Source organism: Ailuropoda melanoleuca, chromosome 15 (assembly GCF_002007445.2).
Source record: "Ailuropoda melanoleuca isolate Jingjing chromosome 15, ASM200744v2, whole genome shotgun sequence".
NCBI classification, from domain to species: Eukaryota; Metazoa; Chordata; class Mammalia; order Carnivora; family Ursidae; genus Ailuropoda; species Ailuropoda melanoleuca.
This window is the reverse complement of record NC_048232.1, coordinates 44,544,853-44,616,941: the sequence shown is the minus strand read 5'-3', so window position 1 is coordinate 44,616,941 and position 72,089 is coordinate 44,544,853. Positions and strand designations below refer to the sequence as shown.

The window sequence follows — 72,089 nt, the reverse complement described above, 5'->3', positions numbered from 1 at the left end:
AGTAGGACTGGCTCAATATATGCAAATGAGTAAATGACATACATGCAGAAGTACTGTCTTGGTATATAAATGTTTAGAGGTTGGGCACCTGGGTGGTCAGTTGGTTAAGCTTCTGCCTTTAGCTCAGGTCATGATCCCAGAGTCCTGGGATCGAGTCCAGCATCTGGCTCCCTGCTCTGTAGGGAGCCTGCTTCTCCCTCTCCCTCTGCTTGCCACTCTCCCTGCTTGTGCTCTTTCTCTCTCTCTCTCTGTCAAATAAATAAATAAATAAATAAATAAATAAATAAATATTTAGAGGACAGGCCCTATGATATGTTTTATGTAGAAGTTAAGACATGGAACATCTACAGGAAATAGTTAGTGGTAACCTTATGCCTGAGTCCCAGGCTGGTCCATTTGCAAATCACCTAGCATCCAAGAGTCTCTTTGGAATGTACTCAGAGGTGTTTCCTCTCACATACTTAACCTGTGAGCACAGTTTGAGAATGAGAAGAGCAATATGAGTGGTTACCTATAATAACATTATATTGTCTTTGCAGCACAGAGACCAAAATATGTTACGAAGTGTGGGACACTCACAAAACACAAAAGACAAAAACAAAAGAAGGGAAAAAAAGCTGGTTACAGGGAAAATAACAATAATAACATTTCATTGTCTTTGCAGCACAGAGACCAAAATATGTTACGAAGTGTGGGACACTCGCAAAACACAAAAGACAAAAACAAAAGAAGGAAAAAAAAGCTGGTTACAGGGAAAAATAAACCAAAAATAATCTATCGTTTCCTTATCTAACAAAATAATTATTTCTGAGCCAGTGTTTGCATTCCCATAAAAATTTGCTTTTGCAATCCTGTACAAAAACAGAACTGTCTCTGAAGTGTCTTTTATTAGATCAGTTATGGACAACTCTGCATTTCAGGCCCTTTTTCTGATGTTGGAATAAACAACTGCACAAATTTGGAAGGCTGAGAGAAAAGGTTAACAGAACAGCTTAGACTCTAAAAAGTATGGTTCTCTTCAAAAGAGTCACTTTAACAAGCTACATACATAAAGGAAAAGTTTTGGTAACTGGCTTCAGGTCCATATTATCTCACAGACACCCAAATTGCCATCTATTAAACATGTATTTATAGCTTTGCTCTGCCAGGTACATAAATTATCTGCAGTAAGAGAGAAGAGAAGGAGGGGTGAGACACAATGAGAAGACTTTGTGGCTTCCCCAGAGTCCCAGATTACAGTCTATTCCTGAGGCTTTCTTCATTCCTACCCATAGGTTCTGTGACAAATCCTTGTATTCTTAAAAGAATTCCCCNTTCAGGTCCATATTATCTCACAGACACCCAAATTGCCATCTATTAAACATGTATTTATAGCTTTGCTCTGCCAGGTACATAAATTATCTGCAGTAAGAGAGAAGAGAAGGAGGGGTGAGACACAATGAGAAGACTTTGTGGCTTCCCCAGAGTCCCAGATTACAGTCTATTCCTGAGGCTTCCTTCATTCCTACCCATAGGTTCTGTGACAAATCCTTGTATTCTTAAAAGAATTCCCCCATTCTGCTTAGATTTTGAATGGATTGCTACCGTTAGCCACCAGAAAATTATCCTAAACAATGTATAATGGAGGGGTTGGTTTCTATAGAAGTTAAAAACTCAAAATAGCAGTAGCTTACACAAAATAAAATGATTTCTCTTATGTAAGTACAGACAGTTGAGTGCTGATATGGTAGCTCTCTGATCAACGCAGACACAGGCTCTCTTTACCATGTGGCTTTACCGTCCTGAACGTGCTGCTTCTACCTTATGATCCATAATGGCTGCTCAAGCTTCTGCCATCACATCCTTATTTCCAGCCAGCAGAAAAGAGATAGGGGCAGAAAAGGACACATCCCTCTTAAATATTTAAGAACACTTACGGGGCCCCTGGGTGGCTCAGTCAGTTAAGCGTCTGACTCTTGGTTTCAGCTCAGGTCATGATCTTATCAGTCTTGGGATTAAGCCCTGCATCAGACTCCACACTCATGAAGGAGTCTGCTTGAAAATTCTGTCTCCCTCTGCCCCTCCCCCCACTCACTCTTTGTCTCTCTATAATGAGTGAGTCTTTAAAAAAAAAACACTTGCAGAACTTGTATATATCACTACACTTACCCCTTATTGGTCAGAACTTAACAATAAGTAATGTTGAAACATGTCATTTCTATTGAGTAGCGATGTGCCCAGCAAAAAATCAATAGTTCAAATAACCAGAGAAAAAGAGGAGAACAGATATTAGAGATAACTAGCAGTCTCTGGCTCATCATCTGAGATCAGACTTAGGAGGAGAGAAATGGTGATGGGGAAGAACATAAAAATATAACAAAGGCATTATAACAAAAACTTGCAATGTGTTCAGTGATAGGGAGCCCTGCAGATTAGGGGCACATGGAACAAGTACAGGTAGATAGTACCTGGATAGATATGTGGCAGCCAGACCCTGGGAGATTATAAATGCCAAACTGAGGAATGTGGCATTTGGGAGTCAGAAGAGAGTTCCTAAAAGATTTTGGGTTGAAGGGAGAAATGATGAAAACAGTGCTTTAAGAAGAGTAATGTGGTGGCAATGCCTAGAATGTACTCGAGGGGGAATGGGAGGCAAGAAGATTAGATAGGAAGCTACTATGAGATAATGAGTGCCAATACCATAATAAATAAGGAAAGGAGAAATATTTCAAAGGATGAATTTGTTTAATGCAACAAGTGATTAAATATCCTCTCTCTTTCTCTCTCTCTCTCTCTCTTTCATGTTCAGCATCCATTATACCTTTTTGAAATCAGCACAGTGATTTTATTTGGAGAAGTACCCTTTCACCATGTTCAGTCCACATGATTCAAGTGGAACCGAATTCTTCCTCTTCAAGGGTGAGCATGTGACCCAGGCTTAACCAATCAGATAAAATGTCCGTGACTATAGATGTCAGAAAATATCAACAAAGCACACTTTTACACAAGTAAGTGACTTACCTTAAGGGCAAAACCAACAATCCTGCATTTGAAATAAGGGGACCAAGTCTATGGGTTGGCAGCAGTGCCTCCAGTCAACCTGATTTATTATAAAAGAGAAGGAGGGAAGGCACAGTTGAAAGAGGGATGTTCACGCATACCATATATGCGGGAAGCATTCTGTTGGTGAGACAAGATGGGGAATAAAAGTGCAATTGAGCAGTCCTGCAACTACCAGTCTCTTAGAAGGAGAAATTAAAGGTAGTCATGCACAACCTTTGTATCACAAGGATTTCTGTTAGGCTGGAACATGATCCAAACCCCTCCTCAGCACAAACTTTCTGCACATAGCATATCTTAGAAAACTTGGAAAACCTCTTCTTCAAAGATGAGTAATCAATCAAAAACAAACCAGCATGCAAAGATACCAAAAGAAAAAAGAAGGGAATGGGGGAAAAAATGCCAAATTAAAATTTTCATTTCAAAAACTTGCCATTGGGTACCTGGGTGGCTCCATCAGTTAAGTGACTTTCTTTGGCTCAGGTCAAGATCCCAGAGTCACAGGATTGAGTCCTGCATCAGGGTCCCCACTCAGTAGGGGGTCTACTTTTCCCTCTGACCTTCCTCTCTCTCACGCACTCTCTTATTCTCTCTCTCAATTAAATAATATTTAAAAAAATTAAAAATAAATAAAAAATTTAAAAACCTGCCATTAAACAAAAGAAAATTTTAACCAAACATAGAGCCAAAATCAAGAGTTGGATGCTTAACCGACTGAGCAACCTGGGTGCCCCCAGAGAAGCTTATTTAAATACAAAAAAACTAAGAGACAGCCCACGGAATGGGAGAATATATTTGCAAAGGACACTACAGATAAAGGACTGGTATCCAAGATCTACAAAGAACTTCTCAAACTCAATACACGAGAAACAAATAAACAAATCATAAAATGGGCAGAAGATATGAACAGACACTTTTCCAATGAAGACATACAAATGGCTAACAGACACATGAAAAAATGTTCAAAATCATTAGCCATCAGGGAAATTCAAATCAAAACCACACTGAGATACCACCTTACGCCAGTTAGAATGGCAAAGATAGACAAGGCAAGAAACAACAATTGTTGGAGAGGATGTGGAGAAAGGGGATCCCTCCTACATTGTTGGTGGGAATGCAAGTTGGTACAGCCACTCTGGAAAACAGTGTGGAGGTCCCTTAAAAAGTTAAAAATTGAACTACCCTATGACCCAGCCATTGCACTACTGGGTGTTTACCCCAAAGATACAGACGTAGTAAAGAGAAGGGCCATATGCACCCCAATGTTCATAGCTGCATTGTCCACAATAGCCAAATCATGGAAGGAGCCGAGATGCCCTTCAACAGATGACTGGATTAAGAAGCTGTGGTCCATATATACAATGGAATATTACTCAGCTATCAGAAAGAACGAATTCTCAACATTTGCTGCAACATGGACGGCACTGGAGGAGATAATGCTAAGTGAAATAAGTCAAGCAGAGAAAGACAATTATCATATGGTTTCTCTCATCTATGGAACATAAGAACTAGGATGATCGGTAGGGGAAGAAAGGGATAAAGAAAGGGGGGTAATCAGAAGGGGGAATGTAACATGAGAGACTATGGACTATGAGAAGCAAACTGAAGACTTCAGAGGGGAGGGGGTGGGGGAATGGGATAGACTGGTGATGGGTAGTAAGGAGGGCACGTATTGCATTGTGCACTGGGTGTTATACGCAATTAATGAAGCATCGAACTTTGCATCGGAATCCGGGGATGTACTGTGTGGTGACTAACATAATATAATAATAAAATAAAATAAAAAATAAAAAATAAAATAAATACAAATGTAATATATAATATTTTTGAACAAGTAAGCAATATGGTTTTTATGAGGCCTTTTGTAGGACAGGAGTAGAGAATTAACTTCAGCCAAGCAAGAGATGAATTTAGGACCAAAGCAAACCAAACCAAACAAAAAACCCACTAAAAAACAACTGGCAGTGATCATTGAATTCATTTAACTGTAGAATTAAATCTAAAACAAGTGTTACAATTATGGTCAGAGAACAGAGAGTAAGTTATAGATCCTGACAATGTAGCAAGGAAACAACCAAAAGAAGTTGAGAGAGAAAAGAAATAAGGTGAACACTACAAAAAAAATAATATAATTAGGGAATAGGAGAGGAGGTAGAGGAAATATATTGCTTATTGCTTTGAATAGTATCTAAAAATACAGTTATAAAGTTATTAAGATACCCACTGGAACAGAAATACATGCTTTCCAAACTCAAAAACACGTATACAAAAGAGTATAGAGGCCGTATAGTGACAAAAAGTTAAACAAGTAATATAAACTAAAAGTATAACCAAAAAAATGATAGGTGGACTAAAGTAGAACATAACTTTCATTTTGATAAATATAAAAAGATTAATTTTACCAATTAGTTGAAAATTTTTCTCAGATAGAATATCGAATCAAATCCCAACTATATGCTATATACATAAGATAACGAAAGCATAGTGCTTTAGAATGAAAATTGGANGAAAGCATAGTGCTTTAGAATGAAAATTGGAGAGATGAAATTACACTAAGCAAATGAAGCCAATATCAAAACTACCTCAAACAAAGCTTAATTCAGGGGAAAAGCATTNAAAGCTTAATTCAGGGGAAATGAGACATAGACAGACAGTTTTAACAATAAAGCATGAGATACAAAATTAAGATCTCACACTTATAAATATCTATATACCAAACTGCATAGCATTTAAATTTATAAAGAAAAAAACTACAGAAGTTTCAAGGAGGAATCAACAGGAAACATGATGAATTTACCTCTCATGCAGATCAGATCAATTGGTAAAAAATAATAAGTAAGGATAGAAAAGCCCTAAGTAACATAATTAATAAGGTAGATTATATATATGTTTATAAATTTATATAAATAGATGTGAGAGAGAATAAGAATATATCTCCTTTTCATATACTTATGCACTATTCACACACATTGACTATGCATTGAAAGGGGCTTCATACAGGTCTTAAGGCAGGGGAATGCATTTTTATTCTCTGCCCCCCTTTAGTACAGCTAGCTGTTCTTTATTTCCTTTACATAGTGAATTTCCAGATAACAAAAAAAAAGTTTGAAAACCACTGTGATATACACACACTTAACAAAGTAAACGTATTTATTTTTATTTTAAATTTAAGATGCACAACCCACCTCCCAAATGTATGGAATGGAATGTTAAAAAGCAGCAGTATGCAGCAGGTGACCTAATTGACCCTGGTTGGCTAGAACACAGAAAGCTTTCAGGGGCTCTCTCTACCAGCAAAGAATTTGGGAAGTTTGGCATAAGCATGGGTGTTTTGTCTAGGTGGGCTATCTGCAGTGAAGTGCGGTGGGAGGGAATGCTTCAATACTAACTCAAGACAAAAGAGGGGTCTGATGTTCCTCACATCCTTCATCAGGCGAGTCTGTGACCTGAGCTGCGTGAGATTCTTTTCCTGGTGTAAGAATGGAGGTTGCCATGGTTGTCAGCATGTTTTATGCCTGTGCCCTTAACCATCAGCAGGTTGGACGAAGACAGAGCAGTGTGTATAGTTGGGCTTGTTTTAATGCAGTCAGGCTAGTTAAAGAGGTGTTTTGAGGTCAAGGACTTTGGGGAATTGAAAGGGCTCTCAGAGGCCCAACTTAACTCAACGTGCCGGGGGAGAGATTGTGCTTTCTTGCTGATCTGATGAAACACCTGAATACACTGAGCTTGAAACCATAGGGGAAGGGAAGGGCTTCTGTTTCAGGAAATGAGAGCTCAGGCTCAAACCAGGCATGTGAATTGAGCTCGTGGCAACTGGGCTTAATGGAATTATAGATTTTGAGGAGCTGCTGTACTATTTTGGTAGGCATAAAGTCCAGATTTCCAAAAACACATGCTTTGATGAATATGAACCATGCTGCAGCTGCTTTTGGCACGCCAGCCTCAAGATGTGTTTGAATTACCAAGTAACTCTTCTATCTGTGCAGCTTGGTGACAAGAAGAATTTAATTTCACAGACCTGAAAAGAAATTATACTATCAAAAAAGACACAATTTAATTAGAATTTGAGAAGTGGCCTATGAATTACAAAATTGTCTTGAATTCCTATCTACATGCTCTCTTTCCTGAAACTACTGCACTCCAGGCTGATGGCAGCTCTCAGTAACAAAAATTTGGAATAGAAATAACTGTACGCTGCTTGAATACAGTCCAGACATCTCAAGAATTGTTCGGTCACATACCTAACCATATTGTCATTGTCATAAAAAGATGAATCAGTGAGTTTCTGTTTCAGGTAAATATTTTTCAGGACCAGAAATACTCTGACATCATCCCCATGTGAAATAAATCTTGCCAGACAAGCAGACACTTTTGGCTGCAAGGAGTGGACTTCTGTCCCCAATTCAGTGCCAGCAATGCCAGCTCAGTATCCAAACAATTCAGATCATTGTAGAATCTGACCTTGAGGCAAACTGTAAGTAGTATGGAAATATCTGAATACTGCCTAGCATGGTATTTTATACAGGGTAAATGAATAATATAAACCCTTAATTGGTCTGTCTCTTGGGGTCTTGAAATTTCCAGCATATCATAATTCTGAGACTTTAGCAAGGCCTAGCCAAGAGACATGAGTCATCCCTGGTTTTGGTAGGCTTTTGCACATTTTATTAACAGTTGACTAATTTTGAAGGACTCTTTCCATGCTATCCTAAAAATCCCTAACTTTGAATATCATTAGAGAGATGTTTCTGATTATCCATAAAATGTGGATATCATGATTCTAAGGAATTAGAACTTTTGGTATGAACATGACTAGCTATATTAGCATTTTCTCTTTCTACTTTTGGAAATCATGTAAGAGCTACAAGGATTATAAACACTACCTACACCCCTCTCCCCCAAATCCACAAACTGTTTTTTTTTTCTTTTGCAAACTAGGATACTAGTATACAACCCAGACTCTAAAACATATATAGGAGTTGCCAAAAACAACTAAAGCTGAGTAGAAATTATGTGGGAGAAAGTAGACAGAAAAAAACATAGGGTTGGATCTCAACAGCAAGAAGACCCAGCTGACACTGCTAGCAAAAGAGTAACACATAAAGGTAAGGAACAGACCCTGAGTTGAAGAAATTTTATCCTTTGTTTTACAAAAAGGGGTGTGGAACCTGGGGCACGCCACGCTGGGATTGAGCCCTATATCAGGTTCCGCGCACTTAGTGAGGAGTCTGATTGAGGATTCTCTCTCTCCCTCTGCCCTCTCCTCCTAAAATAAATTTTAAAAATCACACAGGTAAGCCATATTTGCAGAGGCAATCTGTTCATGTGGCAGGAGAAGAGAGCCCATACCTAGTGAAAATGAGCTTCCTCCCACCTATACTGGAAACTCTTACAAATCGTTAGTCCAGGAAAACACATTTCATTTGCTGATGAGAAATAAGAAAGGAAGTACACAGCACCAACATAAAGAAACTATACACAAAAATCTGGGGGAAAAGGAGCAAAACTTAACATGGGAAGCATACTTTACCAGTAAAATGTCACTATGACATAATTTTTTTTGAAAACTCTCTTCCCCTGGGGTGCCTGGGTGGCTCAGTGGGTTAAGTGACTGACTCTTGATTTCGGCTCAGGTCATGGGATCTCGCTCAGCGGGAAGTCAGTTTGAGATTCTTTCCCTTTCTGCCCCTCCCCCCACCTTGTGCACTCTCTTTCTCTCTAAAATAAATACATACATACATACATACATAAAACCTTTTAAATAAAAGACAAATAAGTCAATCACCTCTATGAAAAAAAAAACAAACAAAAACATAAAGCAGAAATGCAGGAATTCAAGGAAGATTATGGTGAACCTCAAGATAGAATAATTCAGAAGAGAGGCAGTAGAAAAAAGCAAAACCTTCAAAGAAATAAAGACAAAATTTAAAAAAAGGTAAGAGAAAAGTAACTTAAGATAACAATATAGAGAAAAGAATTGAGAACAACAAGCAAAATAAAATGACAGAGTCAAAAAGATTAGAAACAAAATAATAGATATAGAAAACAGGCAAAGGGAATTTTACAAAACATAATTTGTGTCCCCCAACCCCCAAGAAAAAGACTCAACATAATGGAAGAAAATAAACATTTAAAGATATGATTGAAGAAAATTTTGCTCAATTAAAAGACAACTCTTCTATTGAAAAACTGTATTATCATCCAAGGACATTTTACCAAGTTCGTTCACCATGCTGACTACAAAGAAAAAAAATAATCCTTCAGGGAAGTTTGCAGATAATCAAGTAACTTATAAAGGGAAATTGTCAGGCTGGTCTTTCATTTCTATATAGTAATGTTCATTATAAGAAGATGTCGGAGCAACATATATAAGATACTTAAATATAGAAAGTGGACACAAAGACTTTAAGTCTAACCAAACTGTCTTTCAAGTATAAAGACGAGCAACGAAGAGTTTCTAATATGCAAAAACCCAGGTACCATTGTTCCTATTGGCCTTTCTTAAGAAAACAACTAAAAGATGAACTTCAGGCAAAAAGAAGATAACTGGCAAAATTACAGCAGAAGTTCTGCTTGTGAACGTTGTATAGTTAAATGAAATCCTTCCATTGTACCCTCTGGAATTCAGCCATCATTAACCAAATTCCCTGTATCCTCAGCTTCTTCTCTGAGCATTTCATTCACCTCCTTGCTCTAGAAACCTAGTTCTTCCCTGAGGATATTGCTTCCCCTGCAACCATCTCATACATAGTGACTGGTTTTCTCCCACAGTCATATACCTGGGCCTCGGGTGGGGTAGGCCACCTCTTTGCTCTCATTGTCACTTTTAGACTTTTCTCATTCCACTCACTAAAATTCCCCAGCTTTAAAGCCCTTGCTATCAGATTAGTTCACCTAATAATGTTCATTTTTGCTATCCTCCATTGATACTTAGGTCATTTGCTCTTGTTTCTCAATATTAGCTGCAGTCTGGTAATCTCTCTCTTTAGTCTTAATTCTTGGTGATTTTAATAAATATTGTAGGTGATCCTTCCAACACCATAGTCTTTCAGTTTTTTGAACGCCTCCACTCAACCTGTTTGTTGAACCTATTGTTCTCACCATACCTCAGTCATTCACCCCATAGTCCTGCTGTAGACCTTGTCATTATCAATAACTTCATGATCTTGATTCTATCCTTCTCTTTGCTCTCATCTCACTTCCTATCTTTCCAACTTACTCCCTTTAGTGCGCCAACTCCCAATAATCCTTTGATCCCTAATCAAGGAAAAAAATGACATATATGAAGTTATTCACTGCAGCATTGTTCTTAATACAATACTAGAAACAAACCAAACGTACATCCTTAAAGGCCTCATTAAACTCTTTGTTTAAGGAACGAGGAAGTTACTTGAACCAGGAACAGGAAGAAGGCTGAATGGAGAGTGCTGCCTGATAGGAGCTGTCACCTGACAGGAGATGCAACCAGCCTATGGTGACTCACCACACAAGGAACTATGGAAGTAAGTACCTACCCTCTCTCTCTCATCATTCTCTGTTGTTTTCTGTCACTGACTCAGAATCAAATAACAATTATTAAATTGCCTTTTAAAGGCCACTATAAGAAGAGTATTAGGCAGGGTACAAGTTTCACAACATTAGTACCATCTAGGAAATGATAAGAAAATAGCTGCCTAAGAAAATGGCTACCAACCTGGGGTCTCTGGAAACTTGAAGATGCACAAAGGTAATTTTGGGGGTCAATAAATGATTTTCAACATTTCAGAACACGTACTACGTAGAAATTGTAGAAGAAATGTCTTCTGTACAAGCAAATGGAAATGTCATGCTTTCTAGCTTGAGCTGGTATAGTGTGAACTCATGCTGATCAGAAATGTGATAGGTGGTAGGTATTTCCTGATCTTAGAATCACTGAATCTAGAAGGCATATTCCATAATTTAGGAAATTATTTTATCACTAAGAATCACGAAATATATTCCATAATTAAATTATTATAACTAAAAAATGGTGGTTGTAATTTGTTCACCCGAAATTATCAACTAATTCTCCAGGCTTAATATGATAAATAATCAATAAAGTGGTATAAGATGTGTGCATTAAATATTAAATGGCATCATAGAAAATAAAAACATACTGTTTTGGTTCTAAATTCAGGGGTCGGGTTTGTTTTTTTAAGATTGTAGAAGCATTCTTTGGTTCACTCAACATTACTAGTCAACCACTTTTAAGGGCTAAGTTACACTAATAATTTTGTCTTTTCTATTTGGTCTGATCAATTTTTAAATAGCTTCATGTAAAATTTGATTTTTTTTATAATAGGTCCATGTTATTAAGATTCTCTGAGAAAGAAATCAAAAGGGTACTAGAATAAGAATATTTTGTATCCTATCATATAATTAAATCTATTGTCTGAGGAAGTTATTTGACTTTTAAAGTACAGTGATGGGTTTATTACAGTCAGAAAAATTGCAGATTTGAGAAATGCCATAGTTAACCACTGCAGGATAAGTAAGGACGGATACCGGAGTGATCGTCAGAGGTTGTCGCGGTGGGCTGGAGACTGATGGGATGAGCTGCCTGAAAAAGAGAAAAAGCAGATGGAGTCCCTGTTGTTCCCCATAAGGGGTCATTACCTTCAAAACTGTCAAGATGTCAAAGCATTAACAAGATAAAAACATAAGGCAAAAGAATTTTCCTCCAACATATGCCTGAAACCTGAGATAGAAGATATGTAAAATTTGCCATGTGGTGTTTTTCTTATCAATGAACACTTCAAACCCCTGGTCAGGGAATGCACAGTCTGGTCCAAGTTCTCACCCATACGCCATTGCCTGACTAATTACATCTCCCTAGATGATGGGGCTTGCGAAACCCAGACTGGGCAAATCAGAATGCATAGAATTTCATTTCTTTATTTCTTCAAGACACTTATTCACTGACAAAATGCTCAAATGGAAAGGCTTTGAACACATGCAAAAATGGAAAGTAATCTCTCTGAGTTAGGAGCCTCCCAGGAGGGTAGCATGCTGTATCGATGTTGCAGACCTCCATTTGAAAAGCCGGCAGATTGCAGTCAGGGGCATAAACTCAGAACTGCCTGACCCTGGGCAAAATGCAATAGGGCATAATTAATGCGGTCAGAAGGATCAGATCAGTAAAGCTCCAGGCGAGTGTGGTGGCTGATTTTAAACAAGATCTTTCTTTTCAAATTATTTTTAGCACTTTAAATATGTCCTCCAGAGAGATTCATACATGGTGCTTAAGGATAATTACTATAATGTGGAAAATTGGGAACAACGTGAATGTCCATCAATAAGGGAAATGGCAAAGTAAATTACGGCATATGCATTGTCTTGAATCGTAGGCATTCGTTAAAAAGAATGATCACAACATACTGATGGCAAAAAATGACTTTGTAATTGACAAAAGCTGATAATTTCAGATGAACAAATTACAATGACTTTTTATTTATTTATTTTTATTTTTTGGCTATGACTTTTTAAAATAAAACAAGTATTAGAACAACACGTACAGGGGCGCCTGGGTGGCACAGTGGTTGGGCGTCTGCCTTCAGCTCAGGGCGTGATCCCGGCGTTATGGGATCGAGCCCCACATCAGGCTCCTCCGCTATGAGCCTGCTTCTTCCTCTCCCACTCCCCCTGCTTGTGTTCCCTCTCTCGCTGGCTGTCTCTATCTCTGTCGAATAAATAAATAAAATCTTTAAAAAAAAAAAAAAGATCAACACGTACAGTTCCGTTTTTACAAAATTTCCATTTTGCAAATCAAGTGTATTGGATGCAATCTTTGTGCACCTTCTCAGATCTCCTCCACTGCTTCTTCTTGCTGAAAGCAACCCTGACACCCCTATTGTATCCTTAACACAATCATTGCCTTTGCTGAACTCCCTGAAATGCCTGGAATTCAAGTTGGAACCCTGGTCCTGCCTAGCCCTTACTCCCCACACACTAAGCCTTATCACATCAAGTTGTCTCTAGATTTGGATGAAATGCCACACCTTGGAGCATGGGAACTCACTTCCTGAGTGGCTGCCAAGAGCTGAAAATATAAGGAGTTACCTCCCAATGGGGTGAACATTGGCCAATGGGAAATGAGAGACAGAAGCGATCTCAGCAGAAAAATCGCCCCCACTACCTTCTTACAGAGGACTACTCTGAAGGATGGCTTTTTCTTGCAGCGTTTTCAGAGGAGTCATGCATACCAAGCAACAGACCTGCCAAGCACCTGCCATATCTTTGCCAGGCCTGTTAGGAAACTCTGGCCAGTGTGGTGACACATCACATGCCATTGTTTGCATCATTTTTTACCTCATTTCTATTGTTTCTTCACCCTCACCATCTCTGGCTAGCATTTTCCAAATAAAATGGCCACACTTTCATCCTTGCCTCTGATTCTCTTGTCTTAGAGGACCCAGACTAAGATCACAGCAAACTAAATATTGAAGCTATACAGTATCCCCCTTTATCCATGAGAGATACGTTCAGGATCCCCAGAGGATACCTAAAACCACAGATAACACCAAATGCTATATATACTATGTTTTTTTCCCTATAAATACATACCTATTATAAAGTTTATTTATAAGGGACAACTCCCCTTATCTGTGGTTTCAATTTCCAGGGCTTCAGTTACCCATGGTCAACGATGGTCTGGACTGACGATCTTCCTTCTGACATGTTGTCAGAAGGTCATTGGTAGAGTAACGCTACGTCACAGTGCCGACATCCTTCACCTCACTTCATGCCATCATGTTGGCATTGTATCATCTCACATCATCACAAGAAGGGTGAGTACACCACAATCAGATATTCTGAGAGAGAGAGACCACATTCACAGAACATTTATTACAGCATATTATACTTGTTCTATTTAATTACTAGATTATTTTAAATCTCTTCTGTACCTAATTTATAAATTAAACTTTATCATAAGTACGTACATATAGGAAAAAAGAGTGTGTATAAGGTCGAGTACCACCTGCGATTCCGGGCATCCCTGCGGGTTTTGGAATGTCTCCCCTGCAGATAAGGGGGGACTACTGTAACCAACTAAACTCAACTTTAAAAAATTCTGTTCTTGGTAGGGTAGCCCTAGTGTTTGAGAAGAAGAACATAAATAAGATGTCGTAACAGCAGAACTTGACAAGTCAACAACAAAGAATTTAGGTTGGTGGTGGAAGTAGCAATTACCACGAGTGAGAGCTACCATTTCATGGCCTGGAGCAAGGCCCTCACCCATAACTTGGTCTGACAGCCCTCCTTTCAGTAGCTTCAGAACTGCAACAACAAAATTAGCCAACTTTAAATTACAGCTACGGGTGGGGAAAACAGCTGACACAGACAAATACCCCCTGTGCAATTTCTATTATCCTGGTACCATGTGCCAGGAAGTGTTCTAAGTGCTTGCAATTCAGTGGTGAAGCAAAGGGACAAAAATCTCCACCCACATGGAGTTTATATTCTAGAACTGGGAGGGGGGAGTGGGATGGGAGGTAATATAACCAAAATTTACAAAAATTAATTTTAGCCCTTAGTTTCCTAGCAAGGCTAGCTCTGAAAAAAACTTGTCAAAGCAACAGAGTTCTATTATTTTCTTCCCCCCTCACTCTCTTTATAGCCCTGTCTGCTCCCTTCTGCATCTTGCTTAGCAGCTTCCCCACTGCCATCCTGCTTCCTCTGGGCTGTGTGTCTAGTCAACTGAATCTCAGGCTCTTGGGATGAAGCCCACCAATCTTCCCCGCCCCCCGCCCAAAACCCTCTCCAGATGGTTCAGATGATCAGCCAGGCTGCTCCTCCCTGCTGCCACCCATCAAAATTTGCCCAATTTGTGGTTTTCCCCCAGGACTTGCTCACTGCATTCCAAAGTGATGCTGTTAGCTCAAGCTAATGTGTTACTTTATTTTAAAAACCTCATGGTTCTAATAGTCTTCTATTTGCAGAGTGCTTTTGTATTAGAGCATTTTCATATACAGTATCATTTTGGTCACATTCCTACCCCGAGGAATTGGCAGGGCCTGTTTATTCCCCCTCTTTTTACTGCTGCAGAGACTGAACCTCAGGGTAGTAGAGTCCTTTGCTCAGGGTTATTCTGCTGGGAAGAGCAGAGTCGGTGTAAAGATCCTTCCAATTCCTTAATTGTCCTATTTCCCCTGTGCTTTTGCACTATTCTCTCCGGATGATCATTTGAATGATTTTGCTGACATTTCATTACAACTCTAAAGGTGGAAATGCCAGGCACCAGAGTAGGCTGAAGAATCCTGGGACAGGTGTGCCTTTGGTGTCTTAAATCAACCAGACAGATTTTCTGGTCCACTTTCAAGAAAAGCCAATGCTGTCAGAATCAAAATCACTATCAAGTCATAGATATACAGCTAATTAGACTAAGTGATACAGCCCGTGGGCCAGTGTTTATTGGCAAGTGGGCTACTTTCTGTCCCCTCGAGTGCTGCTGCTGCTCCTTCTCCCGCGGGCTGGCTGGTAGGAGCCAACTGTCCCTCCCACACACCCCCACCACTCAAGAGTCAGCATCCAGATGGTGCCACTCTTTCCTCCCCTCTCCCCATATCTGAAATCGCTAGGGTGACCATGTAACTTATTCTCTGAAGCAGAGCAATTTTGAGAGAAAACGAGGGCAGAATTAATAACTATGCCAGGACCACAGGTGTAGACCAGGATTGTCCTGGATAAGCCAGGACCCTACTTCTCACCACTAGATAAGTGGTGAGACTTTTTAAAAAGCAACTGAGTGAATTAAAATTCATTCTTTTCTTTCTTGGTGTGCTTCTGATAAAGGTGCCAGTACGTACAAACATATCCTCACATCACACGGAAAGAAATATGCCTGAGAGGTTGCAGGCTATAGAACGCCTGAGAAATCCAGCTAGTTAAGGACGCTTGTGACTTCTTTGAAATGTAAAAAAATCCTTTCACAATGCCTTTCCCATGTCCTGTGTAAGGTCGTGAAATTTAAATTTTCTATAGCAGTGTCTCACCAGGTAGCAATCTATCCTGGCCACAGTTACCCATAGTAGAATATTTAATTCCCACAAAAGCCCTGGAGAGCAGCGTTAACAGTGAGCGCACGGAAGGACTCTGCTTTGTTGAAGAATCCTACTGGAACGGATACTGCTGCCCAGTCTAGCAACGAAATCCTCGCTCACGCAGCATTTGCTCTGGGTTTTAATATTGTAAAATAGCGTGCACTCATTGTGAACAAAAATTGAAAAATACAGAAAAGTGAAAAGTAGGAAAACAAATCATTCATAATCATTACCTCCATAGTAACTATTATTAGCATTCTGTATATTTAGTTCCAGATATTTGTATTTTTTATAACTTATTTTTCACTTAGTTGGGATCATTCTATATCATTCTTGCTTTTCACTGAAATTATATTACATGTATTTCTCCATGTCATTATAAATTATTTATAAGCGTAATTTTAAATAACTGCACAGTAATCCATTATGTAAAGAACGTCCTGTTCACTTAGCTATTCGCAGCTTATAGGGCATTTAGGTTGTTCCCCACTTCTTATAAATAATGCCACAATGAATACCTTATACTAAAAGCTTTTTCTGTGCTTCATGTTATTTCTCGAAGCTAGATTCCAGAAACAAATTATCTTAAAATACATGAACATATTTAAGATTCTTGTTATATGTTATAAAAAGCCTTCCAACAGGCTTTTATCCAGTTTATATACCCATCAATAATAAATATGACCCTCGCCAGCACAGAATTTATTCATATGCGAAACATGATATATGTCTTTTGTTTTGCATTTCTTTGATCTCTAGAGAGGCTTAGCTATTTTCCATATATGGCTAACTAATTGTATTTTGTATTACACAAATTGTTTATATCATTTGCACACCAGAATTTTTACTAATGTCACAAATTAGAAACGTGTAGTTGTATGTTAAAAAGCTCTGTATGTTCAGTATTGATAAAAATAGCAAAAAGATCCACTAAGAATTATGTGGATTATAGAATTAGAATCATATACAATTTTCTATAGAGAGCATTCGAGACGTAAATATATAAGCAACAAAACAGTGATACTCAGTGAGATCCTGATACTAATATCCGTCTTCCTCAAGAAACTGGCAAAACTCGGAGCCAGGGAGACAGCAAAGACGACGCTGTCAGTCCTGAGCACTGTGTGTCACATTCGGGACTCATTGTCTCACTTCCCTGAGCGTCTTCCTTTGTGCTCGAATATTTAATCATTTCATGCCTCCTGTCGTAGGAGCTGAAGCAGATGTTATTGTCATCTTCACAGATAAGAAGAACAGAGTTCAGCAAGGCATGCAGCTTGCTCGAGACCACGCAGCTAGAAGAGTCAAATGCTTTCTGATTCTTAACCTCAGATCTTTCCACTAACGTGCGCCTACCTGAAGTCAGATGTCTAAAGGCATTCAGAAAAACAAGCAAGCAAGGGACCTGAAAATGTACTACAGCAGCAGCTGTCAAGTATTGGAGATGCCCTCGCCAGACTACACTGAGCATTAGTAACATAAAAACATTCATTTCATGCTCTGGATTATACTTCTCAATGTTTATAAAAATTCCTACCTAGCCACAGGCTGGTTCTTCGGGGTACTAGCTTACCTGAAAGGCAGGCTAGCGTAGTGGGTAAGGGGGCAGGCTCTGAAGCCCACCTGCCTGAATGTGAACCCCAGCTTTGCCATTTGCCACATTGTAACCTGGGAACATTACTCCAATGCCCGTGCCTTCAGGTTCCTCGTGTGTAAAAAACAGGGAGGAGGTGGTAATAAGAGGACTTACTGCACAGAGTTCTAGGGAAGAGCAAGTGTAATAATACATGCGAAGCCCTCAAAGTGATACCCGGTACAGAGAAAATCCTCAAGTAATGTCAGTGGTTGCTGTCATTAAATGTATCAAATCATTTAAACTGATCACAACCCCGTGACTCTATGCCTACCCTGCCGTGATCTCCCCTTTACTGATGAGAAAACAGAAAAATTATACCAATTATAAAAACATAACATAAATACTGTTCAAACCTAAAAAAGGATCCCTGCCTGGCTATAGGTGTGAACCAGACTTGAAAAACACAATATATTTTCACACCAGCGAAGTATAAAATGTGAAGGGAAAAAAGTTACATTTTACATCAAAAACAAAATTAAGTAACATTAGGCACTAACATAGAGGGTTTTTTTTTGTCAACATTGAATGTGCAAAAACAAAGAAGACCATTGAATGTGTGGGAAATATTGCAGAGATTTGTAAATGGTTTTCTTAGAAGTCACTGACCTAGAACAGTGACAGGGATTCGGACAGATCAAGCCGTCATCCTCCTTTGTCCTATTTAAATGCCGTTTATCCCTATTCTCAATAGGCTTGAATAGGCTTGCTTTCAGATGCCTGTGACTCATATTTGTAAATAATAAATGTATTAAAAACATATTCTGTGCATCAACATTTACTTTCACTTCGAATGAAAAGTGCACACACACCCAAACATTTTTAATTTTAAATCTTTATCCTGAACACAATCATACATCAAAATCCTAGGGGAAGTCAATATTTAACTAAAATATTTTTACGAATGCTGTTCTTAACAAATATGACCCTGGGGGAAATGGTTACACTCCTCTCCTTCCTCCTCTTTCAAATATGGGGATAACATCAGCTGGTGGATGGCCTCCTGCTGTGTGCTGGGCACCCCAGGCCTGACTCAAGAAGGCAGGTAAAGGAGGGGAGCAGAGGATGAATTGCAAATGTGAAGACCTAGAAGAAGTTACCAATGAATGGCAATCTAAATGTAAGAACCCTAAAGAAAGAGGAGATGGTGGTCAGTGAAGAAAGAGGAAAGACACAGCAGACAAATCAAGAGAGATGAGGACTAAAATGGCACGCAGGCCACAGCAGATAGGTGAGATTCACCTTTGCAAAAGGAAATCAAGCTACTGAAGAGACCTCTGGGCCGTGGTGGAGAAAAATGAAGTGGTTTCTTTCTAAGGCCACTGAAACTATTACATCCAAGCCAAGAAGTATAAAGCATGGCAAAGAAGGAAAACAAAAACAAACAAACAAACAAACAAAAAACCACCACAAAAATAAAGCTTCTCAGCCTATTGCTGTGTGTTTACAAGATTTACACACTCCACAGGACAGCAAGCAAACTTCTTATCCACTTGAGTTTACCTATATGTAAACCTGACCTGTGGGGTCTCCTGGTTTTCATCTACTGGAGTGATTGAATAGCTAGGACATCTATATCGGCAAATCTGTATAAGTGACAACCTAGCTGCATTGTGGGTTGCAACCTAAGTAATTCCTTGAACCATTTGGCTTCCTAGATTCACTTTAGCCATCCTGGAGATGAATTTCAAGTCAGTATTGAGTCTCCCTGAGAAGTGATGTAAATATTGTGTTCAGAGAAGAGGGAAGAGCATTCAGATGGGTGGGGCAACGGGCCATGGGGAGGTTTGCTAATAACATCTGAGAGGATGGCTCTCTCCTCCTGACCACTAACCCCCGAAGTTCCCTGAGTGTGTGCTATTTCACACCTTTGTGTTAATGCTGCCCTGCGAGAGCAGATTGTAATCTCTCCCCACCTGACAATGATGTGTTGATATACCTGACTTCCTTCTGGACAGCGAATCCCTTGCAGGAAGGGTTTGGAGCCTTACTCATCTTTGTATGTCTAGCTCCCAGCACCAAGATGGACACATAGCTGTTACTCAATATTTATTTGTTGAATGAAGGAATCAAATGCTCGAATACATTTTTTTAACCTATGAAAATTTTTTGTTTATGAAACTTTCTTAAAGCCTAAAAAATAAGATGGAACGCATTGTTTTGTGTTCAAAATCACATCGGCCCCTGTGGCAATCAATGGAAATTCATGTAATCTGATTATTTATGATGTCACCAAAACTTCCAGAGTTAGACACAGAGTGGAGGGTTGGACCCAATTAAAAGAGACAGACATATGAGTACTTTGCACAAGTGACAAATTGATATAAATAAATTTAAAGGCTATTAAAATTTACATCTTGGAGTTAACCCTAAAGTAGGTATTATTAATTTAGGGGCCAAGGATCCTTAGCAAGGATGAACTTATCCAGGAACCACACAAAAAAGTCAAAGTCAAAATGAGGTATATGAATATGTGTATTTTGCAAGGGAGGTGGTGCATAGCTCTCATTAGATTCTCAAAGGTGTCTACAATCTAAAAATAATACAATCCATTAATGCAGAGACACTTACAGAAACATGAAAAGAAATATGCACAAGGATGTTTGTCACAGCATTTTTTGAAAGTGGAAAATCGGAAACAATCTGAACGGACTTAAGTAAGGGAGTGTTGAACACATCCACCAAACACATGTGATGTGCAGCATACATATCACAGCATGTTGTTCAGTGAAAGAGCAGATCACCACACAGCATGTATAAGATGGCCTCGATTATGGAAAGTAATGTGCATGTGTATCTAGGCATAGAACGTGTCTGGAAAGACTGTCCTCAAATGTTAACACTTATTGTTGATTGGTGGAATTTGGGGTGGTTTTGTCCTTCCTTTTTACTGTTCTGAATTGTTTGAATTTTTACAGTGAGCATCTTGTCATTTTAACAAATAATAATACTGTTTTCAAGAATTGGAGGGGTTGTTTAGAGAAATGTACGGAAGGCGGAATCATAATTGACAACTACTGGAAACTTGGAAATTATTAGCCTTAAAGTTGGCATCACAGAGATCACCGCTGCTCCTTGAGTGGACAACAGGGGAAGATAAATCGTAGGTGGACCCAGCATGGCACTTCCTATGTCCGAGTTTAAGAGCGTTCAAAGGAAGTGACAACTGGTCTTGTCAAGCTCACCATGAACTGGTTTTTCTGTGAAGACGCAAGAGCTCCATACAATAATAAAACCATGTGTGTAAGAAGTAGAAACAATTGCATATTATCACTTATGGTTGTGCCAGTCAGCCCGGTATGTGGCGTGACCAGTTCCTGGAAGAGTTCAAGTTGCTCATCATCTGAATCAGGGTCAGATTAGAGTCTTTTTTTTTTTAATGTTTTTAACACCTTTATCGAGGTATATTGGACACAATTTTATTTCTTTTATTTAAAAAAATGTTTAATTCCAGTATAATTAACATACAGTGTTGTATTAGTTTCAGGCATACAATATAGTGATTCAACAATTCTATACATTACTCAGCGCTCGTCACACTAAGTGTACTCTCAATCCCCGTCACCTATTTCACCCATTGCCCCCACCTCTCCTCTGGTAACCACCAGTTTGTTCTCTATAGTTAAGAGTCTGTTTTTTTTGTCTCTAGAAACTTCTTTCCTCCTAAACGGTCAAAGACCTGCTTTCAACCTTAGCTTTGAAATGTGAAATGTTTATTTGTGAGATGAAAACCCTTCGCAGAAAGACTATGTATGAATGCACATTTGCCCTGAGTAACTGTTGCCCCTTTTAATAGTTCTTCATGGAAGCTCTCTGGTTTGTTGTCACAGGTATATGCCTCAAAAACTATGCATTTTCAAAATGTCCCTTTGTTTGGTGCCCCCCCCCCCAAATTTCACAACTTGAAATAATGCATTATAGTAATATTTGAGATGGCCAAAAGAATGATTTTCTTTTGTCAAGTACAACAACTATGAAAGGAAAGCACATTAATTTTAGGAGAGAATATATATATAAGGAAGTTGTGGGTCTAAAAAAATGATTCTTAAAACTGTTCATGCCCCTTTACCTCCTCAAAACCCTCAGGTATATACCAGGAGTATGTGTACCCCAATTTGAAAACCATTGCTTTAGTCTACCTCATTTATTCATAGATATGGAAACGGAAGCCCAGTGTGGTGGCCAAACCAAGACTGAACCTAGGTGTTTCAACTTGCAGACCAATGGGTTTTCAGCCCTACCATACTGCCCTTTATTGTGACATGGAATGTATTTTTCCCCCTCTTTAAGTCTTGTTTTGCTCATCTGTAAAATGAGAGGGATAAACTATCTCAATACTTGATGCCCTCCCTTTTTTCCTCCACATCCAATTTCCAAACTTCTGTACTCTGCTCTGAGTCCCTAGAGGTGCATATGTTTAAACTGACCTCCAGCTTCTGTTTGGGTACAGCCAGCTGAGGCCCTGGCAGGAGCTTGGAAGGCAGAAAAGGAGTAAAACTGGGCCATTTTATTCACCTGGCTCGCCTGCTTGGTTACTGTTGGTTGGTTGTGTCCTACCCCTGAAGGCACCCACAAATCCCACCCAGTGTCCTTTTCATTCAGCTATACCCTCTTTGGGTTCCACCAACTTCTCCTTCCCCTCTCTCATTCAGGCAGAGGGGTGGTAACATTTCCCAGATCATTCCATCCCACTGGATTCCCTCACCCACATCCTGCCCCACCATTTTCCTATTTCAATTAAATCTTTTCTCTAGGAAGGGAGAGGGATCAGAGGCAACTGAATTTAATAATCCCAATTTCCTTCCTTAATTCCTTAGTTTTTTTGAAAGGGAAAGTAATGATGTCACTCTACCCATATTTTCAAAATCTTGGCTCAGCCAAATGTGAAAACAAGCAAAATAAACAAAAAGGTTTTAAGTGAGAAAGACTTTTTAAAAAATTTATTATTTTGAAGAATTTTAGACTTAGAGGCAAGTTGCACCAATTGTACAAAGTTTCCATATACTCTTCATCTGGCTTCCCCTAATGTTGACATCTTACCTAACCACAGCACAATGGTCAAAACTAGGAAGTTAGCATTGATACAATACTACTAACTAGTCTTCAGACCTTATCCAATTTGACCAGTAGTCCTACTCATGTCCTTTTTCTCGTCCAAGATCCAGTTATCATGTTTCCTTAGTCTCCTCCAGTTTGTCACCTTTTCTCGATCTTTCTTTGTATCTCACAACCTTGACACTTTCAAATAGTACTGGCCAATTATTTTGTAGAATATCCCTCAATTTGTCTGATGTTTTCTTGTTATTAAGTTGAGGTTATGCATTTGAAATAAGAATACAATGGAGTGGGCGCCTGGGTAGCGCAGTCGTTAAGTGTCTGCCTTCGGCTCAGGGCGTGATCCCGGCGTTGGGGGATCGAGTCCCACATCGGGCTCCCCGGCTGGGCCTGCTTCTTCCTCTCCCTCTCTCACTGGCTGTCTCTATCTCTGTCAAATAAATAAAAATAAAATCTTAAAAAAAAAAATTAAAAAAAAAAAAGAATACAATGGAGTGGGATGTGCCTTTCTCAATGCTTCATCTTAAGGGTTCTGATGTCAATGACTTATTAACGGTGAAGTTGACTTTGATCGCTTGGCTATACAGTAATGGCCAGGTTTCATCTCTATAAAGTTACTACTTATCCCTTTTGTAAGTAAAACTATCTTGTTAGGAAATACTTCTGAGACTATGCAAATACTCTATTTCTCAACATTTTTAATCTTCATTACTTTTAGTGTCTATTAATTCTTCTTGTCTTAGCTTTTGGTGATTTTCTATTCCCATCATTCCTTCTATATTTATTAAAGAAGAGCTGTTCCTTCTCTCCATTTATTTATTTATTCAATTATTTACTTGTATCAGCATGGACTCAGGGATATTTATTTCACTTTCTGGGTTATAATCCATTTCTATCATTATTTCTTTTTTTAGCTCAACTTGTCCCAGCTTTCATTAGAAACTCTTTCAAGTTGGTTCCTGTATCATTTTTACACATGCCATCATTTTTTAGTACTTCCATACTTTCTGGCAACATAAGATATTCCAGACTCCTCTTATATTTTCCCTGGAATCAATCATTTCTCAAAGAAGCTCATTACTTATTTGTTCAATCCTAGTATACATATAAAGTGTTTCAGAATTGCTAACCCATACCCCTGAGGAAAACAATTTACTAACTAGAGTATATAATATTTGCAGGCAGTTCTGTCTTTAGCCTTACATTATACAGTCTAAATACTATTTTCCATAGTTAGTTGGTTCTTCCCCAACTTCTTTAGTATGGTTATGATATTCATCAGTAATACATTTGCACCCATTTGTTACTCTTCATATGCCAAATTGGGGTCCCCCCACATCCTGGTTAATTTTAATTCTTTATTTTTGGGGTATGTGAAACAGTACTATGGTTCTAAGAGTCAGAGCCATCTCAAACTACAAAACAGAGTATCAGGTAAATGTCATTCTCCCAACCCTGCTACCCATTCCTACTTCCTCATTCTTCCCACCCTGCTCCCACCCAATCCTGAGTAACCGATTTCATTAGATTTAATCCTTTTATATCTTTTGCACAAATGAACAAATACCTGTATATTTTCTCTCCCCCTTTTTCTTTCATGAAAGGAGGCACTACTATAGGAACTCTTTCTTTTATTTTTAAGGTACAATTCATAGACTATAAAACTGTCCATTTTAAAGTGTGCAGTTCACTGGTATTTAGTACATTCGCATGTCATACAACCACCATCTCTGTTTGGTTCCACTGCCCCAAAAGGAATCCCCATAACTGTTAAGAGGCTACTTCTCATTTCTCCTTTCCCGTAGCCCCTGCCAATGACTGATCTGTTTACTCTCTCCATGGACTTACCTAGTCTGGAAATTTAATATAAACGGCACTATACAATATGTGTGACCTTTGGATCTGGCTTCTTTCACTTAGCATAATGTTTTTGAAGTTCATCCAATCCATGTATCACTACATCATTTCTTTTTATGATTAAATAATATTCCATTGTATGGATTTACCACATTTTGTTTATCTGTCCATCAGTAGATGAACAGTTGGGTTGTTTCCACCTTTTGGCTAATGTGAATAGTGCTGCCATGAACATTCATGTACAAATATTTGTTTGAATATCTATTTTCAGTATTTTGGGATAAAAACCTAGGAGTGGAATTGCTGGGTCATAGGGTAATTTCATATTTAACTTTTGGAAGAACCACCAAACCGTTTTCCATAGCAGCTGCACCATTTTACATTCCTACCAGCATTCCTACCAACACCATTTTACATTCCTACCAGCGATGTGCAAGGGTCCCAATTTCTCCTCATCCTTGCCTACACATGCTATTTTCCATGATTGTTTATTTTTTAATTATAGCCATCCTTGTGGGTGTGAAGTGTATCTCATTGTGATTTTGATGTGCATTTTCCTTTTTTTTTTTAAAGATTTTATTTATTTATTTGACAGAGATAGAGACAGCCAGCGAGAGAGGGAACACAAGCAGGGGGAGTGGGAGAGAAAGAAGCAGGCTCATAGCGGAGGAGCCTGATGTGGGTCTCGATCCCATAACGCCGGGATCATGCCCTGAGCTGAAGGCAGACGCTTAACCGCTGTGCCACCCAGGAGCCCCTGATGTGCATTTTCCTAATGACTAATGATGTCAAATATCTTTCCACATGCTTATTTGCTATAGGCACTCTTTTGCATTTTGTTTTTTCACCTGATACACCCTGGCAGTCACTCCCTATCAATTTATAAAGATCATTCTTATTCCTTTTTGCATCTGTGTAGTACACCATTTTGTGGATTACCATAGTTTATTCCACCACTTGCCTACGTAAAGGTATTTAGGCTCTTTCCAATATTTTGTAGCTACAAATAACGCTGCAATTGATTTCTTGGTACATAAACATTTTTGCATTATTGGAGGCATACTTCAAGGTGGATTTTTGGAAATGGGATTGCTGAGTCAAAGGTGAGTTAATATGTAATTTTGTTAGATATTAATGAAGTTTGCAAAGAACAATCCTGGCTCTCTTAAATAGCCTAATGATAAATACAACAAAATTAAACTTTTTAAAGATGGATTTGCAGAAGGGAAGCCAAAGAGAAAAAAACAACCCCCTAGTTTTACCATGAGGGAAAGGAAACTGTATGTAACTTACCTTTTTCTTTGGTCTTCTTATAACAAGATAATGCTATGCTAAGGGAAAAGTAATCTTGTCCACACACAAACAGACTTCATTTTCCCAAAGGCAAAATTTATGTTTTTATAGGATGCCATGAGATCTATGAGCTGAATCCTATGAGTTTGCTTTTATGCAACTAATTTTTGTGCTTTTAATTGAGTCTAATCATGAGTCTATGTGAAAAACAGGTAAGAGTGAATATGAGTCATCCCAAAACTATCAGGGTATGTAGAGGGTAGTAAGGAGTGAAAATAAGACTTAATTCTCAATTTACCTCCATTTTTATGTCACAGAAATACTGAAATATATCAGAATGCGCTCTGAAATACCCTTTAACAGAATATCTGCACCCCTCATATACTATTACTCTGCTATGGGGATTTAGTCATTAAAATTACACTAAAGGACTTTGGTAATTTAATCTTCACCAAGAATCATATCCCCTATCCCAGAAGGGCATGCAAGGTCAAGAACCTTGAGGCACCTTATGTGCCACAAGAATGATATCACCACCTACCTAGACCATCATTAAAGAACATTTACTGTATTCATCCTTTCATTACCCTGTTATTTTAATGGGTGTGCAATGCATTTGTCATCAGCAAAGTGAGTGCTCACTCCCATGCCTGGAACAAAATGATGCTATGAAGTAGTCAATAGGAAGTAGAAGGAATCAATTTATTCCTGCCTCGCTCCTTATTGCTATTTAATGTATAGTGGGATCCACATCTGAATCTCCTTGAGGGCAGAGTAAAAAAAAAAAGTGTAAGAGGCAGAGTTACAGATACCTGGATGCCTGAAAGAGGCCATTCACACCCCTACTCTCTAAATTCCTGAGTTAGCTAAGGATTCAAAAATTCAGAAGAGAGATGACCACACAATGCAGGTGTAGCATTCCACAGTCCAGAGAGAACGCAATACTCAGAGGTCCCTAAACGGTTTCAGTCTTTCCCTCTCTGGAGTGCTGTAAAACTGCTGCAGGAAAAATGCTGAGACTCCTCATTTTCATTCTATAAAAAGTGTTTATATGAAAAGGATGGGCTAAACATCTGAATAAAAATATATGTTCTCTTATTCATTTCACAAATTTTTATTGGGTGCCTATTAGATTCCAGACACTTTCCTGGGCATTAGATATAGAGCAAGTAACAAAATAATGGAATCTGTTCTCACGAAGTTTACAGAAAACGTGGAAACCTCTCTAGTCTCTTTTTAGATGTACTCATTCAATAAATATTTCTTGAACTAGGCATTGGACGCACTTTGTTTTCATCAGTGAGAAAAACAGTCCCCTGCCCTCGTGAAACTTCCAATTTAGTAAGGATGAGTAGACAATAAACACAATAAATGTGTGAATTAGATGGTATATTTAAAGGAGATAAATGGCATGGATAAAAAGCAAAAGGATAAAGGGGATCAGGAGTGCAATGGGGAGAGAGGTGTGCTGGGTCAGTATGCAATTTTAAGTAAGATTATCAGATCACTGAGAAAATATTTGAGCAAAGATTTGAAAGAGTGAGGGAGACAACCCCTCAAACACCTGTAGGAAGGGCATTCCAGGCACAAAATGAGCCATTCCTAAGGCTTTAAGATGGGACCATGCCAGATATATTCCAGGAAGGAAAGAAGACGAATGTGACCCATAGGACAGACGACAGTAATAGGAAATGAGACCTGAGAGGAAATGGGGCAAGCCATGAACCTTACAGACTGTTTAAGGCCTTGAGCTTTTAACAGAGAGCCATAGAGGGGCTGACATCACTCACCTGACTTACCTTTCAGTATGAGCACTCTGCCCTTTTTGTCAGAAGCCTGAAGGGAGGAAGTGGAAAGCAGGAAGGCGTGCTAGGAAGCTGCTAGAATAAGCTGGGAGAGTGATGATGGTGGCTCTCAGGAGGCGGGAGAGGAAGAGACAGGGACGTGAGAAGAGAGTGAGGTGACAGGTTCTGAGTCTATTTGGACGGTGGAGGATTTGTGGGTGACCACAGTGGTATGAAAGAAAGAGAGGAGCTGAGAGTGACTCCAATGTTTTTACCTTTTGGAAGGAAGGAATTTTCATCAACTGACATGAAAGGTTGCAGGTGGAGCATTTTTTAGAGAAAAGATCAGGAGTTCGGTTTGGGGAATGTTGGATTTGAGATGTTGATGAGAATATGAAGAATATTCTGGAGTTGGGTGAAAGATCTGAGATATCAAATGAGATTTTTTTATTGCATATGATTAAATATGAAAATATGGATGTTATTTTAAAAATACAAAATTACATGGAGCACAAACTGAAGTTTCTCCATTCTCTTATTCCAAACCCACTACCCTCTCCAGCAGCAGCCATTAAGCAGCAACACACCATATGAGAGAACCAGAACCAACATCTGTTTTTCATTTCCACATGCATTTTACCTCAGGCAGAAAGGTGTCTTAGAGGTGTCCAAACATTTATGCTTAGAATTTTTCTATTTACCTATATCTTCCCTTTGCCCACATAGTTCTATAATTTCCAGATGACCACCTTCTACCATAACCGTGGTGAAGTAACAGAATTTCTCAGCTGTTTGGAATAAACAATATACTTGGATTTGCATGGTTTTTCATGTAAAACTAAACTGTTTTTTAGTTGGTTCTATGTTGCAGGGTTTTTTTTTTTTCCTTTAGTGATCAGGAATGTACCTGAGCTAAGCAGTACCATCCATTTAAGAAATATCATTGATTAGAAAGCCCAGGATACACTTTAAGCACCGTAGTAATAATTCTCTAGACTCTAAGCTTCCATCCCTAAAATAGAACAAAGTTTCTATACCTTCCATTAGAAAAAAATAACCTTCAGAATTTGAACTAATGCATTTCTGTTCGGCTGAGTTGGCAATTACTCGGTGTAAAGAAAGTAATGATGACTCTTCAAATATCCAGTCTTTTATGAGCTTAGAGCTTCATCTGTAATAAAATTCAATAGTCTTTCTAATCCTAGAGGTTCTCTGTTTCTCCCCTGAAGTCAAAAAGAAAAAAATTAATTAACCCCGCTTTGGTTTGGTTTTTGCTGAGTTCTGTCGCTAACATGTATCAGAAACCTCCATACATCCGGCCTGACACATGGCTTGTCCCAATCAGCTGCTTGCTATGCAGGGATTGCGTGCTTCGTGGCAACCAGTAAATAGGGAAAGAGAACCAAGAAAGACTAAGGTAGGAGTTCTCAAGAAGCTTACAGTCTCTCTGAGCCAATAAGAAATTATCTGTCAGGAAAAAAATATCACAGTGCATGGTTCTCAGACCAACTGAACCAAGGTATTCTGCTGTGGAAAAAAAAATGCATGAATGAATGTTCTCAATTGAAAGTTTACTCTGAATTTTTCTTGGGTTTTAGCACTGACTATTATCTATTTCAGAGAGATCCAGCATCTAGCAAAATGAGTAAGTGCCAGAAAAATTATTATTAACAGAATTATTAACAGAAAAACTGAGGATTAGCTGATCATACATAATTCAACAACTTGACTTTTTACTGGCACATGAGCTCCTACTTGTGATTTTACTTTGCACCCATTTTTTTCTGATAAAATGTTCCTATTTGCAGGATCAAATAAAACATCAAAGTTACATGGTACCCTACAGAGAACTGTGTCACTTGAACAAATTTGAAATCATATTCTGCAGTTCTTGTTCTTCATAAGCAAACGGGTTCAAAGGACAAAGCGAGAGTCTATCAGACATATCTTTCCTCCTCCTCCTTTTGCTCCCCCCACCCCCTGCAACTTTTTCTGCCTCTGGTGTAGTTTTCCTCTGGGCTCTCTCTCACCATCCTTCCCCTGCATTCCACTCACCCACCAACCAGTTCATACCAGAACAGCCATAGTAACTCCAAACTTGTTCCCTTCCTATTGTCCCTGCCCACTCAAATCCATCATACTCTGTGCTCACAGACTCACCTTTCTGCAACACAGGTTTTTTTCAAACCCTTTTCCTATTCAAAAACGTTTGCTGATTCCTTATTCCCCATCTAATTATGTCCAAAAGTGGGGCACCTGGGAGGCTTAGTCGGTTAATCATCTGCCTTAGGTTCAGGTCATGATCCCAGGGTCTTGAGATTGAGTCCCGCTTTGGGCTCCTTGCTCAGCGGGGAGTCTGCTTCTCCCTCTCCCCCTGCTTCCACTTGTGCTCTCTCTCTCTCAAATGAATAAATAAAATATTTTTAAAAATCCAAAAGTCTTAGAGTCAGAATTCAGTTCTTCAAAATACAACTCTGGTCTTTGAATATTTGAAAGCAAAGTTTTGCATGCACACACATGACCATGTTCAACCAAACACTCCAAAGAAATTTGGTAAAGATTTCTCACATCAATAAAATAAATAGAAGAGTCTAAAATGGCTGTGGTGCTTTTCAAATAGCTGGTTCTCCTCAAGGAACTGGCAGTGGCTACCTCAATTTGTTGTTTGCCCTTGAGAAACAACGGGTGATTTATCCTGACACCTATGGACGAATATCAGTATTTTCATCACTTAGAAGTGATCAGTTGTTCTTTTTTTATGAATTTTCCTGTCACCGGATCTTTACTGGAATCAAAGACAAATGTGTTTATTAGGATTGTTGAGAACCAGAGTGGTCAGGATCACATAACCTGATGTTTGCTGTCAAAAGAAAATATGACTGGAATAGTGTACACACACACACACACACACATATATATATATGCACATACATATATACATACATATATATTGCTTGTTCATATATATGTATATATATATACACACACAGAGAAATGTCTATCATATTGTTTGCTATTAATTATAGGAGTTAAAATATTTTCTACAAAAATCTAGAAAGACAAACTTTATGCCAAATGATTACCCCTCATCTAGGGTAGCATGATAGAGTATGACTCTGTTCTTTATATGTTGTTTTATTTTTTATTTTTTAATAAGCATATGTTATTTTCAGAATCTGGAAAAATGTCTATTTTTAACAAGAAACTTTAAATTTTTCTTCAAAAAGTCATATGAACAGTTAACTGTGCAATTTGGTGTTTGTTGGATATTTTGAAATGAGCTACAGTGGCTTGTCCCCTTTAATGAGTTTATCTCTGAAAGACATCTTTCGGGACATGTTAGAAATAGTCACCGGACTCAGAGCTCAATAGTGAAAGTTTGTTCATTTAGTCTAATCCTTATTGACTAACGTGCATTTAGAATGTGATCTCAACCATTAATTAGTCATTCCTCAAAACAGCGCAATGGGAAAGATGAATATTATAAACCTTGTTTAAAAGTGAGACAGGCCAGCAGTTCCCCGTAGAGGAGGCCGACTCGCCTGGTTACACAGTCATGACTGCTAGTAATCCTGCTACATTTCAGGGCCACCACACATCCATCAGGAGACACAAAAGTGAGAATTTAAAAAAATACCTCCCATGTTTCTATTTCACAAGCACTTGGGTTTAGATTTGCTCAAACTCTGTAACATTGGTCAGTCTTGAAAACCCTTATAAATGCACCATCAGGTCTATCCAACCACTTTTCATGGCAACCAAATGTAAAATGTGCAGCATTTTATATGTGCTTTTAAAATGTTCACAAATTCCCCCAAATGTACTGACAGAGTATCATAGTGATGATAAGATGATAATAAAACAACAGATGCATATTGAATATCCATTATACACAGAGCTTCATTCTGGAACTATGAACAGGGGTGGGGCAAGAAATCAGACACCTATGCTCCGTCTTTGCTCTAGGGTACTTATAGTTTGATAAAGAAACCAGGTAAATGCATATAAAACTTTAAAATGCTGTTAAAAAAACTTTTCAATGTATATTTCTCAATTTTAAAATAAGCATCTTTTTTAATTCTTTTCTCACAAAAATGTATGTTTTTCATAGTCATTTCAGTTAAGCTGAAGTTCCAATGCCTGGTGTACATATTACTTTAGAAGGTTGCAAAGGCCCTGAATTGACCCAGAAATTATTAATTTCATTATTTAAAGAATGCCAATGAACTCGCTCTTTGAAGAAGGAGACTATTGGAAGCCATTTTGAATTATTAAAAAATGTTCCTAGCTGACCACGGAAGGATAAACAAATGTAATGAATCCATGTTTTATTTTCCACTACACTTAGCCATCACACATAATAACTTTCTGCGCTCTTCTAAAATATGCACGCACGCACACACACACACAAACACACACATACTTACTGCTTTTAATGGAAGAGCATTCTTAATACCTCGCAAACAAGTTAAAATCTTGTTTATATTCTCGTCTGCCCCAGTTTATAGCCTCACAACAACTCACTCTTTATCCTAAGCACACACAGACTGTCCCGATTCCCCTTTCTGGCCTGTGAAGCTTCTTCAGAACACTTTGGGGGAAAATAGATTTTTCTTCCTTGATCCCAGGGTAGAATCAAAATGAAAATAACAGACTTCAAGGGCCCAACCTCCTTCACGTCACCTCCGACTTCTCATTCAAAGGGGTACTTTGGGCAGCAGGTGGAGTTATAATTATAGAGTAGAAAAAAGCTACATCAGCAGCTGTTGCTTCTGTTTGTTCCCGGCTATAACTGTCATCAGTGGGCAAACTGGCATAAACAGGCCTCCACAAGTGGAAAAACATTTAACTCCTGGGCTTGTCACACTCCGGGTCTTCTCGGTGGCCAGAGAAGGAAAGAAACTCTGAGTGTGCATGAGCGAAGCGTGAAGCTGAGCAAAGCGTGAAGCCAAGCACAACACCAACCTGAAGGCTCCTCTTCAGGGGGAGCCCGAAATTGGAAGATCTTCTTTCCTGTCGGAGACTCCAAACCTAAGAAATAGGTTAGTGCGCAAAGAGTACCCATGCATTTTCATTCTGACCTCTACTCTATCTGACCTTAGTTTTTCTGAAGGCTGAAACAAACGGGTGAACTGCTAAAGAAAGTTGAGGACTGTTATCTAAAACCATGCTGCCCGTGAGAACAAATTATGAAATGGCCTTAATTTATTATTTTGGCTGTACTCCCATTAGACAGACAAGGTAAAGTTGGAAAAATGAGACTGGTTTTGCAGCATAAATCCCAGCCTCTAGTATCTTACACCAAAAAGCCCCTGTTTCTTTACTAACATCAGTGATGTTGAAGGCTTAAGTTTGTGAATATAGTGCCAGAGTTTTATTTCTCTAGGGAAACTAGGCAAATTAGAATTTGATTGTTTTCCCACCTCTGAATAAAGACAGGAAGTTTTCTTGTTTAGATAAAATGTGTGTTGCAGGCTACTTCATGTAAGAAATCTGCTAGAGGATTTATTTCCTGTGTCTAGCCCAATTTACCTAAAACCTCCATAATTTCCGTCTAAGTAGCTCTGTAGGACCCTCCTCATAGATCCTTTTGAAGCAAAAAAGATTTCAAAGATGTTTCATGTTATCTGTACATGCTCCACGTTGGAGAGTAGTGGTGCAGGATTTTCAAACAAAGATTAGTTCGGGCCATCTCAGAACCTGAATGCTTGCTGCCTGGTTGAAAGCAATGGAATTCCAGAGAACTCACTGGAACTAGGCATTGGGGTCCAATTCTTATCCTCCTCACATCTACGAAACAGATCCAAGAAGAAAGAGCCCTAAATAATGGCCTCATTTTGGGTCCACTCCAAACAGAAAGTGAACCTCCCTAGGTATTTAATGCATGACTTTTCCATGGGGAAAGCACACCTTCCCTTCGATCGCGGTGGCCCTGCCTTGTGAAATCTGCAGAGTGCTCACCGTGAGCTCGGAACTCCACTAGAGAGAGACCCACATCCTACTAAAGCCACCAAGTACCCATGAATTGAATTCCCACGAGAAGCTTCTTTTCAACAATACCTCCTGATTTCTAAGAGAGCCGTAAGTTCCCCTTAGGAAATTTAAGGCTGAAATAAATACTTCTTTACATACTTTATCAAATAAAGACCCAAACAGTTAAGTTTGGCTAGTGCTTTTGAAAATGACAATTAACACAGCATATTGATACCCTAAATCTTCCCATGGATTAAGAAATACATGACAGGCATATATCAAGACATATTTCACATATCATATTTGTTCATTCAAATATTACTGAGTGATGACTATAAAGCCTGAAAATAATACTTAGAAATGAAGGCAAGTTCTAATATCACCCTTTCCAGAGACTACTTTCCTCCCCTTTCCTATTAAAAGTTTCAGCGCGGAGATGGTGCTTATCTCCAAATTCCAAATTGTTTAAACAGAGAAAGGCAGAATGGGGAGATGGCTGGTCAGTGGCTTGAGCTTCTTTCAGACATAGACTTATGCTCAATCTTAAACATTGCTTTTTACTTGTGTTTTGTCTTCTTGCTCTTCTAGGAAAAAAAGCTATCCAGGATGACTGTCACGTACTCCAGTAAAGTAGCAAATGCGACTTTTTTTGGATTTCATAGGTTACTCCTCAAGTGGAGAGGCAGCATCTACAAACTACTGTACAGGGAATTTATTGTCTTTGCTGTTTTTTACACGGCAATAAGTTTGGTGTACAGGTACCTTCCTTTGCATGTCTCACATGGCCATCAAATCTCATGTAAGAATACAGTCTCAAAAATCTGAGCCTTTGGTTGTCGCTGACTTTTGCATTATGTAACCTCCTCCTTTGCATGATCCTCTCTTGCCGCCTTCAACTCAGGACAGGGTATTTTAATCCACACCTAACCAAGCTTAGGATGTGAATCAAACGCTGACTGTCATATTCAGGTGGCTCTCATGCCAGCCCCACGGTAACTGGTCACAACGAGGTATTAGTCATGCTGTCAGAACTTTGCTAGAAGTATAGAAGGGAAAATTGATACTTAAATCCTCACTCAGTGATGATTTTGAATGGCAAAGGCCACAGACAAATAATCATTCGTGCCTATCTCAGCTATGTCATTGACAATTTCCAATTTGTGATTTGACAGCTTATAGCAACCACCTACCTGATTAATGTGTCCGTGAATGATGTATATCAGGCAACTTTCCTTTCTTTTGCCTGGAATGACAAGATCTTATCCAGGATGGTGCCCGCCAATCCTGCCAATACCTCAGCCAAATAAAGGCCTGTAAAAACTAATTTATTTTATTTATATCTTCTGAGTTCGGGGCATGTTGTAGTCACAATGGGAGATGTTTATTCTTTATAACATCACAACCTATGCCTGTCAGCTTGACAGAAAATTTGAGCAAAATCATGCCCAAGAATTACTTTCATGATTAAAATCATAGCCTTAATAAAATTTTATCCGTAATACAAAAAAGAAGCTTTATAAGTTTTTTTTTTATTAAAATTGATTGCATACATTTCTACTCTGGGGGAAGTTAAAACTTAAAAAAGCTAAAGGTTTTTGAGGCTGTATTTTCACCTTTTCTATGTATTTCGGTTTGTTCTTTCCTGCATACAGATGAACAAATTTGTATTATCATTGCTCTTACCCACCTTCTTCTTTGCAGCAGCAGGACTCCATCTGAAGAAGAGGGATAGTAATTTGGCCAGCTGATAATTATCAAAAGTAGACAAGAAAGAGCTATTTTGCTGCCTATCAAAATATCTGTAAAGGGAAAGTTTTATTTACAAACCTCTAATAATCTTTCAGATGTGTCTTATAAATACAATATTATTTGGACAATTTATTTTTGTGTCACCTAATCCTTCAAAATATAAAATGGTGGAAGGCACATGACATTTCAGAATAATTGTCCCATTAGTTTAGTTTTACTAATGTGAGTTTATTGCTGCTACTGGTGCTTAGGACAGAACAGCACTTAGAGCAGCTGCGTTGGAGCCAGAAATGCTCCATGGGGCCTCAACTTTTGCTCCAATATCTTATTTATACCCCATAAAAATGTATGCGTATATTTTTTCTAAAGACCAGAAAGTGCTTACATTTATAACAATGATCAACTTTGCAAGTCATTCTTCATTTTTTTAAAGTTCAACTGTAAAATCTTGTTAAAATAGATGCTTGATCTCGATTGAAGGTGTACCAAGAACTATAAACTGGATTTACCAAGAAAATTAAACATACCTGTAGAAAAATATAGACATACTGTCATTCTCATGTGTACTAATGATCCCAAGTTTTAAAATTCTATTATAAGCAAATAATTATTATACTCAGCAACAATCACAAGACAAAGCCAGAATTCATTTATTTGATTATATCTCTTTTTACTTTTGGATGAACTTGACAAAATCACCAATTTAATACTTTCTAGCTAGTAAACTTTTTGTGTAGCTATTAGCTGAATATTTTTTCCTTTGGCCAATTATTAATAATAACCACTTTATTACCGATTAAGTATGGCACCATATGTTAAGTAGTTTTATATATAATATATTCCTTAAGCCTCATAACATTCCTAACACATAGGTATTATTCTCCCCATTTGTAAATGAGAAAACTGAGGCTCAGAGAGATTTAAAGATATGTTCCAAGTCCAAATCTGTAAGTGGCATATCTGGGATTCAAACCTGGCTTCATCTGATGTTATGGTCTATGCTTTCCACGTTTAAATCCTCTTTGACCATTTCCATTTGAGAGTCAGAAACTGTTCTGGCTCTGACTTCTCATTGACATGACCTTGATAGGCCCGTGCAACCCGTTCCTGACTTCAGAATTTCTGACACCTCCTCCAAAGCTAAGGCGGGAACTCCAAGCCCACCCTGCACCCCAGCTCTTCTGTCAGCACTAGCTCTTCATCTGCAACTGATTGTTGGCTCACTGTTACCTCATTATCCCTCTGCTTCCTTTATCCAAGTTCTGCTGACTCAAACAGGCCTTTGACACATGTTATAATGGATTTCCAAGGAATTTCTTCCTCCCTTGGAACAGCTGTTCTAATTCTTTTATGCAAATTCATCTGTGTTGCTCCTCTGTAGATCTTGACCATTACGATTAACCTGCCTTGAGACTTTCTTCTTACTCTGAATCCCCGCCCTATAATATAAATATCAATAATAGTTTCATTAAATGAATTTATGTCAAACAATGCCAGAAAATGAGTTTTGGTCAGATCTGTAATATAAATTTTTATATTTATATTATATAACTACAAACCCACCAAATATAGTAATAAAAATTTTTACTTCTAGTCATATCTGTGTTATTTTGTATTTTAAGTAATTGTAGGCTTTAAAGTAAACAGTTATAATATCCCTTGAAGTACAGCACATATAATCAAGAATGTGCTAAGTAGCATATTCAGGAGAAAGTAAGATCAGGATGTCAAATTTAAGGTTATTATTTAGTAATTAACTTAATAACTATAATTTACTTCATCAAGACACTCTTTTTTTTAAGCATACCTGATGCATAATTGAAAATTGGACTCTTTCATGAGGTATTTTGCTCTATGTATTCATCATACAAAAGCTTGAAATACAAAGTATTTAAAAATAAAAGTTAATAAGCCCCACTGTCTAATGGCCAATAACATTTATGTGCTAAGAACATTGGTACTTGAACCATTCAGCAATTAAAAAGCGTTTGAGATACATCAGCTTAGGTAGAAAAAGAACGTTATTGCTCCCTTAAAAAAATTACAATTATTTGTGCTTAATTGTTTGCACTGAATATCACTTGCAAAGCAGGTGCAGAAGTATAATATCATAAAGGGCTGTGCATTTTATTTTTGCTCCAGATTGTTACTTACAGGAGCCCAAAAACGTTACTTTGAAAAATTATCAATTTACTGTGACAGATATGCTGAACAAATTCCAGTAACCTTTGTGCTTGGTAAGTATAGGTCACACGCAGAATGCAGCCACACAGCTGTCTCCGTTAGGATGACACCGATGACTCTGCATGGGAGTGTTTCCAAGCTCAGAGGCATGCCTGAAAAGCCACTGCTTGCAATAGAATCAGAACCACCCATGAGGTTTGCCTTCAGAGCTGCTTTTGCTAAATTAACACCAAACAAGTTTGAGGTCATCATTTGCTATTGGACAATCAAGCTTCCTCTTCACTAACAGTCCATTTTTGCTGTCAATATTTGAACTCTAATACCCACTCACTGGGTGCTATGGCATTGCCAGGCACAAATTACTTATTTTTTTTTTTGGAGGGCAAAATCATAAGATATGGATAAAACCATAGTTTTATACCCCAATCCCCAAAAAGGCTGAAATTCTGCTAAAAAGCATCAGGGTCAACATGTCTGCTGTAAGAAATTGCTTTATAGTTTGCTATTATTTTACAGGGTTTTATGTTACTCTGGTAGTGAACCGATGGTGGAACCAGTTTGTGAATCTGCCCTGGCCAGACAGGCTGATGTTCCTCATCTCCAGCAGTGTTCACGGAAGGGACGAGCACGGGCGGCTGCTCAGAAGGACATTGATGCGCTACGTAAATCTCACGTCTCTGCTCATTTTCCGCTCTGTGAGCACGGCTGTGTACAAAAGGTTCCCAACGATGGACCACGTGGTTGAAGCAGGTATCGTGAATGGCTTTGCCCTCCTTGGACGCCTCTCAGCCTAGATGGGAACCTTCAAAATTCCTCTGAAATTTTCTTTTATTTATTCATTCATTCAAGAAACATTTATTGATTACCTACTATGTGCCTCAAACAGTTTTAAGGGGCAAAAATGAATAAGACATAGTTACTGCTCTCAAGAAGTTTACTTGGGGGGCAAAAGAGGGGATGTGGCAGACAGTCAACTTCAAATTAAGTGGCAGAGAGTCACATGGCCTTTAGGTAAATATACCATAATAATAATTACCATATTTATTAGAACCATTTTAATATCATCTGATCTTTTCTAAAAGTAGATTCCTGTAGGAACCAGCAATGTGAGTTTCCATCTAGGCAGTGTGGCTCTGTTGTCTCTCCCCCACTCCTCAAAGTGGATGGAGCTGGGGGCACCTGGCTGGCTCAGTCTGCAGAAGGTGCAACTCTTGATCTCGGGGTTGTGAGCTCAAGCCCCATATTGGATGCGGAGATTACTTTAAAAAAAAAATAGATGCAATTATTCTACCTGGGCTCCTGGACACAGTATGCTGAGAACAAATCCTGTAGGGAGGATGGTTCTCTTTGGTGTGTTCATATTTAGAGAGAAGCTGTTAAACCAGCCCTCAATGGGATGAGGATTAAGTGAGATCATTGTTGGCAGGCAGTAAATAAAAATTGGTTGTTGCACTGGGTCGTTCCTAGTCGATCTGATAGTTTGTTGGGATATGTTAATGAATACACATTTAAAAACCATGAGATGATTCTGCCTTTATATTGAGTACAGTCTCAGATTAGGTTGCTGTATCCAGTCTCCTTTTCTGAAATGTCCTTGAAAAGAGATTTTCTAAAAAGATTAGTGCTGGGGGGCTTTTTTGGGAGGTTTTATGCATGGGCATAACGAGTCCCATTCTGACTTCGGTTACTCAGTTGGTTTGTGTGGAGCCTCAGAAGAAGGACAGAACTGATGGAGCCAGGAGGGGGCTACAGCCCGGTGGGTGCCTCTGGGGCCACCGCTGACATCACAGTGAATATGTCCCTGCTGTTCTCATTCACACCCAAGTGTTCTCACAAAAAGCAGAAAAGGCGGTAGCTGGACAGCTTGTGCCCACAGGAACATAAAGTTTGTGCACTGGGCAGCGAGGCAAAGGTTCCAAACCACTGCCTGGAAGCTGGGGGAGCCACTCCAGAGGCCGGGTCCTTCCTGACTCCCCACGGCCTGCCGCATGAGTGGGCACCCGCTCTGCGGACTGGCAGCCGACTCACCAGACACCTTGCTCCTTTCCCCAGCAGACAGGGCTGACTCAGTCTGCACATGGGGTCAGTTTCTAAGCTCCCCCGGCTGGATACTCGCCTCCGCCACTGTCTGACTGTCCTTGGCCTGTGCCAATGTTTCTGGGAAGAACAGGAAGTTCAGGGGTGGCGGAAAATGTTTGGCAGAGGCCCTGAGCCCAGAGCCAGGACACCTGCTCCACCGAAGGGCAGAGAGGGCTGGTGAGTAAAGCCCAGGGGCCCCAGAGGTGTAGGGGCAAAGGCTGGAGGCAATGTTGAAGGCACAAGAAAACCTAATTTCCGTCAAGTGACTTTCCTACATAAAATTGCCCGTCAGAAAAAGTATGTGTTCTCAAACCTTAATGTACGTTAGGTATTGTTACAAATCAATATTGCCAAAAACACAGATCCCGAGACACCACCCCCAGAGATTCGGATTCAGTAGATCTGGGGTGGTGTCCAGCAATGAATGGATTTAACAAGCCCCTAGACACTTTGAGGCAAAGTGGTCCCTGGATCACATTCTGAAAAACAATGGGTTTTAAGACGTTTGGAGTTTTCCTGTAACCTCTTTGCCTGGCTTCAGGGAGTGTCCCTGCCACAAAGATTCAGGACCGGCCAGGAGGAACTGAGTGAGAGGGTGGAGAGAATAAAGACCAGCATCTCCTTCTGAAGCATCTGGCAATCTCTTGACCGGAGCCGGAGGAGCTAGGTCATTCACCTGCTAGTCCCTAAACTTTCCTTGCTTTTAAGTTGGGCAGTCAAGTTATGGTATTCTGGAATATTAAAAGGACCAAATGCATGCTATTGGGGTAATACATATGCTTTGATGTTACAGGTTAAATTTCTCAAATTAAAAATGGAATGGTTTCATTTCTGCTCACATGAAAATAGAAATAACAATAGAGTGTAAAATAATACCTATTATGCTGAAAATTCCCTAAACTGGTCTGCTATCAGTTATTTACCAGAGGAGCTATAACAGAAGTGTCTCTATCATTTTGCCTATTGGCAACAAACCTGGCCTGGAAAATTCCAGTCATTCCAGTCAGCAGCCCTGGAAGATGTCACTCACCCCGTCAAATCAGGTGTACAATTCCAGACCTTCGCCGATTCAAGCGATGGCCTTAGTTGGGTGTTTGCATTATGAAATGAGACTGAAACAAAACATTTTATCTGGTGTTTCACAGTGATCAGAAGAAAAAAATATTTCTCTTCAAAATTACTCACCAGAAGCACAAAAATAAGTAATGGGAAATTATCTACATTCCTCTAAAAGAAACGTCACTAAAGCTGTTGCTAATCTGTCATGCATTTGCTTATTTAACAAAGATCTGTTGAGTGTATATGATATGCCAGGCACTGTGCTGAGCACGGGAGCACAGCTATAAGCGAGAATAGATATGGTCCCTGTCCTCAAGGATCAGTAAAAATTGCTACAAAACTTTGCTCACATGAATCATTTTTAGAGACAAACACAAATGTATTTACAGCTGAACTTTATATCTGTACATCGCTTTTCTATTTTTCCAAAATTATTTCCTTCTGTGCTTGGTAGCCCATAAGAGTGATTAGAAAACAGTAAAATTTGGGATGCCTGAGTGGCTCAGTCAGTAAAGTATCTGATTCTTTTTTTTTAAGATTTTATTTATTTATTCAACAGAGATAGAGATAGCCAGCGAGAGAGGGAACACAAGCAGGGGGAGTGGGAGAGGAAGAAGCAGGCTCATAGCAGAGGAGCCTGATGTGGGGCTCGATCCCGTAACGCCGGGATCACGCCCTGAGCCGAAGGCAGACGCTTAACCGCTGTGCCACCCAGGCGCCCCAAGTATCTGATTCTTGATCTCAGCTCAGGTCTCAATCTCAGGGTCATGAGTTCAAGCCCCACATTGGGCTCAGGCATGGAGCCTACTTTAAAAAAAAAAAAAGAGAGAAAGAGAGAAAACAGTAAAATTTGAAGAAAGGGCACTGTTCAGTTTTCCTAAAGCCCCAGAATCTTAACATGAAGTTCCTTGAGCTTCTCCTATGAGAGAGCCTGAGGAGACTCCATCAGAATTTTTAGCGGCACTTATGGTTAACAGACATTAACACAACTAAGCAAGCTCCCAATTGTCAAATGGCTGTTGAGACCCAAGTTCTGCCTTTAGATGCACTGGCTGGAAGGCTAGCCCCATACTTAGATCATGTAACCTGTGATCTTCTCTCACTAAGTAAAATCAAATAGATGTTGTATAGTATTGACTTTCTGCCCTGTGGTCTGCTGTTCAAGTTCTTTCCAATGCATTCCATGGTGCTGGGGCTCCTTGGTCCTTGTAAAATCTCCAGCTACTCTGCGCTCCAGAGAGAGGCGCAAGGGGACGGTGGTATTCACAGCTGTGCCAGTTTTTCCTGTTGGCTGAACTTTTACAGGCTGAGTCAGTTACCCCTATAGTCTCACATGATGTGCCCAGAACTGACCGAATGTCATCCCGTGAGTGAAACTTGACTCACCTGTGCACACTTGCTCTACACAGGAGAGAAAGTACACGGAGGAACTAGCCCTCCTTGAATTAATGCCATGGATGTGTAGTCTCAGTGGGTCAGGGTTTGAAGATCCCACACAGTTCTAAAAGTTAAATCAAGGCATCTACTCAATGTTTCTCAAAGTATGATCGTAGACTACATTCATTTATCACAGGTATTTTAAATTGCACGTTCCTGGGCAGTTGGCAGAATCAGAATATCTGGGGCTTAGCACCCAAGAACCCCCATTTCAGACGAGCTCCCGGAAGCAACAAAGGATGTTTGAACTGGGCCGAGGATGCTAAAATGGCATAGCAATTCTGTGCACTAGGGTAGACGTTCCTAAATTTTGTTGCAAGTTGAAATCACTAAGGATCTTTTAAAAATACCGATGTCTGGCTCCCACCTCCAGAGATTGGGATTCGATAGGTGTTTGATACATCAAACACCTTGGGCATCAGGATTTTAAAAGCACCCCCCCCCGGCCATTCTAACATGCAGAAGAATTTAGGAAGCACTGTACCAGAGCATAGAGCACATCTATTAACTCTTCCAACCTCACCTGCAAATCACCTCAGGTCTATTCATTGAGGGCAAATGAAATTCTGGGCCACCTGGACAAGTGAGGGTTAAGAGCACTGATTTGGGGGGTGTTATTTCCTGTGTGTCGTGTGTAGAAGGCAGTGAGCTACCGGAGGACAGGGATATGGCTGAGTAGAGATGTTTTACTCATATCAGGAAAAGAGAGAAGGTTCTCTGTCTCTTGTCAGCATTGCTATCCTAGAAACTGATTTTACTCAACCATATCCTATTTCAAGCTCTTCAAACTGTGGGTTGTACCTCATTATTGGGATCTTAAGTCATTTTAATGGCTTCAACCAGCATTTTTAATGGAATGGAATGGAATAGAATAGAACGGAACCAATCAGAAAATATCAGAGAGCCCACCAGCTGGAAGAACCAATCATTGTTTGGGAACCCCATGCATCTTACTGTGGTTCATGGTTTAAAAAAAAAAAAAAAAGTCTGATATACTGCCCTGCACAGAGCTTTCACAATGTGATGCCATCTCTCTCCCCCTTACCTCCTTTTGATTTTTCTAGTTGACAGGATTTCTAAACCTCTACCACTGAGTTTAAATGAGAGCTGTAGTTGAATCGTTCATTTTGAAAGTACAGTAGAGAGATGAAATTGAGCCAGGCACATTGCAATCTTCCTGAAAAAGTCATCTCTCTGAGAGCGGCTCAGATGCCGAATGTACAACTTTCTCTTTCAGAAAGAACTGGCAATGAACCCATTCTGCCTTCAAGTTTTGAGATGCCAAGCTTTCAGTTCCTCTGCTAATAGAGTCTCATTTGCACACTCTGCTTTAAAAGCAAAAGACATCTGCCTCAGCTTCAACTGAGGCTAAATAGACCAACTGTACGGCAGATGAGAATCTTTAAAGACTACAATATTGTTTATCAGTGGACTTAATTAGGCCTTTGGCTTGAGGGCAATAACATTTTGCCTTACAGTAGGAGGTCCTACTCCATCAAATCACAATCCAAGCTGCAAGTAAAAACGTGAGTGTGTGTGTGTGTGTGTGTGTGTGTGTGTGTGTTTTACTCTGATTTGAAATATTAAGGTTTCTTGGGATAAGTATGAAAATTTCTGAGTAGAGCTGAACTGGCCAGAAAGCCAGAAGGAAGAGAGAGGAGTGAAGCTCTGGGCAGATGTTAACAGCAAGATAAAACAGCAATGTCGGGGTTGTGGATAGGGCCCGAGGGAGCATGGCATGGAGACTGACAGGTCAAGGTCACAGGGTCATGTGAGGACCAGCCCAATCAACAGTGCTACCAAACTGTGGCAGATCAGTGCCTGCAGATCACACAGTCCTAGAGATGAGGGTAATGACCGATTCTGAAAAAGATCATTGGTCTCCGGTTACAGTGGCCTGAGGTACTGATAAAGGTAGCATTCCATTTCATAACAAAAGTTCTTTCAATTGATTTGATCAATAATTTATAGATTTCCTTGTAATCAACCAATGCCTTGATTTCCAAAGACGGGGTTACTTTAGATGAGACGTGTGACCCTGTGGGGAACAGCAAATACCACCGAGCCTGGGCACTCTCAGAGGACGCATCACTGTCTGTTTGTCATCCATCTTCCACGGAGCCTAGCAAAGGACTCTCTGTACCTCAGGGCTGAAAAATTAAAAATCACCAGCTTTCCTTGCTCGCACGTCCCCTTCCGGTTGGTGGGTGTGCTACCTGGGGGAGAAGCTAACTCTAGCTTTAGTGTCTGCACTGAATAAACCCTCACTCTGCTAAGAAGACAAGAAAGAACTTGCAGGAACAAATTGATCCATACTCCTGAATAAAAAATAAGCAGAGGTAAAGTTATTCTTTGGTCAAATGACACAGATTGCAGCCAGTACATAAATGGGGTAATTTCTGAAAATTGCGGTATAAATCCCAAGAATATAACTACTAGCCAATTGATATGAAATGTCTGAGAATAGGCTTCCAGGGAAAGGATGAACCACTGCCACAAATCTTTAAGTACAGAGCCAAGACAGGTCAAGTTTATTAACTTGTTGTAACAAGGTTCAATCATGCTCTGCAAGTCTTTAAAAAGAAAAAAAAAAAAAAAAGCAGAGTATTTGGATCAGACGACAACTTTGAGATGCCCTGAGAAACGAGAGGAGAATGATCAGGCTTGTTGTTCTGACATCGAGAGAAAGTCTGATTCCTCAGGCACGGGCAGAACCCTTCTAAGCTAATATACATAACCTGAGCATTATCTAAAAGGAGTCTCCTGTTGGTAAATATTGGCCTTGTAGTTGATACTCTGTTTACTTCCAACACTGAATAAATAGAATCTTCATTCGGCAGGGCAATAATTTTCAAACCTTGCTTTGTGTCAGAATTTCCGGCAGAGCTTGGTACACATGCGACTGCCTGGACCCAATCACGTAAATCACTCGAGAAGATTTCAATGAATGCTGACACCCGGACTCAGTCTAGACCAAATGAATCGGAATCTCTGGGGATAAGGCCAACGTATTTTCTAGAAGTACCCATGTGAGACTCTAAGGTGCAGACCTGGGTTGAGACTCCAGCCCTTTTGAATCTGATTTAGTAGGTGAGGGTGGAGCCTAGCCCTCTCTCCATGTGTGACAGATGTCACAAGTCACTCAGGTACCCATGATCGGTGGCCCTTATTCTCAAAAACACTGACCGAGCTCTAGGTTTCTCCAAGGCTCTATGCATCAGTAACTCTCAAAATGAGCACGTCTCACTTCTCCTTTGACTCCTTTGACACCTCGGAAATAAAGCTCAGCCTCCATGGTAAGGAAGGGGGATTACTTACAGTGGAATAATCAGATTCGTAAATACGATTAACTAGAAAGCAGCCATTAAAAACAATGATGCTGCTCTGTATATATTAACAAAAAAAGATCTCCAAGATATAACCAAAAAATAGAAACAAATGACAGATATGTATGTAGTATAAAGCCATTTGTGTTCTTAAAAATTAAGCATGTATGATATTTCTCTGGAAAGATACACAGAAAATGGTCATAGTGATTCCTTCAGAGATGGAAACTGTGTGGCTGGGAAAATGAGACTGACTTTTCTTATTAATATTCTTTTGGCCCTTCTGGAATTCTGTACCATTTGAATGACTCAATCAAATTAAAAAAAAAAAAAAGTCAAGTGTAAACTGCAAGCTTTTAAAGTACATACTTTAGGGGCGCCTGGTTGGCTCAGTCGTGGGATCCAGCCCTACACTGGGCTCCATGCTTAGTGGGAAGTCTGCTTGAGATTCTTTCTCTCCCTCTCCCTCTGCCCCTAACTACCCCCAAAAGATATATGAATAAAAAATAAAGTACATATTTGTATGAACAAACCCTGGTACATAGTCAGATATTCAGTAAGTGTTTGTTTATTAAATAAACCTGCTACCTTGTTTCTCCTCTCTTCTTATTCAAATCTCTTCTTTCCTTGGTGTGCAGGTTGGGGGGTGGGGTAGATAGCTAAAATTTCATAATGTATTATGCCTCGGCATAATACATAGTAGATATTCAGTAAGTGTTTGTTTATTAAATAAACCTGCTACCTTGTTTCTCCTCTCTTCTTATTCAAATCTCTTCTTTCCTTGGTGTGCAGGTTGGGGGTGGGGTAGATAGCTAAAATTTCATAATGTATTATGCCTCGGCATAATACATAGTAGATATTCAGTAAGTGTTTGTTTATTAAATAAACCTGCTACCTTGTTTCTCCTCTCTTCTTATTCAAATCTCTTCTTTCCTTGGTGTGCAGGTTGGGGGTGGGGTAGATAGCTAAAATTTCATAATGTATTATGCCTCGGCACTTACTGAGTGCTAAGTATGTGCTAAGTGTTATGTTAACCTCTTGACATGGATTCATCATCTCAGGAAATTCTGCAACATCCCTGGGAAGTAGATATTATCATTTCTCTTTTACACCCAGGAAAACTGAAGCTAGAGAGATCACTGCAAGCTCAGGCAAACTGTGTTTTATAGACATGCACACACACAAATAAAGATTGTAAAAATTATACTTTTAAGAAAGAAGGGGGTAAACAGAAGGGGGAATGAACCATGAGAGACTGTGGACTCTGGGAAACAAACTGAGGGCTTCAGAGGGGAGGGGGTGGGGGATTGGGATAGGCCGGTGATGGGTATTAAGGAGGGCACATATTGCATGGTTCACGGGGTGTTATACGCAAATAATGAATCATGGAACGTTGCATCAAAAACTGGAGATGTACTGTATGGTGACTAATATAACAAAATAAAAATTATTTAAAAAATTATACTTTTAAGATATGCTTTGGGCACTATGAAGATCATACGCTCTTTGCCCTTCCAAAGGGTCTTGGCAGGAGAAATCTTTATGTATGACATTCCTGTAATATAAGGTAACAGAGAGCACTGTCAGGGAGCTTCGAAGAGGAGAAATCCCAGGGGAGGGAGAAGACAGGCACCAAGGAAGGCTTCACAGAAGGGGACCTGGCTGATCAGGACTCTGAAGGGAGTGAGCGGTCAGGACGAAAAGCGTGCTTTATATGTTAACGGCTTTTATTCTTTTAATCCTAACATTTCTAAGTATTCTTACTCCCAATTTTAGATGAACAAACCAGAACCTAAAGAGGAAACCTTCCCCAGATGTTCTAGTCCACATTTAATGTCAACTTACTTCCTACTGGCCATCTCTACGAGGGATTACCAACATGCCTCGCCTTATACATTATTGTTAGATAGCTTGCGTGTGCATGCAGACACGCATGTGTGTGTGCACTCACACATACACATTCCTTATGTCTAATACAAATATAAACTACTTGAGGCAAGAACCTTCATTTTATGCATTTTTAATATCCCCCCATTGTATGCTCACGTAGTAACCATGAAAATATTTATGGTAATGTATTAGTGCTAAACTAATTCTGCATAATTGTGCTATTTTTATTTTGTGCTAAAGGTTTTATGACAGCAGATGAAAGAAAATTGTTTGACCATCTCAAATCTCCTCATCTGAAATACTGGGTTCCATTCATCTGGTTTGGAAATCTTGCAGCTAAAGCCCGAAAGGAAGGTAGAATCAGAGACAGTGTTGATCTGCAATCATTGATGACTGTAAGTACATCACAAACCATCAGTATAAGATGCGAATCAGAGACCAACAGGGATTTGGATATAACAGGTCAGACCAGGACGAGTCTGCTTTGTTCTGGTTCCAAAGGAACCAGAAAGACTGGGCTAGTTTCAGAACCCTCAACATGCAGGACAGGAATATACACAGGTTTTAAGTCACATTGATTGGTGGTGGTAGCTTAGAAACTGTATAAACAGAATTAGGCTTTGTAATAGGCTCTGTGCTGCCATGAGTTCTGAATGACCTGGTGCCCACGTGGCATATTTACCATCCCTGGCTCCAGGATATTAGAATAAAATTTGGAGTAAAAATAAACCTGCCCAGTCGGTTCCCCCAAACTGGAATTTCCTGAGGTTAAGCCAACTTTTCAGATATGCCAGGAAACAAAATGATGTTTTCATTAAATGAAATAACCCCAAGTTCATCTGAAAAACAAATTAATGGAAGGGCTAGATAGACATCTATCATGAAAATCTCCTGCCTGAATTAGGCCAAAAGGAATGAATGATATAAAAATAACTCCCAAATTAACACAAACTCTTCTTCCCAGCCTTATATAATAACTTATGCATGATAAAGGAACATTCAATGGATTCGAGTCCTTCCTGCTCCAAACAGAGATATTTTCTATCAATATAAGTGTTGTAAAGTCCTCATTTGGGGGAGGGGGTGCAGGATGTACCTCTTTTTTTCTAAAATCTATAGTAAGCATGTTTTCAAAGAGGGAAACCAACAAAAAAATTCTGCCCTCCACAGAAATTAACCAAATGGATAGAAATGACTTATTTAAATATTAACCCCCACCTTTCCACAACCACTTTGGGCCAATAAACATGTTGGAAATTATGGATTCAACAGAGTAGGGGATGGTTCTATAAAGTCCTGATTTAATATTTTTTAAAATGTCCAACTGTAGTCATCCTTTTTGCATCGTGGAATGATGCTGATTGTCATTTTCAGAATTTTCGTTTTGGAGTCGCCTTCAGAACCAATTACCAGCCTTACAAAGTCAGCCTCATCCTTTTACAAACATATTCATAAAAGCCATGGCCACATTATGAATCTCAGGAAATATTTATTACCACACCCATCATTTTAGTGAACTGTGTTTTATCTGTTTCTGGCTTAGGAAATGAACAGATATCGCTCTTGGTGCAGCCTCTTATTTGGCTATGACTGGGTTGGGATTCCGCTCGTCTACACCCAGGTATCAAACATTTGGCACGTGGTTTTTCCTTGCTCCTTGCCGCGGGTGCCTGGCGCAGGGCTCTCACTCAGGCTTCTCTCCACTGCAGGTTGTCACGCTGGCTGTCTACACCTTCTTCTTTGCCTGCCTGATTGGACGCCAGTTTTTGGATCCCACCAAAGGCTACGCGGGGCATGACTTAGACCTTTACATTCCAATCTTCACTCTCCTCCAGTTCTTCTTCTATGCAGGATGGCTCAAGGTAGCCCACAGTCTCCGTGCTTGAGACCCGCTCTGTAATCCCTGTCATGTTCTACACTCTGCACACCGGTCCTTTATGAGTTGCTCGTTCATGAGCCCTTCAGAGGGAGATTTAATATTTAATTACCCAGAGGTGTTATTACTTTTAAAGCAGGGATTCAAGAGATGTGGTGAGTACCGTATTACAGCAATCTGAAGCGAAGAGATGACAAGAATACTCTTTTATGGCTACTGATTTTTTAAGTCTCTGTGTGCTCCCATCAGGATTATAGTAATGTAATTAAAGAAATAACTGTAACTGCCTTGAAATTTTATGCCACAATAGGCAACTAGGCAGAGTAAAAGGGAGTAGATAAGAAGCCTTGTGTATCAGACTTAAGCATTACTATTGTATTATTATCTTGGTTCAGCTAGACTCCGTAGTTAACTGTCACTCTCTGAAATCCCACTAGCTGTCCCACATTAACTGCATCCCATTTTCAAAACCAGAACTGAGCCTCAGAAAATGATTCATCAGAATCAAAACCAGAAATATCAGGATTTATGACGACATTCATTTTGCCAGGAAATTAAAAACAGGTCAGAGCTGTGAGAAGGACTTGTCCCACCATTAGTGCAGAATTGACCCCCACCCCCCACCATGGACGCATGCATTAACACCATAGCCTGAGTCTTCCAGCTCTTCTGTGCACTTCCAAAAGAGAAGTGCACACACACAAAGGCAATGGCTCCATTAAGTTAATTGAAATCTAATGACAGTTTGAAGATGACTTGAATAAAATCGAATTGTCCAATGTTTGGCCTTCCAGCCAGCCACACGCTGCGTGCAGTGAGGCAGCCTTCCCGGCTGTGGCAAAAGTTTCCCCACCAGTGCCTTTATTTTCATTGGTTTGAATCTCAACCAGGAAAAATAAATATGTTGGCATTTCAAGAAGTAAAGGTGTGTCCTTTATAAATGGCAAAAATATTTTCAGCCGGGTGACAGTGATTCTTCATTATTTTTACCCATTTAAGAGAGAGAAAGAGCAAGAGAAACGAATGAATTGCTCTCGTCTCCCATTAGAGAAAAAAGCAGACTCTAGTCTTATAAACAGAAAATCACCAGGCTGGCCCAAATGCTCGATCATTCTAGTCTTTTATTGTTCTGTCCCCTGAGTTGTGCTGAGCTTTTCATTCTTCGCTTGATGTTCATGTGAGGTGTTTGCCCAGCCTGTATGGAACCATGAGCAGTTCCTACCTTCCGAAATGCTCTCTAAAACATTACCATTCTGTTACTTTATAAAATACTTTTAAAGGCAAAATATGAAAACACAATCTTTTTTTTTTTAAGATTTTATTTATTTATTTGACAGAGATAGAGACAGCCAGTGAGAGAGGGAACACAAGTAGGGGGAGTGGGAGAGGAAGAAGCAGGCTCATAGCGGAGGAGCCTAATGTGGGGCTCGATCCCATAGCGCCGGGATCACGCCCTGAGCCGAAGGCAGACGCTTAACGACTGCGCCACCCAGGCACCCTTGAAAACACAATCTTAGCTCCTTTAAGAGATAGACAACCCTAAAAGAAGTGTTTTCCCACCCAATGGATTATATCTCAATTTCTAAGCAGCTGTTTTATCTTGCCCATCCTAACATTTATAAATCTTTTCAAAGTTTAAAAGAACCTATCTTAACCTTATAAACAGTATATTACTCAGTTATTTGCTGGAAATGGAGCTTCTAAGAAAGTAAGATAATCAATTCAGACACTTAAGTATCATTTGGGTAGGTAAACGTAGACTCTATTACTATATAAGGGATTGAGTCCTTAAAAGTGAAATTCTGAATGTAACAAAAATATTTTTAGGGCCTATCCAGTGGCCCATTTAAGGAAAACCCTGGGCAAGAAAAGGTGGATAGCCCCCCGGAAGTTGCAGTAAAGGACTCTGACATGGATATTGCTGTGAGGCTGGCTGATTCTGGGCACAGGCCCTACCCAGTTTTGTCCCTTAGGATAAGAGTTGTGCCTCTCCAAGCCGATGGTTCTCAGCTCCAGCCAGGCACTAAAATCTCCTGGAGCTTCACTCAGTACTGATAGCTCAGCTCAACCTCACACCCCTTAAATCAGAATCTCTGAAGGGGGGACCCAGGCATCAAGTTACTTTAAAGCTCCCCAGGAGCTCCATCCAAGGTTGAGAAGAGGTGCTCTAAGTGGTTAGTGGTTAGACTTAAATCCTAAAAATTAAGTAGGTAGATTTTCTACCAAATAGTCTGAGAACATAGAAACTCAGCTAATCAATGGTGCCTTTATTTTATATACTTGTTTTTCTCATTTACGCCCAATGTAAAATCTTTCTCTCTCTTTCTCTCTCTCTCACACACACATCTAGATAATAAAAATCAAAGGGATTTTTTTTTAAGATTTATTTATTTATTTGAGGGAGAGAGAGAGAGTTCGAGCGGGGGGAGGAGCAGAAGGAAAGGGAAAGAGAATCCCAAGCAGACTTCACACTGAGCACAGAGCCGCATGTGGGGCTCTATCTCACAACCCCAAGATCATGACCTGAGATGGAACCAAGAGTCGATGCTTAACCAACTGAGCTGCCCAGGCGCCCCTCAAAGGGATTATTTAAAAAGGAGAATAAATAGGTGAGTCATATTTGTCATATAAATCTCTCATCAAGGCTCTTCAATTCTGAAACATAAGATCATTTCATATTGATCAACTATTAGAAAATATGTGAAAAAAATGCGATAAGGAGCTACCTAAACTTTTCCCAGGGGGAAAGCTGACATACCAGGTAACAGCCAATCCTTTAGAGTAAAACAAAATGAGACAAATTTCAGCTTTATGGCTCACTAGCTCTCTGACTCATTCATTTAGCTGTTATGTCCAATAATTGTGAAAACTCCTTGTTATTTTAATTGTGCTTTAAGTCTTTCTTGGCTGTTTTCTTCCCATGCTTACATTTTGTCTTATCACCTGGGCTACGTAAATTCCTTAAGATCACAGGCTACGTAGCCCTGCAGGTGCCCAGCACAGTGCCTGGAGTCTTGTCAGTGCTCCTTCCTGGCTTGATTTGTACCTGAACATCAATTATTTGGCTTCTAAATTGTACACAGCTTCTCCTGGGGAGGGCCTGCACCTTCCCCAGCTGAACAGGCAGATCCACTGGAGAGCAAACCCATGCAGGTGCCTCATTCGTGGTCTGAGAGTGGAGTGTCACTTGTGGATAAATACTGGTGTCTGTGGAACGACCCACTCCCCTCTGGGCTTCATATTATGAAGGTGGCAAAGGGCATCAGCTTCATCACTGTCAGCCGTCTTAGTTCTTAATCTTCACAAACATCATAATGGACTTACTCTTACGTTCTCAACTGCAGGTAGCTGAGCAGCTTATCAACCCATTTGGAGAAGATGATGATGATTTTGAAACCAACTGGTGCATTGACAGAAATCTGCAGGTTAGAGGAGCTTCTCTTTCCTGTACAAATATTAGTAATTTATCACTTGTGATGTTTCAAATCCGAACAGACTCTGAATGCAGGCCCCTGAACTTCAGAACTTTAGCCACAGACGAAAGAGGTTTGGCTTTTCAGTATGTTGTCTCACGTCCTTCCAGAACCTCACAGGTCCTGGGTCTCCATTGCTGGGAAGTTTAGTCCCTTTTAAGTAGAATTTCAAGCCAATTTTCTTTGTAAGTTTCTTTATTAGCTTCCCACAGCCTCTTCCATCTTACTGCAGAGTAATATTTTCATCCATTCTTTCATCTGTTTTCTGTTGCCACCCACGTGAGGTTAGCAAGGAGATAAAATGGCAACCAGACATGATCTGGTGTGAGGTGAGTTCCCAAATTCCTGTGATGTAGGAGCCTGCCGTCAGATTTCCACACAGCTGGATACTGGGCACATGGGCCACACTGACCTGTGTCTCAAATCTGCCTGAACTAAACCAAATGGACCCCAGGACCCTGACCCCAAAGCATTATGCCAGAGAGGTTTTTCATGAAGAACCAGCATGACAGAATTTTCCTCTCTGGCAGGACTCTCCTCAGACCATTCTCTTCCTCACAGGCTGAGAAAAGAATTTCAACTTGTCTACTTGCTTCAGGCTCTTACTCAGCTCCTAAATACGCTCAAATGTTTCACCAGAGATCACTGTTGGTTCACAAACTGGCCTGAACATGAAGGGCCAACAGAGAGAGAAGAAAGGCCACTCCAGATTGGTAGGTGGCAGGTTGACTAAGCAAGGGGACTGACAGACCAGGCTTGGCTTGGGTGGCCACAAGGCAAGTAAATCCCCATGCCCGCCTGCCAGAATCTTCAAAGTTTATATAGAGGCCTTAACTGGGTTCAGCCACGCTTTCAGTCCAGATGGTCTCAACCACACTTTCCTGTCAAGGCTGTGTCCTTGAAATGGCTCCACTGTGGGAACAGTAAGCACAGTGCACATTCCAGTGACAGGGGAGGGGTGGGGGTGAGGGGCCTCTTATTGTCTGGGTTCAGCTCTCAGGTCAACAGAGGTTACATCCTCTCCGTGACCACCTCCAGCAATCACGCTGTCAGTCTATCAGAGAGGAAGCATAATGGTTAGGCCACTCACTCTTTGTAAAAATTGGATTTGCAGAAGATTAATAATTTATTCATGCATCAGTGTGTCAAAGTCAAGAAGAGAGACCATAGCCCCAAGTGGTATAAACTTGCTGATATACTTTTCCAAACAAACAAACAAAAAAATAGGGTCCATAAGAAATGACATCAAGTATGTTTATGGCATCCACTGAATGGGATATTGAGAATCTTCAACTTCCTGTAACATCTGGAACTATGAGTTTGCTCTCAGGATAGCCATTAGACAACATGGTAACTTTGAACAAAGAAGAAAAAGGTGTCTCTCCTGCCTCCAGGTAAAATGTAGCTAGCTCCATTCTGGGCATGTGGCTTGATAAACCAAGTCTGGGCAGTTTTATAGCCCTACTTAACCCCCATTGCCAAGGGCTCTTGTGCAGTAAACAACATGTACAACTGTGTGGCAGCCCTGGTTACAACAAATACGAGCAATAGACATTTGTCTATTTACTCTTTCAGACTGTTCTATCCTCCTGAAAATCCCATCCACCAACTGGAACTTACTCTCTTTCTTTATACAACTCCCATCCAAATTACTCTAACAATAAAACAATGATTTTAGGTCTCTCTTTTAGCCGTGGATGAAATGCACATGAGCTTACCTAAGATGAAGAAGGACATTTACTGGGATGATTCTGCTGCTCGACCACCTTATACACTGGCAGCTGCTGACTACTGCATACCCTCATTTCTGGGGTCAACAGTCGAAATGGGGTAAGTTCATTTTTTAAAATCATCAATATTTGGAAAATAACTAGGGCACTGTTCTGATATTTTTATGCCCTGATCTTGAATTTACTTTCATGACAACTCTCAATTATTAATATCTTAGGAGGGTAGCCTGTTCAAATTATCAGATATAATTAATATGCCCAAGAAAATTTTAGAGTAAAGGGAATTTATTTATTCGACAGAGATAGAGACAGCCAGGGAGAGAGAGAACACAAGCAGGGAGAGTGGGAGAGGAAGAAGCAGGGCTCATAGCGCAAGAGCCTGATGTGGCTCGATCCCGTAACGCCGGGATCACGCCCTGAGCTGAAGGCAGACGCTTAACCGCTGTGCCACCCAGGCGCCCCAAGAGTAAAGAGACTTTAGTTTCTGGTTTAAATGTGGTGCGTGTGTACACACCTGAGCGTGTATTTGGGAGTAATTTGCACTTTACCTTGTTTTTATACCCCAGAAAACTTTTCCAATTGTTATGAAACTATCCTCTTTTTTCCCTTCCAATTTGAAAAGTAGTTTAATTATTCAATTATACAGTCATTTAATTGACTGTCATAATTAAATGGATTTGTAACAAGTACTAATTAAGCATATACATGCGCAGGCACTGTGTTAGACTACGTGGAGACAACCAAATCTTAAGAGAATGAGATAAGTTTTATCAAAAGTTTTCTCTATGATTTTGATTCAACTATGTTTAGTAGACAAGTCAGTCTCTGTTCTGCGGTTTTAACATAACAATCTGTCCCTGTGTACTTAGCTTTAAATAAATGGACTGAGACCTGAAGTAAATCATGCACAGCTTTTGAATAATTTTATTAAATCTGATAATGTATTTGATTTTGGAGAAATGTGTGAATGTGGGGGAAGTTTAAGTATACTTGCTGAAAGCAGATGCCACAGTTTCCAAGTAACTTAAAGAGAAGTCTGTGGGCAAATTTAGAAAAATAAGAAGAACCCCTCTAAAAAATTGTAGAAAAGGCAAAAACTTCTGCAGGATTTTTCTTATAACCTTTGGCAAAACTGTGTTTGCTATTCTTTGAGGCTCTCAGCTCTCAGCAGATTTGTGAGGCGAGTTCATGTCCTGTTGTAGCCACCTGGGCCCTTCTTTCCTCTCCCCCACAGTGTTCAGCATCCCTCTTTCCCTACCATCAGGCTATCTAGCTTCAACCCTATTCCCACAAGGCTTTACCCTTGGCCAAACGTCTCTTCATCCTGACAAATAATGGTTGGTGGCATTCCTCCTCCAAAGGAGCCTCTGAGGCTGAAAGCCTTTCAAGATCCAAAGGAAAAGATGACAAAGTCGAATTTCAGGAGTTGTGGCAAATAAGGAGATGATTTACAAGCTGGGAGATTTGCCTTGTTGTCCTCAAAGCACACATTAGAGAAGGTTGCATGTTCCAGGGTAGGCTTGCCTCTGCTTCTAGAAGGCCTGCTGAGCCCCGACTCTCCTGGCCAGGGCTTCCTCCAGCCTGGGGCGCTCATCCCTTCCCAGCTGGTTGCTCGGGATCCACGAATAGTCATTCACTGTTGTTCACGCTTCTCAGCATTTTGTCATTCATTCTGCAGGGGCAATTTCATGGCTTTTGAAAACCTTCTCAATTTTGAAAAGTAACATGTTTTTCTGTGAGTTTGTTTTTGGAAAACTCAGTAGGCTTTAACCTTTCCCTTCATTCCCATCACTGATTAATACAAAGTGTCTGAAGATCAAATTTGTAGAGAAGAGAAACCAGCACATTTGATAGGGCCAGGGAATCATTGTGGTGATGCTATTTAAACTGTTAGCATCGTTGGGCTCCATTCGCCAACCCTCTCGTGCCTAGAGTAACACTGCCCAATAGAAACATGATGCAAGCCACATATGTAATCCTAAGTGTTTTGGTAGCTAGATAAAAAATGTCAAAATAGACAGGTAAAACTGATTATAACTAACTCGATATTTTATCTCAGGCAAATACCCCGTGCTGTTGTTCCTTTAGTTATTTTTGCAGGATGGTTAAAATAATATTTTTTTGGTCTTAAGATTTTTATCTTGATCTGCATATTCATCCTAATCATCACAATTTTACATTCTCATGGAAGTGTCCATGTTCTTTCGAAAGTATTAAGGAAAAAAAAAGTATTTCTCCTATTTCTAAATATAGAAACTCAGAATTAGGGATTTACAAGACCTCAAAGAAAATATGTACCCCAAACAATTATTGAGAAGATCAAATGAGATTGTAAACATAAAAACAGTCTAGATATAATCATAGAGCATTGACAGTATCGACTTGTGTAAATCTCTCACTTGTGGATGTCAAAGTGAGGTATAGAAAGATTAAACAAGTCTAAGCTATTATATGTATTAAGCTAGTTCTGGGAAATTAAGGACAGAAAATAAAATGCTTCAGAGAAAACTAGGAGATATGATGTTTAAGTATGCAGCAAGGTTTTTAGCTGTCAAAGAGAATTCCTGTAATTAAGATGGGCTGTTCGCTAGCATGATGGGAACAGGCACAAGCAAAGGCCAGAGTCTGTCAGGGGAGGCATTTAACTGGACTCCTCTAGAACCAATTGATCAAAGAAAAATTAGGCAAAAGCTCACTTGATCTTAATTTTCTGTATGAATGAGGACCATTCAAGGGGAGCCTCACAACCAGGAAAAGTTGCTACAAGAATGCAGGCTTTTGGAGAATTCGAAGAACTGCCCTTTTGATCCATCACTGCTGATTCCTTCCAGGACTGTATTAAGACAAGTTGTTTCTGGTTGCCTGTGATGGAAAACCAACTCCAGCTAACATAAGCAAAAAGGTGTTTCTTGGGTCACATCTAGAGACTAGCCTCACTTTGAGTGTAGCTGGCTCCAGAGGCTCAAAGAATGTCACCAGGACTCACTACTGCCCTGTCTTTCTGTTCCCACTTTTCTCTCCACTGGCTCAGGTTTCAGGCAGGCTCTCCCCTCCTGACGGCAAAATGGCAAGATGGCAGCCAGAAGCTTTAGGCCTATGACCTATCTTCTGAGCAAATCCTACGGAAGGAGTATCTCTCTTCTCCAACTCTTACAACTAAAGTACCAAATTAATTGGCTGGGCTTGGCTAACATGCCCATTCTGGAACCAATTACTATCAACAAGAAGACATGATGTTTTAATGAGCCAAGGCTTGTTCATGTGCCCATCTTTCGACCAAGGGGTGTGGTCAGCCCCAACCAACCATACGGACCACCTAACGTCTTAAGAAAATTAGGGTGGTATTACCAGGAAAGGGTGAATTGTTTGCTAGGCTGACAAAAGCAATAGGTGTCCTCTGAAATCACAAAAGATAATTCCCTAAGCATTGTATTGTTCACTCACCAAATACAAGGTCAGTATCAATAGAGCCATCTGACTGAGGCTTAGGGAAAAGGGAAGGTAAAAGTAAGGATTATTGTAGCACAGATGATTTTATTGATGACCACTGAGCTAATGAGCCCTTTGCATTAGAATAAGGACCAGGTGTCAAAATAGTATGGATGCAAACATTTCAGACAAGTGTTTGCTGCTTGATGTGCATATAAAATCCTTTCCTGGATGAGTACGTTTTTTATTTTCTTATTCTATTGAGGACACATGTTCCCAGTTTCCTTATCTTTTTCATATCAATGCTTCAAGCTTATGATCACAATTCCCATGACCCAGAAATTCTAAAAATCAAGGCGATGCCCTTCAATAACTGAGCAAAAGTACTATCCAGGGGCAACCTGAGAAATTACTCTGTTTCATATTTCATTCACACTAGGCACACTGCTCATTTCCACATAAAACGGAAATTCCTTAGAGACAATTCCTCTCTTCTCTATATTCAGGAACATGTTCAAAATATTGCCCTATTTTCTACACATTTACCAAATGTACATTAGTGAAATAAAGTAAGTTTTCCCCCCATTTTTTATCTTAAGTACAAATTTAAAATATCATGTTTTTCCTTGTATCTTCACATATGCAATGAACTCATCCAATTATTCCAGGCAAAATATGCTTTCAGGGCCTGGTATGTGGTAGCTTCTATACCAAATGCTAGGCAGAGGCAAAAAACCAAAACCAAAACAAAATAAATACCTCTTAAGCTCACAGACATAATGAAGAGACAGTTTATAATACAATGTGGTAAACACAACAATAGAGGAATGCTCACCCAGCCCAGTGAATCAGACAAAGCCCCTTAAGATGAGGAGTCTAATGTGCATCTTTAGGAATAAATTAGGAGCTAGCACAGATAGGAATGAGGGGATTCAGCACAGGGTAAACTCCAAGCCAATATAAGCAAAAGCAGCAAGAAATGATAGTGTACTTCAAGTAATGGGTTTTTTTTGTTTTTAATTTCAGCTTTATTGAAGTATAGTTGACATATAAAATTATAAGATATTTAAAGTATACATGGCAGTGATCTGCTGTTTTAATTAAAGCATCTTGTCATTGTCTTTGCTATGGCGACACTGTTAACCAAGACGAAGAGAACATACGCAAGCAGCCATATGAACGGCTGTCCATCAGACACACGAAAAGAAAACACGGCCCAAGCCCTGAAATGCAAAAGGCTCTTCTTTGAGCACTACTAAACACTTATGTCTAATAAACCAAGCTTTACCACTAGAATGCTTAAACTCATGCCAGCATTGCTGAAAATAAACTTCTTTTTAAAACAGACAAAAAATAAGATCCAGGCCTAGCCTACCACAGCTAGCCAGAGGTAGGATGCTTTTCACCTTATACCACCATGAGTCTCTCCAAAATCCTTATTCTTTTTTAAATAGCTGGGATTGTCCATTAGTGCAAATTTATAAGTCTCTGAGGAATGGAACACAGGGAAATGAAAAGACCCAAAGTCTCCTAACTCCCTTGAATCCTGTCTTGAAAATCAAAACCACCAAGAATCCCTTAAAGGCGCTGGAAAAACCCTGATGAAATATCTATCCATAACAGCTGAAGGATTCCAAATGCTGGAGAAGAGGGGCTGTAGCTGCTTACAAAATGGGTCACTCAAGTGTGTACACGTGGGACTGTGCTCGCTCTCACTGTCCTGCTGATGTAGACGGGTGCTCTCAGCCTGGGAACCTTGAACCTCTGGCTGCAGCGCCATTTAAAGAACACTGCTTTACTGGGCTTTCAGCCAGGATTCAAATATGTCACCACTTCCTCACGTTTAGAGCGAGAATGGGTCTATGAAGTCAGTTTAGGACATTAGAAAAGAAGAGAAATATACAAATGTTTGTAAGAGTTCCTTCTAGTTCGGAGCTGAGGGATTTATTTAAGATTTATTTGGTAGTGTTAAACTGTAACCACTTACCCGGAAAGAATGACTTTTACTTATCTATCTTTATTCCAAAGGTTCTAAGAATATGTAGAGATAATACAACTCCTTTTTTGCAATTATACATATATACTTAACGTGCACAAAGCGTTAGGGTTGCACAGTACAGTCAGAAGTATTTTTAGTGATACTAGCTGAAATATACCAAAATATGCATTTAACGAGCAAATAGTTTATTAAATTATGGCTAAATATACTTCTAGATGGATGTTTTAGTCAGTAATCCTTTCTTAGCTAACTATATTCAAATATTTTAGCTTTACAAAAAAAATAGTCTGATATATACTATTGCATGCTTGGTTATAAACTACCAAAAATATCTCAATTTCTGAATCACTAACTTCAACAAAAATGTATTCTTGGAACATTGATTTTCACTTAATGACCAGAAAGGAAGGAGAGATGGAACCTCCCAAGGAGATGGCATTAAGTTTGTAATTTTAGAACTGTCTCAGGGATTCTTTCATATGCCGACATGGGTTTACCCAAGGCACTCAGTTTTCACCTTCTAAAAGATATAAGAGGTATAGATGACTTAATTTCCTTTTCTAGCAAAACTCTCATAGAATACAACAGTGTGGAAATGTGGGGGGCTGTAAGTAAACCCCCACTTTGGACCACAATTTATTTTTGAGTCAGTCAGCAGAGGCCAAGTGAGCATAACCAGAGTGGTAGCATGAGGCTAGCTATGCCTGTTTTTTACCAGATGTGCCATAGTCCTTGGTCCAAACTAGCAGAGAGGCAAGAGAGAGGTAGCTGGAGGGTCACCAGCTCTGTGTGCACCTCTCTGGGCTAAGCAAACCTACGATGCTCCACTTCTGGAAACTGTCCCCTAGCAAGGGAGTTGGGAGGAGCGCTGGGTGGATACAACTTTCTGTCCGCTGGGTTTTCCTCGCAGTGCTTGGGCCGGGTTTTCCTCGCAGTGCTTGGCCCCACAGCTCCCAGCTCAGTATGAGGGTTACCTTTCCCATCTCATAAATCCTGGGCTACTGCTTTGACAAGATTCTGCAGTGCAGAAGGTTATAAATAACAGCCTTCGCCTCCAATGGGTTTGAAGAGTGCATTTTGCCTTGCCATGAATAAATGCTCCTCCACACGTGCTCCTGCTGCCCTGATAGATTTTCAGGCAAATTATCAGCTCCCTCAGAGGCAGCTGCCTGACTTTGAGTAACACCAGCAATTAGAAAACAATAAATCTGATGTGAGAAGTAGAACTCATCCTATTAAATATCAATTTCCTAAATTCCTCATTAAAATTCTGCTAAATTGACCTAAATTCATTGAATTTAAGTTGTCAAAATACCATTTTAAATGTGGCACAACAAGAAAAAAAAAACGGCAACCATGTGAGGTGACAATGTTGGCTAAGCTTATTGTGGCAAACATTCCACGATACACATGTATATCAAATCATCACATCGTACACATTAAACTTCAGAATGTTCTGTGTCAGTTATATATCAATAAACCTGGAGGGATGATTAAAAAAAAAAAAGTGGCGCAGAGAAAAAAAGGCAAGCATCATCCACTTTTACCCTTCAGCCTTTTGAAGCTCTATGTTTACCTATCATTACATGAGAAAGGGGTTGCTTTGTAAAAACCTTGTTCCAAAAAAAAATGCATTAAATCTCTCAAGTCATCAGGACTGTTTCAGTCTTGCCATATCAGACACAACCCAAGAATTCTGAAAGTCGCCGCCGTCTCCAGCAGTCCTGTCCCCTGCCTCTTATTATGGTAACAGGAGGTGACAAGTGTTCTTCGGCGCTCTGACCAGCTCAAGCAGCTTCTTGAGAGCCCTTAATTAAATCACTGCTGCTCATGCCCTCAGATATGTGTCACTGGCAAGGGAGACTGTGGGGCTGATGGTGCTGTCGGTGCGCAACAGATATTTTGAAAATGTGGTTTGTTGGTCTTTTTTAACAGCTGAGATTGAAATAAGAACACATCCAATCCTGGTGCCAGTGACCTGTAGAAATAATGCATGCTCTCCCGCCTAGGCTCAGCTAGCACCAACTAGCCTGACTGGCTTAACGTAACCTATTCTTGGTGCCCCACCTCCCCTTCTCTGTCCCTTCAAAAAGAGCCCTACAGTTGGCATAACCTTCCTTATTCTCAATTCTTCTGTACTGATGATTTGCACTGTGCAATCCATGTTTACTACAGGATTTGGCCATGTCTGCAAGTGGTATGAAAACCACCTGATAAGCCCCATCGTCCTTCTCCAGAAGAATGCAGTTTCTCCCATCCCCATGCTTCCTCTCCCTCCATTCAGTGCCCTCGTCCATGAAATGACTGCTAGAGTTTTCCCTTCTAAGGTGTTCATTGTCAGTTGGCAGCTCCAAGATGTAGTGACACTTTTAAAATATACTCTTGGGGGAGAAAAGGGAGTAACCTTCGGGCAGACGCTACCCTTCAACCAGGTGCGAGAAGTCAACGATGACTTGGAAGTCACCTCTGAAAGCCTGCCAGTCACTGACAGAGTCCTTTTCATATCATCTACTCCTCAAAGCTTTTCCACATCTATTACTCCTTTTGAACTCCCAAACAGCCTGTGAGGCAGGTAGAGTACTGTTGTCCTCGTATATCGAGTATGATACTGAGTCACAGAAAGGTTCAGTCGCTCTCCTAAGGCCACACAGCTGGTTAGAGTCAGCCCAGGCAACAGAAATCCTGGCTTTGCAAGCTCCCAAAATAAATCATTTTCCTCACCACAGAGGCAATTCTCAAATTCCATCTTCGGGACACTAATGGCTGCATGGCACTTTCCATGAATGTCCTCCTAGCTCTAATTACCTGCCTATCTAAGTCCAAGCGAATTCCAGAACGTAAGACCTTTTTCAACTGACCTTCTCTAATGTAAAGCAATATAATGTTTCTGCTATCATTGTTTTGAGGCATTTTAAGTGGTGCTATATTTGGGCCTCAGGATTGTACTAACCCTTCACTAAAGGTACACTTTAAAAACCAAATAAGGAGGAGAAGAAAGTCTAAAAGGACCTAAAAGGTACATCCAAACCTCCCAACTGGGAAATGAAAAACCTTTAATGTTTTCTATTCTGTGTACTCTAAGTTTTAACCCATTTTGTTCTTAGACCATGATTTCTGCCATCATGTTGGGAACCATGACTTTGGGAGAAAGGAGATGGGGACCTCGTGCTGGCAGTGAAACGTTCGCTCACGGAAACATTTGGATGAAAGGTCATTAGGTTCATCATGTAGGGGAGTCTCACTACTGCTCTTTGATAGCATAAACACCCAGAGGGCCTCCTTCACCACATCAGTCCCCCAAATCACAGGCCACTGAGTGTTCTTCCAAAGACCCACTAATGGGTCCTTCTAACTAACAGTATGGAAAGTTCCCATGTATGTTTCTCATCCAAAGCATTTCTAGATGACAACATTCATCAATGTTGCTTTCCATGTAGCTTTTCCAGCTTGCACACTACTACAAAACAGCACACGATCTAGTTATGCTCTCCATTCGCGGAGTCCAGAGCTGCCCACTGCTTCTGCGGTAAAGTCCAAATCCCTTCACCTAGTATGTGAGACTCCTCAACACAATCCAAGGCTGTCTTTTCAGCTGTATGCCTGACACTCTTTTGTGCTTGATACAACACAAGTATCTCCCATTCCTTACAAACACCCTAGAGCTTCCCCTGTGTTATTTGCTCAAGTCACTTCTTCCACTTGGAATACTCTGTCTCTTCTCTGCCCATTCGATTCCTACTAGATGTCAAATGTCAGCTCGAAAACTTACTTGGCCCCAAATGTAGCTATTTATATACAAACCTACTCCCTTCTTTTAAATGATGGGATACAGTACTTATACAGCCGATTCATTCATAGCCTGTGCTCAATAGATTGAGTTGGGTAAGTGAATAAATCTCATGTGTCCACACCACAGTCTCCTGAGGCAGGAAGGTACAGTGGGGTCTCGTTGGCAGCCCTGCCTGGTGTCCGTTGGTGAATCAGTATTGATTGAGCAAGAGCACTGCCCTTTGTGAAGTTTGTTCTTCGCGACTGGTTTGTTTTTCTCTAATTTGTGACATAGGGCTTATTCTTCTTGCCCCCGCCGAATATACACATCCATCACAACAGTGCATAGTTAGAAAATTGCATCCTTAGGATTTACAAAGTTTTGAAGTGCTGATAGTACAACCATGTTTCCTGGAAGATGTTATCGTGCTTTCAGGGTTGTGTGGTTTAGAAGTAGTCAAGGAAGACAAATCCCAAATAAAAAGTCAAGATCCCAAATGGAGGACAGAGGCTCACCCTATAAAGGGGGATCGCCAGTTCCACCTGAGATTCACAGCATGGCGATCTGAGCGAATGACCGCACTGTCACTCCTCCAGCACCCTCTGTAACCAAGTGCAGTCCTGAAGTGTGACTGCAGATCTGACCTCATGAAATCCACCAAGCAGGGCGGCCAAGGCTGCGGAGGCATGAGTCTGCGTTTCTCAAGTCCGCGTAACAGAATCAGACTATGCACAGCCAGGGGTGCTGGCCAGAGGCTATCTGGTAGCCAAGGGCCCTGCTGGAGCTTTAGAATAACAGCACGAGGTTGTAATCGGACACCATCCAGGGACATTTACCCAGTTAATCATCTCGATCAGCCATCTTTTATTCATAAACACGGAGGAACGACATTTTTGCTGCTCACTTTGCCCTTTCAGTTTACATCAATATCGTGCTGTTCCAGCTTTCCTCTTTGGGTCACAGAAAGTGCACCTGGCACTGTGTAGGCATCTTGTCCCACGGATGTCCACACGAATCCTGGACCTGGGCGGACTGGGCATGGTGGCTCCCAGAGCCCGTGTGAGCATTTGCAGTTTAAGGGTGAGGTTTAAGTAGCTCTTCTTCGAACCTCAGTAAGACCATACACGCACCATGTACTCTGAGGCCAGACTAGGCCTTACTACCCCAGAGACCTCACTGTCATCCCAATTACCCACTTTATTTCCGCCTTGAAGGAGATGATTCAAAAGGGTAGGGTTATTTATTTTATGTCTCAAATGTTGAAAATTCAACATTATCAAATCAGTCAAGCTTCAGCACTGAGGAGCCCAGCCACATTTCGAGGCCACAAGCCACCCCTCCTTGATGGATGTGCTCTTTCCACAGAGTTCATATTTCTCCTTCCTTAACCCTAGGTGAGCAGACCAGGGATGGTAATAAATTACCTGTGGGCAAGGACTGTCTTACTCATTAATCTGCACCTCCTCCCACCCCCAGCTCTGCTTTATCACCTGACACCCATGTAGCAGACTTTATACAAAAGAAATTAAGAACAAAGGCTTTGGACTCAGATTTCTGAGTTCTAACCCCACTGGCTACACAGCCTTCAGGAATCTCTCTGGGCCTCAGTTTCTTCATCTGTAAAGTGAGAATCATAACAGTACCAGTTCACACAATGAATGTGATAATTAAGTGAATTAATGCATGGGAGGTTCTTAAATGTGAATGTCAATTGTGTTTTGCATGGTCTTGAATTTATCTGTGCTCCATGTTTTGGGGCGTTTTATGGATCCTTAGTTCATGGCCTTAGTCCACCTGTAATAAGGGGGAAGGAACACACATTGTATCTTTTTTTTTTTTAACGTCCAAATCTCTAGATTAGTGATTTTCAAAGTGTGGTTTGGGAACCGCTGGGAATCCCCAAAAACCAAGACACCAAGACCCAAGTCCTTAAGGTCAAAACTATTTTTGTAACAACACTAAAATGTTATTTATCTTTTTCAGTCTCATTCTTTCCTGAGTGTACAGTGGAATTTTCCAGAGGCTCCATGCTCTGTGATGATGTCATCACTTAACATTTAATGGAATGTGTGCTTGCACATTCTTGTATGTGTGGGTTTTCTTTTTTTATATTCCTCGGTTATTTCTAATACAGTAAATAGCAATAGCTATAATCCACATAAACAAATATCTTCAGGGTATTCAGTAATTTTTAAGAGTTTAAAAAGGTTCTGTGACCGAAAGTTCCAAGAACCTCTGCTAGACTATCTCAAGTTAAAATCCCCTCCATTTCAAAATCTGGAATGTGAAAATACCAAACTCTGTCCTTAACTCTGAAATGCTACCCAGACAGTCGGGGCCTCGAAGCTGCGCTGCCTGCATTGTGTCATTATGTGTTTCAGATTGTCCGGGTCCGACTTCCCTGGTGAGGAGTGGCTGTGGGGTTATGAGAAGCATGGCCACCGCCGTTCCGTGATTAGGAGAGTCAAGAGGTTCCTGAGTGCCCACGAGCACCCCTCCAGCCCCCGGAGGAGAAGCTACGGCAGGCAGGCCAGCGACAGCTCCATGTTCCTTCCCCCAAGCGGTGATGTCAGCCCAGCCAGGGATCTGCTGGATGTGCCCTCGAGAAGCCCCCACCGTGCCTCAGCCACCCAGAAGCAACCCTGCTCCCCAGAGGGGAGCAGTAAGCTGTACTCCAGCCTGGGAGAGCTGTCCACCATCAGGGAGACCAGCCGGACGAGCACTTTGCAGAGCCTGAGTCCACAGTCCAGTGTGAGGGTCTCCCCCACCAAATTGCCGCAGGTCCCCGAGGTACTGATCACAGCGGCCGAGGCACCAGTGCCCGTGTCAGATGGCTCCAGTGCCTCCATCCAGAGCACAGAGTTTACTGGGGTAGAGCCAAGCAGGACTGGACAGCAAGAGGTCCCCGTGGGATTGACTCCATTCCCCTCAGAGAAAGGGACACCTCCTAGGGACCCCAGTCCCCAGACTAGTTCGGCCAAAGATGAAAGAAACATCCTCCCATTTGCCTCTGGGGAAGACCCTAATGATGACAAGTTGCTGAAAAGGTGGAGCCTCCCGGGGTTCCTGGAGTCCAACCACCCCTCCCCGGCAGGCCTGAGTCCACATCCCATGAGCCCTGAGCCTGTTCTTTTACTTGACACAGAAACATCCTCAGAGACCAGTGGAATCAACATTGTGGCTGGCTCTCGAGCCTCTCCTGATATGCTGTATTTAATGGAAAACCTGGACACCAAGGAAACAGATATCATAGATTTTAACAATGAGCAAGCTGAGGAATCAGCCAAAGGAAGACCAGAAAGGTCAACGACCTGGTTCTAGCTGAGGCTCTTACTTTCCCAAAAGTTCAGCATTAGTTCCAGAACATACCTAGGGACTGGTCAACTTTTTAAAAAGCCACCATACTGTATAAGCTACTTAAAACTGAAGGGCATTATGATCCTGAGTTTCTGAGAACTGAGAAAATCAATACATTCACATCATCCATTACAAGGTGACTTTCATGGAAGTCACACAGACCACAGCGACCTATCTTAACCAAACAAGGAATCTTAATAGTATATATGTGACTTATAATTCAGAGATTATGTTAGATTTGGAAAGGGCTTTGTAGACGATAGTCCCCCCGTTTCGCCTACAGGAGACAAAGGACGCTCTCCTCCCCACTTTTTCTCTTTTCTTTGGCTCCTCAATCATAAAGAGAAGGGAGAGGGGTCGCACAGTGCCGCAAAAGCTCCTTCCTAATACTGACTCTTCAAGGTTCCTAACTGTCTCACTCCCACTTTCTAGAACTATTATCACTTCTTGATTCTTAAGCTTCACCAACATCACAACCACCATCTCCCTTCAACTTCTTTTTCTTTGTTTTCTTTTCATTCTCCATCCTTTTGTCTTTCCCTTCTACTCTGTCCCACCTTTCAGGTTGTACTGTTTTCTCTTGCCTACCCTGCTGCTTACTTTTCGCCACGGTTTCCAAACTATGAGGCGTTAGCAGCACCTCCCACAGGGCAATTGAAGATGTCAGCCAAGTCCAACCTGACACACTTGGGCCTCCCGGTGGAAGGGGCGTGAGGGCTGATGCCAGCCATTGCCATTCTTTCTGTATCCACCCCCTGGTCTTGAACACTGGAGAAATTGGAAGCCAAGAGGACAAGGAACCTGCATAACCAAATGCTTATGGAACCAAAGAATAACAAGGCTTGAGTGTGTTTAACTCAAGCTCTTAAGCAAAAATCCCAATCATGTCACAACATGGGACCAGTTACTGTGTCTGCCAGGTTGTTTGGCATGAGGTAGGATATTGGAGCTGGGAGGTTAAGGGGGTCCAGGATGGCACGATGGGGACAGGACGTTGACCAACTCCCTCCAAGGAGTTGTTGGGGGTGGCAGTTGGTTGGGGCCTCAGACTTTGTGTGGAGAAGGCCATGTCTTAGGAGTGCTGCTCTCACTATCTCTGTCGTATGATGAAGCTTGACTACATATGACTTAAGAAATAAAGTAACCCTGACTGCTACCATTGATTGAGTGCTCAAGGGTCCAGGCAGCAGCGTGTAAAGTTCACAGGGAATCTCACTAATCCTCACAGGAATCCTATGAGTCAATATACTATTTTCTCCATTTTAAAGACGAAGAAAACAGAGCTTTTGGAAAAGCATAATAGTGTAACTAAAATCACATAGCCAGAAAGTGGTAGAGCTTGGATTCAAACCCAGGTTTGCCTGACTCAAGAGCCCACCTTCTTAATCTGTGCACTCCCTCACTGTGTCATGCCACCTGTAAGGCCCTGAATTGGCCAACAATTTGCCCACAATTCTGGAGGATGACCCAAGGAAGCCATGCCTGAACTTCTCCAGCCTTGGAAGGCCCTCTGGGTCCTCCCTGAGTCTACCTGGTATTTTTTTTTAAGATTTTATTTATTTATTTATTTATTTGAGAGAGAGAATGGGGGCGCAGAGGGAGAGGGAGAGAATCTCAAGCAGACTTCAAACTCAGCATGGAGCCCAATGCGGGGCTCAATCCCACAACCCTGAGACTCTAACCTGAGCCACTCATGAGGCTCACAAGACGCTCAACTGACTGAGCCGCCCAGGTGCCCCTACCTGGTCTTTTATGCATACAGGAGGGCATAGCTCCCCCTTTAAGCCCAGCCATGGTCCTCTTCATTCTTCTGACAGAGCCCTTCCCTTCCTCCTCCCCAACTTCTCCCAACATGCAATGTTATAATTAGCACATTTTTACAAGACACTGCATCTAACTGGGCCACCCAAGCTGCATGACAGCAGTGACATTTAATTTAACCGGGTTTTCTCAAAAGACTAAAATGAAATAATATTGGAAGAAATACTATACACTGATGGTTCTCTACGTGGGTCAAGAGTGTTAGCACCTGAGAAGGGACTGATATTCCCAAAGCATTAGTATGGACTATGCAATCAATCCCCGATATCACGCAGCTAAGAGCCAGGAACACTAACCCTCCCCCAGCCTCTTAATGCTATTTTTTTTTTTTGGCTGTTTCAACTTAAGTCCCTCTATTCTCTTTTCTTTGGCTTTATCTATTCCTCAAACAAGTTTCCACTTAGCTGCTTTCAAAATATAATCAATTTTTGTTCATAAATCCAAGGTGATAAATCATACACAAACAGACTGTGTGATTCTAGGAGTCCACTCTCCTGGACTAGGAGAGTGTTCATTCATCTCTGCTTCCATCCATCCCTTATGCACCTTTGTCCAGAGAATTATTTAATTTCCTCAATATTTCATCAGACTCTGAGGTGGCCTCCCATTTCCTCCTTGCACTGGAAGCTGAATAATGACTCATTCAATGAGCCCATGTGGTTGAATTCAGCTATAAATTCAAGCTAGTAATTGCCCAGATCAGAAGAAGAAATTCTCTGTTTATTCTAAAATGAGTTTTTACCCAACATGGACCAAAGCTGCAAAGGAAGAAAAGAAAAGAAAAGGAAGAGGAAAGGGAAGAGGAAAGGGAAGAGGAAAGGGAAGAGGAAAGGGAAGGGAAGGGAAGGGAAGGGAAGGGAAGGGAAGGGAAGGGAAGGGAAGATTTCTTCTCTGGTGCCTGATTTCATTGCCTGCCTAGCCCATTTTCTCCTGAGCTCTGGAAACTTCTACCCCCTGCATGAATGGTCACCTGGCCTGGTGGCTTAGTCTTCTTGGCTTGTCCATTCCCAGAACAGGCTCTGCTGTGCTTTAGAGGCACTCCTCCAGCCAGAGAGCGCACCGAGGCTGAGCCCCCTCCGGCACCTTCTTTCTCTGCCCTCTGGAGCTGGCTGTGCCTGACACCTGTCCACAGGTCATGGAAGGTAAAGGGCTGTGAACTTTTTCTCTGTTGTCCAAGAATTCAGGGATGACCGGCCCCCAAAAAAACAAAGAATTCTCCCCCCTCTTTAATTGTCCCATGTACTTCATGGCTCACCGCCTCTGCCACTCCAGCCATCCACTTTCAGCTGGGTTGAGCTAAGCCATAGAAAACACATTTTAAACGGAATGGAAAAGTGTAAAATTGTCCATTTGTTTAAAGACTCACATACACTCTTTTTCAGTATCTTCCCCCTCTCGCTTCTTCTCCAGAAAAATAGATTCAGTCCTCAATCATTTTTCTAAAATTTTCTCATCATAACATCTACTCTCTGAGAATCTGCTGAGCCCAGGCGGCCATGTGATGTAACAGAATGAGGAGTACAAAACCGTCATGTGACTTCTGCCCCTGTAGCTTTATGAACTTGAACGAGCCCCCGTCCTTCTGACTCTCATAGTCTCACCTGTGAAATGTGCTCTTCTCTGCACCATCTCACTGGCCCTTGTGAGGAGCTGAGGGGGGATATGCAAAAAGGCTGGGAGCCCCAGGCAGCAATGTCTTGTTGATGGGTAGGGCTGGACTTGATGCCCCCATGATTCTGCAGGAAGAAGGACTTGTCCCTTTCCACTTTAGCCATTTGCTTGTCAAGATCCCTCTATTCTCAAGGATTCTAATCTCTTTCATTCAAGAAACCTTATTATTTCTCTTTTGCTTCATTTTTTTTCTTTCATATGCTTCCCAGCATCTCCCACATCTTCCTTCTCTCTAGTGTCTTGTCATTCCTTCACTTCTCACCATACGTAGCCCAGACCTCATCACCATGGTGATGAGTGCCTCCTCCACCCAATTGAAATGTGGGACTTGAAACAATTAATTGCTCCTGTTCTTTCCACTGTAATTCGAGAGGATTTAGCACCCCTGGTTTGAAGTTTAAGGACCATCTTAGGGCATCTAATCTTCCTAAACCTGCTTCTATATCAGGTAATTTTTGAGTAAGCACCACAACTATAAAAACTCCTAAGCAAGAGCCAAATTTGAATTTGATTCCACCTGCCCTGCCCTCATCAAATCATCATGAACATGACCCACAACAAGCATTTTCCGAAGTGCTAGGGAGTATTAACAGTAATAACCAAGGATTTTCCTTATTTCGTCTTACCCAACTATCTCACGGAGATCCCCAATCCCTTCACATGCACTCTGTTTTTCTTAGTTCTATGAACCCTAATTTTTAGGACAGTCGTTCCCACTGAAATGGCCACTGAGTCAAAGGAACCAATTTGAGAATGCCCGCCTTGTCCTATTGCAAATCCTAGAAAACCCAGGAGAAGGATTCCAACCCACTGGCACAGCTGGAGAGAGGCGACCCCAGCAAACAGTCACCTCTTTCCAGCCGCCCTTCACACCTCTGCCGAGCGTGAATCTGTGGCCAAGGCAAACAGGAAACAGAAGCACCTCCCCAGGAAAGCAGCCACACAAGAGCTACATTTGCCCTAACGACTCAATTAACTCTGACCAAGGATTCCGTTTTTGCGCTGTGTTGTTTTGTTTCTGAATTAATTCAGGAAATAGGTCCAAACCTTTTTGCCACAGGTGGATGTGGCCAATGGATTACCTGGAACCATCTTCTTGGAGCTTCTGGTTTTAAACATTTACCGAACAGAGTCAGCAAAGGGAATGCTGCATCTTGTATCCTGAAACAAATAAGAACATTTCTAAAATAGATTGTGTACCGAAATGCTGATGTGTCCCCCGGCTTCTCTGTGCAGGCTGGTGGTTCTCCACTGGAGGTGATTTCTTCCCCAGGAGATATTTGGCAATGTCTGGAGATGTTTGGGGTTGTCACACTGGGGAGCACTACTGGCATCTAGTGGGTTGAAGCCAGGGTTGCTGCTAAACTAAGCATCCTACAATGGACAGGACAGACCTCCGCAACAGCTATCCAGCCCCAAATACGAAGCTTCGGAACCCTGATTTAGGCCAATAGGAAGGTTAAAATGAGACAACCATCAAGGAGACTAATGAAGAGAGATGAAGAAGAAATAGGACTAGGAAGGAGCAGATGAACTCAGTCACTGGCT

General features: G+C 40.6%; 1 protein-coding gene across 1 annotated transcript; it reads left to right on the top strand.

Annotated features, from left to right (window-relative positions):
* Positions 1-34,298: 34,298 nt before the first annotated feature.
* On the top strand, positions 34,299-67,013 carry BEST3 (bestrophin 3). Its single transcript, XM_002922186.1, has 9 exons — positions 34,299-34,450; positions 37,584-37,678; positions 38,142-38,375; positions 47,657-47,811; positions 48,960-49,037; positions 49,126-49,278; positions 52,637-52,717; positions 54,444-54,595; positions 66,074-67,013. Exons 1-9 carry the CDS (start codon positions 34,299-34,301, stop codon positions 67,011-67,013), a joined length of 2,040 nt encoding a protein of 679 aa, XP_002922232.1.
* The last annotated feature ends 5,076 nt before the right edge of the window (positions 67,014-72,089 follow it).

What these genes read in the sequence shown, in the direction of transcription:
- BEST3 (XM_002922186.1), top strand. Translation starts at nt 34,299, where the DNA reads ATGACTGTCACGTACTCCAGTAAAGTAGCAAATGCGACTTTTTTTGGA. An exon ending in GCAATAAGTTTGGTGTACAG is followed by an intron (nt 34,451 to 37,583) that starts GTACCTTCCTTT and finishes TTTTTGCTCCAG; the next exon opens with ATTGTTACTTACAGGAGCCC. An exon ending in ATCTGCAATCATTGATGACT is followed by an intron (nt 47,812 to 48,959) that starts GTAAGTACATCA and finishes TTTCTGGCTTAG; the next exon opens with GAAATGAACAGATATCGCTC.